The following is a 72,089-nucleotide window of genomic DNA, read 5'->3' on the forward strand; positions in this document are numbered from 1 at the left end:
CTGTGTTTTCTTACCTGTAAATGGAATCATCAGGATCAGAAACATCTGAAATAATTTGAATACAACCATTGTGTTCCTTCTCTTGTGTTCTGTGTCTTGTTCTCACACTGTAAACTCTCAAAGTCTCTGTCCAAGTTCCTCTGAAAGACAAATGTAGCATCAACTGTGTGATTAATATCTCCTCCTCGTATGTGGTTCTTTATGTAGGCGGAGCGTAGCAGCTTCTTCCTCAGCTCTAAGTCAGATGTGAGGAGAAAAAAAAGACACAATATGTACGCATTGTTTGACCAAACTGACACTCAAACTTCATGGTTTGATGGAGCAAAAACATGTTCAAGTTAAGAACAGTTTGTTGACTCCAATCATCAAAAGGTGTCAAAAAAAAGTCACATTACAACCATTTCTATAAGTACTACTGTTACAATGAAATCAAATCATATTACAAACTGTATCAGTAGAACACTTACATATTCTTCAGCTGGTGTTTCTGAAAGAACAGATACAGTTAAACTCTTCATCCACTCTTCATTCTTGCTTTCAGTGATGCAGACACACAGATGGTATTTTAGTGCTCTGGGACCTGTTGGTTCTTCCTCACAGTAGCTTTTCTGTGAACTCAGTCGGAAGTGTTTAGGTGAGAATGTGGTTCAACAAGAGCAGAGCTCTGGAGGTGTTAAAACAGTGATGTGAACTATTTGAATTGTCTGAGCATCATACACCTACACTACTTCCCTTTTTTTCTATATCTGAACAAGCATGTTGGCTCATATGGTTTAATGAAAATATACATTTATACTTGTGCATTGAAGTACATCAATTCACAAACTGAGTTTGACGTCATCACTTCTTCTGCCCTGAGTTCTCGTAGGAGACGGTCGCATTTTCCCTCTCTCTGTCTCTATCTCTGTTCTTCTCCCCACACCCTCATGTTTTCTGCTTGCTGCACTTTTGTCTCGTCTCGTCTCGTGGGTCTGACTTGGAGCGATCGCTTGGCAGTGGACCTTCGAAACACCGATCAGTATCTGTGATCACTTCAGCTGTGTTTGGGAGGTTTTTCATGACATTTACACACTGAAGTCATCAATGAATGTCATCTGAAAGGAGTTTTTATCACACTGTGTTGTTCTGAGCTTAGTTTTCTCATGTGGTTTTGGATCAGTTCTGTTCTGTAAGCCACTGGTTCCTCACTGCAGCTTTGATGGAAAACCTCAGAAGGAAGTGTTCTGGGTGAGAATGTGGTTCAACAGCAGCAGAGCTCTGGAGGTTTTAGCCTCTGATGGTGACCAGACGACCATCAGAATGACTCAAGGCTTTGGCGAAATTGTGGCGAGCTGCATAGAAGAATGATGCCAGAGACAGGGCTTCTGTCTTTTATGCACACTGCAACCAGCAGATGCTTTTATTTTGACACTCAGAGAACACCAATACAGGAGCAGTGACAGAAAGACATCAAACACACTGCACTTCCCACTCATGGTCATGACAACATAACACTTAATTAAACTAACTCGTCTAAATAAACCACAAAAATACAATAAAACACAAACACTAACAACACTGTAACAATCCATCCATTCTCTCTACACCACTTTATCCTCACTAGGGTCGTGGGGGTGCCGGAGCCCATCCCAGCTGACTCGGGCGAAGGCAGGGGACACCCTGGACAGGTCGCACTGTAACAATAAAAAACCACAATAACAACTAAAGAGGTACCTGGGAGTGCAACTGGATGACAAGCTAGACTGGTCAAGACACATCTAGGTAATGTACAAAAAGGGCCAAAACAGACTTTACTTCTTGTAAAGGTAAAGGTCTTTTAAAGTCCTTATTAAGGTCTTTTAATTTCCTTGTTCCTAAGATGACACCAACAGCCAAAACCAAATTCCTTATATGTTGTGTGCGTACTTGGCCATTGAAGTTCATTCTGATTTTGATTCTGATTCTAATTTTTAAAAAAATTCAGTCTCACCCAGAAACAAGGGGTACAACTCACATTTTGGGGTATAACTGTATTCTATAAAGCCTTATATATATATATATGTTTTTTTAAATTTATTTGACCTTTATTTGAGTGGGGGTTTAAACCAGTCTCTTGGCTGAGACGGGCCGAATTTACATCCTGGAGGTCTGTGTAGGGGAATCCTTTAAAGTCTGATCTGATACTCTCCTATTGATTCATCACTTTACATCCTCGTACCAGATCTGGAAAGCGTCTTGCTTACAGTGTCTTGGTGCCTCGGCTCCACTGATCAAAGTGGGCCCAATCTGCAACCTGTGGCTGTGAAGGCGTTAAACCCAGGGCAGGAAAGGGACAGACAAAATCTGCTCTTGTCCTGTTCCACTGTGTAATACTGGCTGGTGGACCCTATAATTACACACTTACACATAATTCAAATATGAAAAATAAAATAAAATAAAATAAAATAATAATAATAATATTAATAAAATTTACAAGCAAGTTCTAAAAAACAAGTGCATGTTGTGGAAACAGCCTCAAGAACTCACAGTTTAGATTTAAAGGCACTCAATGAGATTAACTCATTTAATTTCCAGTCTTTCTGCAACATATTCCAGGCAGAAGATGCAGAATAAAAAAAAGCCTTTTTACCCAGTTCCATACCAACATATGGAATAGAAAGCAACAGATGATCTGGTGAATGGAGCAAGTGAAGATCACAACTTTTCTGTGCTGTTAAGGAGCAACTGTAGGTAAGCAGTAGTCCAAGTATTGCCTTATATATGAAAATATACAAATGATGGATCCTTCTGGTGGCTAAAGCTGGCCATCCCACCCAAGAGTGTAACTCGCAGTGGTCCACTGACATTTTACAGTTCGTAATAAACCTCAACGACTCATGGTGAACAGTGTCAATCATTCCAAAACTTTGAGCAGAAGCATTCATATACAAAAGATCTTTTCCAACACAGACAAAAAAAGTTGCAGTGATAAGCTGTTTTTTTTTTTTTTTTACACTAAAGGATAAACACAACTTGTTTCAAAAATAAAAAACAAGTTTTAGGCTCAGCTTCTTCACAAGATTCTCCATTTGTGACTTAGAAGTGAGAGAGTCATCAATCAAGACACCCAGGTATTTATACACATGGACCACCTCTATTTCATTTCCCTCCAGTGTGGACACTGAGAGAATAATTTGTGGCCACTTCCTAGAGTTTGAGAACATCAGCTTAGTCTTGTCTGCATTGAGAACAGGCTTCAGGTCAAGTAATGAGTGCTGGACAGCAAACAAAAGCTTTCTGCAGGGATTCAACAGCCTGAACAAGAGTTGATCCACAGCAGTAAATAACTGTGTCATCAGAATAGAAACGCAGATTAGCATCTAACACATTCAGACCCAGATCATTGACATAAGTAATGAATAAAAGGGGGCCTAATACAGAGCCCTGCGGCACCCCCTTGTGGACAGTAACATATTGAGAGCACAGACCATCATATTTAATGCACTGCTACTGTCACTATTACTGAGATCATTTGTAAACCAAGCGACTGCGTGCTCTGAGAATCCCAAATGAAGGAGTCTAAGTTTTAAAATATCGCTGTCCACAAAGACTAAAGTGTCTGAAGCAATCAAAGAGGAGAAGGAAAGCTTGGAGGTGCTGCTGTTGCTTCAGGACAATTTGTCCATCCAGAAAATAAAGGTGCCACAAACAACCAGATGTAGCTTAGAACTGTTACTGAAAACTTGAACTTGATAACAAGACCTGCACTGTCTGATTTCCATTTTCTAAACTGAAATCACACTTGCATACCTGCTGTTTTCAGAGTGATGATGATTTCATTTATGCTGTTGATGAGTGTCTGGAGGCTCAAGAGGTGACCTTCTTCCAGGAAGGGATAGTGAAGCTTGTTGATAGACTATTAAAATTAAAGGAGACAATGCTGAAAAATTATACAAGAACAATATTTCTCCTGTGATGTTCTATGTTGAAGCAGAGAACTTTTTTGAAATGCTTTTGGAAAACTGAAATATATAAATGGACTGTTGTGTGGAGGTTTGTTTTGGATCCAGATGTAGAAAAATGAGAGTTGTGGTGATAAAGGGTGAATTTAGTAGATAAACAGCCTTTAAGACAAGCAGAGATGGCTAAAAGCCGGAGATGATCAGCTGGAGAAGGTGCGGTGAGTATGAAAAGGGAGTATAAGCTGAACATGAGGAATGCTGGAGTAAAGGTGAGTGGAATCATCAGCTGGTAGAGAATGAGAAACAGATCACAAGTGATCAGAAGAGTTATGAATGAGAAGCACAAGAGACAAAATACATAGGTTGTTCACTGGAAGTGACCAGAGAGTCACTGTGGATTTTATCATAGTAACAGAACAATCTGACACTGGAGAGCAGAAGTCGGAGTTTCATAGAGGTTTTAATGCAGTAAGAGATCAATTCACATACTGAGTTTGTTCTACATTGTTATAAATGGGAGGGAGATCATCAGGAATCTTTACTGAAAATGAAGAAGTTTGTTAAAGAGAAGCAAAAATAACTGTAACCTGCTTAAAGAAGTGTTAAATAACCATTTTTATTTATTTATGATCATTAGTTATTTCCATCTTACATTTATAAGTATTGTGGGTTTTATTTTGAACACCGGAACTTTTTTTGGATGAGACAGGAAGTAGTGTGCTAAAACATTGGACGTTGCTTAACATCGCTAATGCTGTCAGCGTGAGAGTTGAAAACGAGAGAAAGAGGTATGAAAGCCTGCTCGTCTTCCACGAAAAACCAAGAAATTACTTAGTCGATTATATAACCTGATTGAAATTCCATTTTAGAGGTTGGAAAACCGTCAAAGATGCACTTTTAATTGTCCTGCCTTCTCCTACTGAAAACCGCCTTCTTGGTAAGCTAGCTTCTGCTTGTTTTCTAATGAGTCTGTGTGGAAATACCACGCGGCAACCATGCTAGCTACCATGCTACAGTGTATTGCACATTTTATGTTGTTTTTGAAGAATGCATTGCTAAGATGCATTTATTTGATAGTTTGACTTCAAAATTCATATTAATCCATCCCGTATCACTAAAATAAGCACATTGTGAGACTTTTGCACTGAAGTGCCAAGTCAGCTTGATTATATGTGACTGAAAGATAAAATGCCATTTTAGGTCAATTAAGATCGAGAAAAGTGACAAAGCTGCCATTTATGTTCAGTTTGTTAATTTAAACATTGTAATTCATTTATTTCATTAAAAAATTTCAGATCCTATGCCCAAAAGGGTTAAGAAGAGAGACAATATAGATGGAAAAATACAATTTATGCACTCTACCTTAAAGGGTAATGTGTTCTTTATTAAAAAAAAAGTGAATTCATTGGTAAAATGTGATCATACAGTTGCACTTTAGTGTAATTGCATTGGTTAAAATGGCATATTCTGCCACTGTGGAACATTCATTTTGGAAATAACTTTGGTTATCAATTTGTAAACTATAGTGTGTTTTTTCCTAGATAGATAAATACTTTATTAATCCCGAGGGAAATTAAGTAATGTTGTACAACACATGGAATGACTCTCACTAAATGATATTGCATTAGAACCTGGACTTAGACCTGTTTTGTAAATACAGGTCAGGTCTTATTTGATGCCTGGAAATTGTGAAGCTCCAGCCCTTGCGTCCAAACGAGGCTGATCCGCGATCCAATTGATAGCGAGCCTCCCAATTTAACTTTGAGCCACCACCACACCATTCAGTGGATTTTGTGGTAGGATTGTGTCAGTCCCACTGACTGACACCAATGAGAGCCTAATTGGATACTTTTCCTTCACTTTGACTACTCCTTTGACTTATTGACTTGAACTTTGATCTGATCAACAGCGAACCAGTTCCACAGAAACAACTTCAAAGGGACATTTTAGGATTTTTGTTTCTTAATGTACTGGACCCACAGGTACTGTATTGTTATGATGTTGTGTACTGTTAAATAGTTCTATAACTAAAAGTTCACAACATACCTGTGTCTAGTGGTTTTTGGTATTACTCCCAGCTCCTACGAACCTAGGTAGCGACATATACAGCTGAGATGCTTTTAGCCTGTATAGTGTTTTGTAAATCCTCATCTATATTTGGGATTATAGTTTGTTTTTCCTGTCAGAAAAATGTGTCTCTGGACCGTCAGTGTTGTGATGGTCGTCTGCTGCCTTTTCATGTGAACATGATCCGAACTGGATTCAAAAACCCTGGATTGACTCAACAAGATTTAAGATTCACACAAGGAAAAATTAAATCCATCCATCCTCTATACACCGCTTTATCCTCACTAGGGTCGCGGGGGGTGCTGGAGTCTATCCCAGCTGACTCAGACGAAGGCCGGGGACACCCTGGACAGGTCGCCAGTCTGTCACAGGGCTACATACACAGACAAACAATCACACTCACATTCACACCTATGGACAATTTAGAATAATCAGTTAAACTCAGCATATTTTTGGACTGTGGGAGGAAGCCGGAGTACCCGGAGAAAACCCACGCATGCACAGGGAGAACATGCAAACTCCATGCAGAAAGATCCCAGACCCCACCCTGGGATTCAAACCGGGGATCTTCTTGCTGCAAGGTGAAAGTGCTAACCACTACGCCGCTGTGCAGCCCCAAATCGAATCCAGTATACTTCTTATGGAGAAAATATCTGGTGTTTAAACTCTGCAGTGACTGTAAATGGACAATAATGTTGTCTATCTAGAATGTTACTGTGTTTGGTGTTCAAGCTCATTCATTTCTCTCACACTGATCTACATAAATACATGAAGGAATCATGAAACACAGTGTTTGGATCTTACAAGTTTATTTGCATTTTTTGAATCAGTTTTAATAATTAAAAAAACAAACAGTTATTGTTCAAATCTCGTTCAAACTTCCCAAAAATGACAGTAGCAACCACACCAAATAAACTTTAAGTAAATTACAGTGAGTTTCATAGATAGCGAAAATGAGACAAAAATAAGCTAAATCTTCCAACATCTCTAAGTAAAACACTAAAATTAATTTAAGACAATAAAGCAACTGTATTAAATGAAGAAAATCGACAAATGAAAGCTCATATCTCATTTAAACACAAAACACTCCTGAGAAGCAACAACAAAACCGCAGCAAAGTAAATAACAATGAGTTCTGTTGGTGATAAAAATAACACAAGACAAGCAAAATATTGAAACAAAAAGAGAAAATAGTTAATTATTCTACTGATATTATGTTGTTTTTATTGTCTTCACTGATCAGATAAAACAAACTTCTAGTCCTGTTCCAGCAGTAAAGCAGATTCTGTTTTCTCTGTTCTCTCTTTCCTGTTCAATCATGTTTAAATTCAGCTGCTGTGTTTGAAATAACTGCAGATAAGAAATATTTTCACTGCTGATTTGTTGATCTGTGGAATCTAACAGAAGCAGAAATGTCTTCAACATTTTCATACGTCACCACATCATCGTCTTCATTACTGTGCTGCTGTGGAAACACAAACTATCAGAACTGCATGTTTCATCTCTCAGTGTCTGATTTGATCTTTATAATGCTCACAATGTAGTAAAATATATATATTTAACTAAGCAGCTAATTAGTTTGTCATGAATTCCTGTTTTCAGGATTCAGTTGTAAAACTCACCTTCTTGCCACCATGTGTTTTGGAACCTGAACAGACAAGAGGAATTCTCCTTTAGTCTCCTTGTGAATATTCAGGTTTATCTCAACTTGTTGGTTATAAATTAGTTTCATTGTAAATGTTGTCACCTTTTGTTCTGGTCCAAATGTTGACTGACACAACAATCAGTGAGAGCGCTGCTACACCCACAAGAACAAAGATCAACCTGATCCAACAACCTTCAGAGAGAAATAATGAAGCACAGTTAGAAAGTCATGAGGCTGAAGATGAGATGAATAAATGAAAGATGGAGTCAGTTCAGGCAGAGCTCTGAAGTTGTGTTTGTATCGGCTCTCTGACATCTTGTGTCTCTACAGTGTTTCACAATCATTGTCTTGTTCACATGTGTGTGTCTGCATGAACATTATCAGCATCACTTCTCACTGTCAGTCTGCTGATCACATTCATGTCAACAACATGTGATCATGTGATTAAAACACTGTTGTTCTCCTATTTTCTATGTTACTGACCTGAAAACAGAAAGACACAGAGAGATGTTTGATTTGATGATGAATCACTGCTGGTAGATGTTACTGTTCATACTGTACCTGCATTTAGGCTTGTTTCTGCTGCTGCTGGGTCTGTTGTTGTTGTTGGTCTGATTGTTGCTTTGTTTGCTTTCATTGGTGGTTTTGTTGTTGTTGGTAATTTAGTTGTTGTTGCTTTGGTTTCTTTAGTTGTTCTTTTGATTGTTGTTGTTGGTCTGGTTGTTGCTTTGGTTGTTCTTTTGGTTGTTGTTGTTGGTCTGATTGTTGCTTTGGTTGTTCTTTTGGTTGTTGGTCTGGTTGTTGCTTTGGTTGTTCTTTTGGTGGTTGTTGTTGGTCTGGTTGTTGCTTTGGTTGTTCTTTTGGTGGTTGTTGTTGGTCTGGTTGTTGCTTTGGTTGTTCTTTTGGTTGTTGTTGTTGGTCTCGTTGTTGCTTTGGTTGTTGTTGTTGGTCTGGTTGTTGCTTTGGTTGTTCTTTTGGTGGTTGTTGTTGGTCTGGTTGTTGCTTTGGTTGTTCTTTTGGTGGTTGTTGTTGGTCTCGTTGTTGCTTTGGTTGTTCTTTTGGTTGTTGTTGGTGGTGCTACGTCATTGCCTAAAAGATGATAAAATCCAATCAACTGAGAAAGTTCCTCATATTTACCCTCTATGTCAGGGACCAAGCAGCTAGGCAGGGACACAAGAGGAGTCTTTAAATTCTTTTAGGCTTTATTATGCCAAAATGACGGTCCGTAGAATACTCAAAATTACAAAAGGGATTAAAATATATCAAGAAAAAGCATCAACAGAAATTCTAATTCTGGGCCCTTTAAATAAACTGAGGTCAACCAAACAAAAAGCTCAACATAAGTGTTAACTAAACAACCCTGACCTAATGAATGACACAAAAGGAGGGGTATATATACACATAGGCTAGCCTACCAACACACAACAGGGGGAAAAAACCTAATCTTCACACCATAAAACTCCCAAAATAAACCCACCTATTACTTAAAGACATAATACAAATACCTATACATATGAAACAACAATACCACCCCAAAACTCAAACAAAAGCATAAATGCTGCTTTTCTTGAGGCCTCTGCACTTCAGCTCTCCCCTTTGCAGCACTGGGAGTTGGCGCCTTCCAATTCCCATCTTCCAGCATAAAAGAGTGCCTCAAACATCACCTCCTCTTTTGCCAGGACCTCAGCAGCGTGTGGAGCAGCAGAAGCAGATACAAAGGTACAATGACTTAATTGTTTAAGCTAATTTGATAAATTCATGACTGTATGTAACCAAATGCACTCAAATTGGTAACACCAGCACTTTGTAACTCAAAGAAGCTAAATAAACATTTTTTTTTAACCAAACTGTGTGAATGATTATTTGTTTGAAATGACAAAAAAAAAACAATACTAACACTGCATGGTCCCAGTTGTTGATGGGTCCATGACACTCTACAATAAGTAAATAACAGACTGTACTGTCAGAAGTGTCACTGAACGGTTTCAGTGTGTTCCATTTCACATCCAGACAGAACCAGTTCAAACTGTTGATCATCTTCTCACCTGGAAATAGCTGCACTTTGTTACATTTCCTATATTTGACTTCATGTTAATAGAAAATGACCAATAGAACCAAACTGGTGTCTTCACACTGTTCTATTGATCCAAATCATGAAATCAACTCTGATTAAATGTTTCCATCGTCCATGTGTCGAGAACAAAAATAAAAAATTTTACATTCAACTTCCTCACTGGAGCAGAATTATTGTAATGTTTCAGTGTTTTCTAATGAGACGGTTGAAGATGAAAACATTATGATGTAAATACTCACTGTTAACAACAGACAGATAAACCCAAGATTCTATAAATTTTTGTCCTGATAGAAACTGTCTGCAGGTGTAAAAACCAACATCCTCATATGTGACCTTCTTTATAACCAGAGAACATTTCTCTGTAACACTCAGTCTGTCTGATTTAGCTGAAGCTTCTCTGTGAATCTGTCCGTATTGAAACAGTGTTACTGCTGGTTCAGTTGTTAAATAATCGAAGATCCAGGTAGTACTGAGACATTTATCAGGAAGATCTTTGACATCTTTACAAGGTAAAGTAGCTTCATCTCCAACTGTGACAGTGATGAAGGATCTATGCTGAGTCACTGCTGCTGAGAAAATGAAAGAAATACAAAAAACAAACTTAGTTTTTAAAAAATATGCTGGATTGAATAATACAAAACACTTGTATCTTAGCTGCATGAATGCTACCTTGTGAAACTCATCAGTAACATCAATTCAGATTTTTGATTTTTATCTTAAGAAAAAATAAATGTTCCGTGTTTCCTTACCTGTAAATGGAATCATAAGAATCAGAAACATCTGAAATGATCTGAATTCAACCATTTTTTCCTTCCCTTGTTTTCTGTGTCTTGTTCTCACACTGTAAACTCTCAAAGTCTCTGTCCAAGTTCCTCTGAAGGACAAACATAGCATCAGCTGTCTTATTATTGTCCCCTCCTCATATGTGGTTCTTTATGTAGGCGGAGCGTAGCAGCTTCTTCCTCAGTTTTAAGTCAGATGTAAAGAATATTTGTTGCATAAGGAAGGTGATACTAATCTACATTTACTGATAGGAGAAAAAATATATTAATGGAAGGTCAATAGGACCTTCCATGCAGAGGTGTGATGTATTTTAATGTATTGTACATTTGTGTCTCCCTATTGATGCGACATTGCACTTCATCTCCCTTTTATTTTAAAGTCATCATGACCTCATCGTGTAATGCTTCAAACCTCTCCAGTTTATTTTAACTTTATAAAATATATGGCTCTTTATGTTAGTGATGCAGAAACACAGATAATCTTTTAGTGTTCTGAAACCTTATATTTCTTCCTCACAGTAGCTTATCTTAGAACTGAAGTGTTTTGGTGAGAATGTGGTTGAACAGTAGCAGAGCTCTGGAGGTGTTACCCACGAATGATGACCAAGTAAACATCAGTGTGGTTGAAACACTGATGTGAACTATTTGCACTACCAAGTTGATAATCACCTTTATCCTCTTTCATCCAGTGTGACTCTCATTGTCTTGGGACTTGTGTTTTCTATTTTTCATGAATCACCTCAGGGTACAGAGTGTGCTGATCAAAACTCTCACTTAGTCTCATTATTTCTGAGCTCCAACATTTCAGGGGAAAATCAGAAAGTCTTTTTAACCTGCCACTGAATCTGTGTAATACACTGTAATACATTTATACACACTGTGCATAGATGAAAATGCATAGCTTGTTCAAAATAAGATTGTGCTTCCCACAGTAAAATGTTTTTTTCAATATGACATAATTTTTGAGCTGCAATCGTTTGTTCGAGGGGTCACCCTTGTCTGTTCCTCTCTCTGCAAGCAACTAGTGATTCACAGCTGATTGGCTGTTTGATACTGGACTACACTTTCAAAGTAAAAGTTCAGGATTAGTCAAACATGCAGATTTTTCCAAATAAAATGCATTTGCATAAATTATACCATATATATATTATAATAATAGCTTATTCACTGATAAAAGCTGCATTTCAGAATCTAAATTTGTCCAGAAATGTTCTCGTGTTATATAGTATTTGCTCTTTGTTATTAATATATGCCAAATATATATAAATATTTTTTGTGATTGGTGATTAGTCGCTGTCATCTGGTGCCAACTCTGCCTTTTTCATGTGAAAGTGCTCAGAGATGGATTCACAACCCCTAGATTGACCTACTGACATTAATAATCACTTTGGTATGACTGCTTATTCTGAGGTTCCTTAAGTAGGAAGAGCGTACCAGATTCAGATGTCTCCATTAGGATGGGCCAGTTCAAAGTTGTAAAAACAAGGGGGTGTTTTATGGGTAGTCTGTTCTTACCACCACCAAAAATACCAGAATGCAGTACTCTCTGGGCCTTGGAACTGGTCAGCAGACTCTAGCACGACAGTCTCTGGACTGGGGGAATCGTCAGATGACTGGGGCACAACAGCCTCTGAGACAGGGAATTTGGTCTGTTAGACAGATTGGACAGACCCCTTGGATTAGACAATGTCCCCACACACCAGCTCAGCTTCCTGTCTCCGAGTTTCCCATCATCTCCGGATTACACCTGTATTCAGTCTGCAAACCCCACACCTCGATCTGTTAGGATGGATGTGGTGACCATGCAGCTGCTTGATCAGCACGGACGATCTTCCCGTGTGGATTAAATTACAAACTAACATCCCGTTGACACCACCCAACAATCATCATGAACATGTCCCTCAACACTTCAAGTATGGTTCCAGAGGACCTTGTCGTTCCCCAGCAGCTGCCAAGGTCCCGCCACCGAGCCCTGCCAAGGTCCCACTGAGGTCTCACCGCCAAGGTCCCGTCGCTGAGGTCCACCAAGGTCTTGCTGCTGAGGTGCTACCACTAAGCCCCGCCTCCTGGCTATTTCCGAGGGGGTCAACGATGTCACCTCACCTGTTTCTGAGGGGGTGAAGGTGCTCCACGCTGCCTCACCCGTCCTGGAAGAGCTCAACGCCGCCTTCGCCTCTGCCTGTCCCGAGCGGGTCGATGCTGCCTCCGCTTCTCCAGAGCGTGTTGACACCGCCGACACCACCTCCACTTTTTCCAAGCAAGCTGACACTATCAACGCCGCCTCCACTTCTCTAGAGCAGGTCGACGCTGTCGACGGCCTAATGGAATCAACTACCAAATTCCCTGGCTCAGAGACTGTCGTGCCCAAGTAAGCTGGAAAATCCTCAGTCCAAGAGATTATCGTGCTGGAGTCAGCTGGCACGTCTCCCAACCTTAAGCCTGTCCAACCAGACTTGGCTGACTGAGCCTCCAGAGGGGTCCTGCCTTCGTCGGTCCCCAGCCTAGCCTTCAGAGGGGTCTGGCCTTTGCCTGATCGGGTTCCCAGGCCGGCCTCCAGCCTGGCCACCCGAGGGTCCCTGTCTCGTCCATCCCTGCTGACCTCCCCAGGGTCCGCGTCTCGTCCCACTTCCCACCTCTTGGAAGAGCTGGGAAGTAGCCTGCCCTGCCAGCCTCTGGGCTGCCCTCCGGAATGGCCTCGTCTGCTGTGCCACCTGCCTTGGAATTTTTGTTTTGTTTTTACCAGCTTTTGAACTGTCTGTTTTGATTTTGAGCTTGTTAGTTAGCATGTATCAGAGCTGCTCCAGACTGTTCTGGACTGTTTTTGTTTTTTCCCTCCTCCCGACCCCCTTCGCCCACCCGACTCTTCTTGGACTTTTGTTTTGCTGTTGTTTGTTGGATTAATTTAATTTATGCATCTGTGATTTTCTTAGATTTCTCTCTCTGCTGTTAGTTTATAGGTTTGTTTTTTTTAATTGTTTTTGTAGTCCTGCCTGTTTTCTCAACTAGGTTTTGTTTGTCAGCTTTCGGCCCTTCCTCTCTGCCCAACCATCCCTCCTGCTCCTAGTTCCTTCCTAGTTTGTATCCCTAGGTTTTTGTTCATTCTAAATAAAATTCCTTTTTCTGCTAAAACCAGTTTGTCTGTTTCTGTGCCTGCATCTGGGTTCTCCGACTCCCCCTCGTAACAGAACTGCCTCCTGTGAAATATCTTTGTGTGTAAAAAATGGAACCTGACAGGAGTTTAAAACAGAAACATCAGCATGCAGAGCACTGATGTTCCTTTGATTTCACTTTTCCAACACTCACTTTTCTTTTTTTAAACACAAAATGTATCAAACATAAATGATTTCTAAATACATCTGAACAAGCATGAAAACTAATCTGATTACTCTTCAAACTGTACAACAAATTATCAACCCATTTCCTGCTGCTGAATTAATGACTCTCAAGGGTGATAACTAAGAAGTGATGTCACACCTCTGTTGTTACACTTTCATACCTCATCCTCAACTTTTTACATGTTAAACAATAACTGATATGCATTTAAAAAGAAGGTAATGATAAGAAGAAAAAAGAAAGTAAGGTTATTTTGGAACGGGTACTACAGTATTCTTACTTATGTTTTACATACAGCAATCAGCCACATGACTCGACTTTTGAGAGTTTGATACCTTTAATCTACTTCACCACCTTATGGACAACAAATTTTTACAATGGTTAATGAAATATTCATACAACTATTCAAAAAAGGAGAGGAAAACATTGTTACATTGTATATAAAATGCACAGCAGTGTAAGAGAAAGTAATTTATATATTCTTTGTATCTGCCTTCCTCTTTATGTTTCAAGCAAACACTAAATAAACAGGCTAAATAACTGATTATCAAGATAAACTTTAACCCTTTTATACATTTTGAGATGCAAAGAAAAATCTCCCACAGTAGTATGAAATAATCACAAGCTTGAACTGATCATTTATTAATGTGAAATAAGTGTAATGATTATAGATGTAGCTATACACTGTGGCCTCTCATGTGTTGGTCTTGTTGATGGAGGCATAGAGGTTCCTGGGATCAGTGGAGGCTCCAGCAGAGGTGGAGGAAATGTTGAGAGTGCTGTAGGTCACCGTATCATCTTCACCCTGAACCTGGAGGCAAAGAAATAAACACAACTAATAAACAGACAAAGCATTTAGGATCATCCACTGGAGAACAAGAATGTTCTGGAGGCTGACACCACATGATGATGATTTCATCACAGCAGTAATAACCAATAAGAGAGTTTACCGGGGCTTTACGGTTGGTCTTCTTCTTGAAGCGGATGGAGGCGTAGGAAACACCATCTGGAGGATCAGCCTGCACAGTGAACACAGCCAGTGGTGCACGATGACTACATTTACTCAACTATTTATATATGAACACTGAGATGTCGATTGAAGTTTTGTTCTACTTTGTGCCATGTTATACTTCTACTCCATTACACAACAAGACATACTGCACATTTTTGTTACACTGCATTTTTCTGAGTAACAAGAGTAAGTTTGAACTGCTGTATGATTGGATGGTATCCTGACTGGTTTCTCTACTAGTCACTTCAGAGATTAAGCTCTATTCTAAAGATGATCTAGTTACAGTTTTCTGTTCAGAGAATAGACACTCAAAATAAAGTAGTATCACAGATAAATCTACCACAGAGATCATCACTGGATAAATATTTGATCACTCAATAGACAAACTTACAGTGTCATCCAACTGGGTGTTGTTTCCTGAAGAGACAAAGAAAATAAATTTGGGTTCATCAGTTGAACTAGAGGTTTAGCAAAACGTTTGTTCCCAGAAGTTCAAGTTCTCTGAATGTTCTCACCTTTAGCTCTCTTCCATCTGATGACTGCCACAATGATGATCAAGAGTGCTGCTAAAACAACAGCTACAGGGATCAGAATTTCTGGGAGATCTAAAATCAAAATATTAACCATTGGGATTGATGCATGATCAGAATAGAAAACAGTTTTTCTGTCCAAAGTCTTTGATTTGATCTTTTGTAACCGTAACTGTATCAACTGGTTGGTGAGCAGCAGTCGATCCTGTGGACGGACAAGTGAGGAATAACAAAATGCGTCAGAGTCATTGTTACTGTTTGTACTGTACCTGCTGCTGCTGGGTCTGTTGTTGATGGTGGTGTTGCTATGTCATCTCCTAAAAGATGATAAATATAAACAACTGAGAAAATCCCTCATATTTACCATCTACAATAAGTAAATAACAAACTGTCCTATCATCTTAAAACTTCCACTGTGTCATTATACAGTTTCAGTGTGTTACATTTCACATCCAGACAGAACCAGTTCAAACTGTTGATCTTCTCCTCTCCTAGAAATAGCTGCACTTTGTTACATTTCCTACATTTGACTTCATGTTCACAGAAAATGACCAATAGAGCCAAACTGGTGTCTTCACACTGTTCTATTGATCCAAATCATGAAATCAGCTCTGATTAAATGTTTCCATCCTCCATGTGTCGACACAGAGCAAAGATAAAAACTTTTGCATTCAACTTCCTCACTTCAGCCACAATTATTGTAATGTTTCAGTGTTTTCTAATGAGACAGTTGAACATGAATACATTATGATGTAAATACTCACTTTGACCAACACACAGATCAACCCAAGAGTTGGTAACTGTTTGTCCTGGTAAAACCTGTCTGCACATGTAAAGACCAACATCCTGAGATGTGACCTTCTTTATGACCAGAGAACATTTCTCTGTAACACTCAGTCTGTCTGATTTAGATGCAGCTTCTCTGTGAATCTGTCCACCTTCAAACAGTGTTACTGCTGGTCCACTTGTGAAGATCCAGGTAATACTATGACATTTATGCTGATAATCTTTGACATCTTCACAAAGTAAAGTAGCTTCATCTCTAACTCTGACACTGATGCTGGAATAATGTTCATTCACTGCTGTGGAGAAAATGAGAGAAACACAAAACACAAATTGAGACAAAAGAACAGATTTTATACTCGTACTTATTGAAGCTGAAAACATTATGATGCAAATACTCACTGTGAGCAACAATCAGATGTACATCAGAGTGTGGAACTGTTGGTCCTGAAATAAACTGTCTGCACATGTAAAGACCAGCATCCTCAAATGTGGCTTTCTTAATAACCAGAGAACATTTCTCTGTAACATTCAGTCTGTCTGATTTTGATACAGCTTCGCTGGTAATCTGTCCATATTGAAACAGTGTTACTGATGGTCCAGTTGTTAAGTTACTGAAAATCCAGGTAGCACTGAGACATTTATCCTGATAATCTTTGACATCTTTACAAGGTAAAGTAACTTCATCTCCAACTTTGACACTGATGAAGGATCTATGGTGGGTCACTGCAGCTGAGGAAATGAAATACAAAAAAAAAAAACTTAAATTTTTTTTCTTGATTTTAGAATACAGAAAATTAAGCTAAATTAATGTAACATTTATCATGAGTAACATCAATACAGATTTTTGGTCTGTTTTTTTAAAACTATATTTTTTCTTACCTGTAAATGAAATCATCAGGATCACAAACATCTGAAATAATTTGAATACAACCATAGTGCTTCCTTCTCTTGTTTTCTGTGTCTTGTTCTCACACTGTAAACTTTCAAAGTCTCTGTCCAAGTTCCTCTGAAAGACAAATGTAGCATCAACTGTCTGATTAATGTCTCCTCCTCACATGTGGTTCTTTATGTAGGCGGAGCGTAGCAGCTTCTTCCTCATCTTAAAGTCAGATGTAAAGAGAGAAACAGACGATATGTGTATGTATTGTAACTGACACTGTGATGAGTCTAATGATTCTTGGTTACCGCAAAAGAACACACAAATATGAACAACAGCTTTTATAACTAAAAGCGAAATAAAGTAATCATGCAGGGGGCTGACTGTTTTAGAGTTGTGTCTCCACTCATTTCCAACTGAAACAACAATGTATTTAATTTCCATTTTATTTCAGAGTTATCATGAGCTCATCATGTCATGCTTCAGATCTCAAAAAATCATTTTCTCCTTCGATCAAGTATATGCATTTTATTACATCATTAGCACTTTTAAAAAGCTCTTTCCTCTAACAACCAGCGCAAAGATGGACAGAAGATGATACAAACTTCATGGTTTGATGGAGCAGAGACATGTGCAAGTAAATAATAGTTTGTTGACTCCAGTCATCAGAAAGTGTCACAAATGTCATATTGGAACCATTTCTACAAGAAATACTGTTACAATAAATTTAAATCATATTACAAACTGTATCAATAGAACACTTACATATTCTTCAGACAGACAGACGGACAGATAGACAGATAGACCTTTATTGTCCCCAAGGGGATATTCATTGTCACAGGCACTGTCAGGTACATAGAAAAAAGACACATATAAACAGTAAAACACAGGACAATAGGACAACACACATGCTGGTGAGAGATGGGTGGGAAACATAGTAAAGGTGATTAAGATCAGCAGTGGCGGAGGGGACAAAGCTTTTGCTGAAGCGCACCCGTTTCCACCTCAGAGTCCTGAACCTCCGGCCAGAGGGCAGCAGGGAGAAGTTAGTATAGAGGGGATTTAGATGGAGCTTCTGAGAGAACAGATACAGTTAACTCCTCTTCTACTCTTGACTCTTGATGTCAGTGATGCAGAAACACAGATAAGATTTTCGTGCTCTGAGACCTGTTGGTACTTCCTGACAGAAACTTTTCTGAGAATCAAGGTGGAGTTTTTTTGGTGAGAATGTGGTTTAACAATAGCAGAGCTCTGGAGGTGTTACCCACAAATGATGAGCAAATGTCCAGTGTGGTTAAAACACTGATGTGAAGTATTTGAATTGTCTGCGCATCACACACTGATACCTCCTACGCCTCATGTTTTCTAAATCTGAACAAGCATGTTGGCTCAAACAGTTTAAAGAAAATACACATTTATATTTGTGTATTGAAATATATGAATATACTGTGTTGTCCACTGTAGAAGGATGTCTTTTCAGTTGACACACAGAGTTTATTTGACCTTGTCATTTCAAATGCGTTTGGGAGGTTTTTCATGACATTTACACACTGAAGACACCAATGAATCTCATCTCAGAGGAGTTTTATCACACTGTGTTGTTCTGAGCTGAGTTTTCTCATGTGGTTTTGGATCAGTTCTGGTCTGTAGGCCACTGGTTCCTCACTGCAGCTTTGATGGAAGACCTCAGAAGGAAGTGTTCTGGGTGAGAATGTGGTTCAACAGCAGCAGAGGTCTGGAGGTTTTAGCCTCTGATGGTGACCAGACGACCATCAGAATGACTCAAGACTCATGAGAACAGACAGACAACAGAAGATATGATGACACAAGACAAAACGACACTTATCTGAATCTTGATATTCAGTAGCTTGAGGATTTTCACTTAATATGTATTAGTATTTTGTCCAGAAATAGATTTCAAAATCTTTACTAACTTTTTTTGATTAGATAATTGAGTTTTAGTTGGAGGTCCCACAGTCTGTACAATGCATACTCAGAGGTAGATTCACAATCCCTGGTTGACCTACTGAGTTGATAACCAGCTTCATAAGACTGCTTGTCCCAACTGTGATTATTTGGTTAAATGAAGCCTGATAATGATAAAATACCCTGAATATGTTGAACTTTCTTCAAAGTTCAGGTCCCAAAGCTCTGGGGCTGAAACTTGAACTGTGTTTGGGAGGTTTTTCATGACATTTCTACACTGAAGATGAGATTATTAAATTCATCCTTCACATCATCTGGAAAATAATTACATTTTTATTACTTGATGGTATAATTTTTTGTCAGTAGCATAAAGGAACTAATTTCATTTTATTCTGCAATCCTGTGATGCATGATGACAACTGAACTGAATCCAGAATCTGGAAAAAGAAAACTACATATAAGCAGCTTATAGATACTTAAACAGTGATATTGGTAAGCTAATTATTTACAGTAACAACACAGTTTACAGGTTTTTGCAGCTTTCCTTCCTGACTCTGGCTGCAGCTGCTGTGCTGCTTTTAGCCTGGATTGTATTTTTAAAATCTGCATCTTTAATTGGAGGGCTGCACAGTGGTGCTGTGGTTAGCACTTTTTCCTTGCAGCAATAACATCCCCAGTTCAAGTCCTGGCCTTCTCATGATCTTTCTGCATGGAGTTTGCATGTTCTCCCTGTGCATGTGTGGGTTTTCTCCGGGTACTCCGGCTTCCTCCCAGAGTTCAAAAACATACTTAGGTTAACTGATTTTTCTAAATTTCCCATTGGTGTGAATGTGAGTGTGATTGTCTGTATATGCAGCCTTGAGACAGACTTGCAACCTGTCCAGGGTGTCCCCAACCTTCACCCTAAGTCACCTGGAATAGACTCCAGCTCCCCGTGACCCTAATGAGGATTAAGGAGTGTGTAGATAATAGTTGGATGATGGATCTTTAACTGGGATTATAGTTTGTTTTTTCTGTCAGATATATGTGTCTCTGGACCGTCCGTTTTTGTGATGGTCGTCTGCTGCCTCTTTCATGTGAACGTGATCAGAACTGGATTCAGAAACCCTGGATTGACTCAACAAGGTTTAAGATTCGCAAATGAAAAATTCAAACCCAGTAAACTTTATGTGGAGAAAATATCTGATGTTTACCATGTGCAGTGACTGTAAATGGAAAAGAATGTTGTCTGTCTGGAATGTTACTGTGTTTGGTGTTCAAGCTAATTCATTTCTCTCACATTGATCTAAATGAAAACATGAAGGAATCAGGAAACAGATTTGAATGTTACATGTTTATTTTCATATTTTTTTCATTATCAGTTTGAACAATTGTAAAAGAAACATTTAATATTCAAATCTCATTCAAACCCCCGACAAATAACAGCAACAAGAAACCCAAATCTAAATAAATTACTGAGTTTTATAAGTCATAAAAATGAGACTGAAACAGGCTAAATCTTCCAACAGCTCTAAATATAACAATCAGATTAATTTAAAACAATACAGCAAATACATTAAATAAAGAAATTAGAAGAAAGAAAGCTCATATCTCATTTAAACACAAAAACTCCTGAGAATCAACAACAAAACCACAGCAAAGTCAATTACAGTGAATTCTATTGGTGATGAAAATTACACAAGACAAGCAAAATATAAAATCGAAATAAGAACACAGTGAAATGATTGGACTGATATTTCTTTCCTGTTCAATCATGTTTAAATCCAGCTGCTGTGTTTGAAATAACTGCAGATAACAAATATTTTTACAGCTGATTTGTTGATCTGTGGAATCTAACAGGAGCAGAAACGTCTTCAGCATGTTCATACGTCACCACATCATCATCTTCATTACTGTGCTGCTGTGGAAACACAAACTATCAGAACTGCATGTTTCATCTCTCAGTGTCTGATTTCATCTTTACAATACTCACAATGTGGTAACAAATATCTTTACTGAGCAACAAATTAGTTTGTCATGAATTCCTGTTTTCAGGATTCAGTTGTAAAACTCACCTTCTTGCCACCATGTGTTTTGGAACCTGAACAGACAAAAGAGGAATTCTCCTTTAGTCTCATTGTGAATATTCAGGTTTATCTCAACTTGTTGGTTATAAATTAGCTTCATTGTTAATGTTGTCACCTTTTGTTCTGGTCCAAATGTTGACTGACACAACAATCAGTGAGAGCGCTGCTACACCCACAAGAACAAAGATCAACCTGATCCAACAACCTTCAGAGAGAAATAATGAAGCACAGTTAGAAAGTCATGAGGCTGAAGATGAGATGAATAAATGAAAGATGGAGTCAGTTCAGGCAGAGCTCTGAAGTTGTGTTTGTATCGTCTCTCTGACATCTTGTGTCTCTACAGTGTTTCACAATCATTGTCTTGTTCACATGTGTGTGTCTGCATGAACATTATCAGCATCACTTCTCACTGTCAGTCTGCTGATCACACTCATGTCAACAACATGTGATCATGTGATTAAAACACTGTTGTTCTCCTATTTTCTATGTTACTGACCTGAAAACAGAAAGACACAGAGAGATGTTTGATTTGATGTTAAATCACTGCTGGTAGATGTTACTGTTCATACTGTACCTGCATTTAGGCTTGTTTCTGCTGCTGCTGGGTCTGTTGTTGATAGTGGTGTTGCTATGTCGTCTCCTAAAATATGATAAAATCCAACCAACTGAGAAAATTTCTCATATTTACCATCTAGTAAAACACAAACTGTCCGTCCTAAAACTTAAATGTGTCATTAAACAGTTTCAGTGTGTTACATTTCACATCCAGACAGAACCAGTTCAAACTGTTGATCTTCTCCTCTCCTAGAAATAGCTGCACTTTGTTACATTTCCTACATTTGACTTCATGTTGATAGAAAATGACCAATAGAGCCAAACTGGTGTCTTCACACTGTTCTATTGATCCAAATCATGAAATCAGCTCTGATTAAATGTTTCCATCCTCCATGTGTCGACACAGAGCAAAGATAAAAACTTTTGCATTCAACTTCCTCACTTCAGCCACAATTATTGTAATGTTTCAGTGTTTTCTAATGAGATGGTTGAAGATGAAAACATTATGATGTAAATACTCACTTTGACCAACACACAGATCAACCCAAGAGTTGGTAACTGTTTGTCCTGGTAAAACCTGTCTGCACATGTAAAGACCAACATCCTGAGATGTGACCTTCTTTATGACCAGAGAACATTTCTCTGTAACACTCAGCCTGTCTGATTTAGATGCAGCTTCTCTGTGAATCTGTCCACCTTCAAACAGTGTTACTGCTGGTCCACTTATGAAGATCCAGGTAATACTATGACATTTATGCTGATAATCTTTGACATCTTCACAAAGTAAAGTAGCTTCATCTCTAACTCTGACACTGATGCTGGAATAATGTTCATTCACTGCTGTGGAGAAAATGAGAGAAACACAAAACACAAATTGAGACAAAAGAACAGATTTTATACTCGTACTTATTGAAGCTGAAAACATTATGATGCAAATACTCACTGTGAGCAACAATCAGATGTACATCAGAGTGTGGAACTGTTGGTCCTGAAATAAACTGTCTGCACATGTAAAGACCAGCATCCTCAAATGTGGCTTTCTTAATAACCAGAGAACATTTCTCTGTAACATTCAGTCTGTCTGATTTTGATACAGCTTCGCTGGTAATCTGTCCATATTGAAACAGTGTTACTGATGGTTCAGTTGTTAAGTTACTGAAAATCCAGGTAGCACTGAGACATTTATCCTGATAATCTTTGACATCTTTACAAGGTAAAGTAACTTCATCTCCAACTTTGACACTGATGAAGGATCTATGGAGTGTCCCTGCAGCTGAGAAAATGAAATACAAAAAAAAAAACTTAAATTTTTTTTTTCTTGATTTTAGAATACAGAAAATTAAGCTAAATTAATGTAACATTTATCATGAGTAACATCAATACAGATTTTTGGTCTGTTTTTTTAAAACTATATTTTTTCTTACCTGTAAATGAAATCATCAGGATCACAAACATCTGAAATAATTTGAATACAACCATAGTGCTTCCTTCTCTTGTTTTCTGTGTCTTGTTCTCACACTGTAAACTCTCAAAGTCTCTGTCCAAGTTCCTCTGAAAGACAAATGTAGCATCAACTGTCTGATTAATGTCTCCTCCTCACATGTGGTTCTTTATGTAGGCGGAGCGTAGCAGCTTCTTCCTCAACTTAAAGTCAGATGTAAAGAGAGAAACAGACGATATGTGTATGTATTGTAACTGACACTGTGATGAGTCTAATGATTCTTGGTTACCGCAAAAGAACACACAAATATGAACAACAGCTTTTATAACTAAAAGCGAAATAAAGTAATCATGCAGGGGGCTGACTGTTTTAGAGTTGTGTCTCCACTCATTTCCAACTGAAACAACAATGTATTTAATTTCCATTTTATTTCAGAGTTATCATGAGCTCATCATGTCATGCTTCAGATCTCAAAAAATCTTTTCCTCCTTCGATCAAGTATATGCATTTTATTACATCATTAGCACTTTTAAAAAGCTCTTTCCTCTAACAACCAGCGCAAAGATGGACAGAAGATGATACAAACTTCATGGTTTGATGGAGCAGAGACATGTGCAAGTAAATAATAGTTTGTTGACTCCAGCCATCAGAAAGTGTCACAAATGTCATATTGGAACCATTTCTACAAGAAATACTGTTACAATAAATTTAAATCATATTGCAAACTGTATCAATAGAACATTTACACATTCTTTAGACAGACAGACAGACAGATAGACCTTTATTGTCCCCAAGGGGATATTCATTGTCACAGGCACTGTCAGGTACAGAGAAAAAAACACATATCATAAACAGTAAAACACAGGACAATAGGACAACACACATGCTGGTGAGAGATGGGTGGGAAAGGAGATTAAGATCAGCAATGGCAGAGGGGACAAAGCTTTTGCTGAAGCGCACCCGTTTCCACCTCAGAGTCCTGAACCTCCGGCCAGAGGGCAGCAGGGAGAAGTGAGTATAGAGGTGATTTAGATGGGACTTCTGAGAGAACAGATACAGTTAACTCTTCTTCTACTCTTGACTCTTGATGTCACTGATGCAGAAACACAGATAATATTTGCGTGCTCTGAGACTTACTGGTTCTTCCTGACAGAAACCTTTCTGAGAATCAAGTTGGAATTTTTTTGGTGAGAATGTGGTTCAACAATAGCAGAGCTCTGGAGGTGTTACCCACAAATGATGAGCAAATGTCCAGTGTGGTGAAAACACTGATGTGAACTATTTGAATTGTCTGAGCATCACACACTGATACTTCCTACGCCTCATGTTTTCTAAATCTGAACAAGCATGTTGGCTAATACATTTTAAAGAAAATACACATTTATATTTGTGCATTGCAGTATATGAATATACTGTTGTCCACTGTGGAAGAAAGTCTGATCAGTTGACACACTGAGTTTGTTTGACGTCATCATTTCAACTGTGTTTGGGAGGTTTTTCATGACATTTACACACTGAAGATGTCAATGAATGTCGTCTGAGAGGAGTTTTATATCACACTGTGTTGTTCTGAGCTGTTAGACTCTACAGAGTTTCTCATGTGGTTTTGGATCAGTTCTGGTCTGTAGGTCACTGGTTCCTCGCTTCAGCTGTGATGGAAGACCTGAGAGTGAAGTGTTTAGGTGAGAATGTGGTTCAACAGCAGCAGAACTCTGGAGGTTTTAACCTCCGATGATGACCAGATGACCATCAGAATGACTCAAGACTCATAAGAACTGACAGACAACAGAAGATAAATAATAAATAAGTTAAATAATAAAGGAGAGGAAAGCTTGGAGTTGATGCTGTAGCATAGCCTCTTAGGACCTGATGTCTACATATGTGGACATTTTCCCCCCCAAAGAGATCATATTGTTCATAATAATGGCAATAATAAAAAAATAATAATAACAATAATAAAATTTTGAATATTGCCAACAATAATTATAACAGCAATGCAAATATAATATACATATAATCTAAATATAAAAATATAAGAAACAAAATGATCACACATTAGGTTTTCTACATTTATTATGTTTATTGGTTGCTCCTTATCCCAAATAACTAGAAGAAATCTAAAGTGCAAGCCCAACCAAAGCTCAGGTCTCAAGAGGTTAAAGACAATGTGTTCTTCCAGACAGTAAAGGTGGAAGAAGCAGCCAGATGTGGATTTGAAGTGTTTCTAAACTGAAAAGACCTGCACCATCTGACACCTGTTTCCTAAACTGAAATAACATTTGTGTAGCTGCTGTTTTAAGAGTCTCGATGAAGTAATTTATGCTGTTGATGAGTATCTGAAGGCTGAAGATGTGACCTTCTTCCAGGAAGGGATAGTGAAGAATGAACATTGGTGGACCAAGTACATTAAAGCTAAAGTAGACAATGTTTTTGGTGAGAATGTGGTTGAACAGTAGCAGAGCTCTGGAGGTGTTACCCACACATGATGACCAAGTAAACAACAGTGTGGTTAAAACACTGATGTGAACTGTTTGCGCTACCAAGTTGATAATCGCCTTTATCCTCTTTCATCCAGTGTGACTCTCATTACCTTGGGACTTGTGTTTTCTATTTTTCATAGATCCCCTCAGGGTACAGAGTGTGCCGACCAAAAATCTAATTCACTCCCATTATATCCGAGCCCCAAAATTTCAGGGAAAAATCAGAAAGTTTCTTTAACCTGCCACTAAATCTGTTTAATACACTGTAATACATTTATATACAGTGTACATAAATGACAATACATAGTTTGGTCAAAACAAGATTGTGCTTCCCACAGTAAAATATATATTTTTTTCAATTTGACTTATAGTTTTTGAGCTGTGACTGTTGTTTGAGGGGTCTAAGCCTTAGTCTGTCTGTCTGTTCCTCTCTCTGCAAGCAACCAGTGACTCACAGCTGATTGGCTGTTTGATACTGGACTACACTTTCAAAATATAAGTTCAAAGATGTTAAAAGGTACTGATTAGGATTAGTGAAACATGCTGACTTTTCAAAATGAAATGCACTTTTATAAATTGGACCATACGTATAATAATAGCAGGACATATTAACTGGTAAAAGCTGTATATCAGAATCAAATTTCTCCAGAAATTTTCTCGTATTATATATTATTTGCCCTTCCTTTGTAATATATGCCAAATATATGTATATGTGTGATTTGTGATTAGTCGCCTTTATCTGGTGCCTACTCTGCCTCTTTCATGTGAAAGTGCTCAGAGATAAATTTACAAACTCTGGGTTGACCTATCGAGTAAGACTGCGTAGTCTGTGGTTCTTTATGTGGGAGGAACGTAGCAGCTTCAAACGTCTCCATTAGGTTGGGCCAGTTCAAAGCTGTTAAAACAAGGGGGTGTTTACGGGTAGTCTGGTTAGATTATTGAATTAATTCTCCACATCACCTGGAAAATAGTTAAATTTTTTTTAATTGATCATATATTTTTGTCAGTAGCATGAAAGGACTAATTTAATTCTGTCCTACAATCCTGTGATTCATGATGACAACTTAATTGAATCTCGAATCAGGAAAAAAAAACCCTGACATATAAGCAGCAGTAATATCGCAGCAATGATATTGATTAACTAATTATTTACAGTCACAACACAGTTGGCAGGTTTTTGCAGCTTTAGTTCCTGACTCTTTCTGCAGCTGCTGTGTTGCTTTTAACCTGTATTGTATTTTATAAATCCTCATCTTTATTTGGGATTATAGTTTGTTTTTCCTGTCAGAAATATGTCTCTGGACCGTCAGTGTTTGTGATGGTCGTCTGCTGCCTCTTTCATGTGAACATGATCAGAACTGGATTCAGAAACCCCGGATTGGCTCAACAAGGTCTAAGATTAACAAATGAAAAATTCAAATCCAGTAAACTTTATGTCGTTAAAATATCTGGTGTTTACCACCTGCAGTTACTGTAAATGGACAAAAATGTTGTCTATCTAACATGTTACTGTGTTTGGTGTTCAAGCAAACTGATTTATCTCACATTGATGTGAACAAATGCATGAAGGAATCATGAAACACAATGTTCGAGTCTCACGCTTCTATGTGCATTTTTTTTACTAATCAGTTTTAATCATCATCAGAAACACTTAATGTTCAAATCTCATTCAAACTCCTGACAAACAACAGCAACAAAAAACACTAAATACATTACAGTGACTTTCATATGTTACAAAAATGAGACAAAAACAACCAAAATCTTCAGACAGCTCGTAATATAATGCTTTTAAGATAATAAAGAAAACATATTAAATAAAAAAAACAGAAAAATGAAAGCTCATATATCATTTAAACACAATAAACTCCTGACAAGCAACAACAACAAAACCACAGCAATTAAAATTTCATGAGTTCTAGTGGTGATAAAAAATAACACAAAGCAAGCTAAATATTGAACCAAAAGAAGAAAATACTTAAATGATTGTACTGATATTTTGTTGTTTTTATTGTCTTTACTGATCAGATAAAAACAGACTTCTAGTCCTGTTCCAGCAGTAAAGCGGATCCTGTTTTGCTCTGTTCTCTCTTTCCTGTTCAATCATGTTTAAATCCAGCTGCTGTGTTTGAAATAACTGCAGATAAGAAATATTTTTACAGCTGATTTGTTGATCTGTGGAATCTAACAGGAGCAGAAACGTCTTCAGCATTTTCATACGTCACCACATCATTGTCTTCATTACTGTGCTGCTGTGGAAACACAAACTATCAGAACTGCATGTTTCATCTCTCAGTGTTTAATTTGATCTTTACAATACTCACAGTGTGGTAACAGATATCTTTACTGAGCAACAAATGAGTTTGTAATTAATTCCTGTTTTCAGGATTCAGTTGTAAAACTCACCTTCTTGCCACCATGTGTTTTGGAACCTGAACAGACAAAAGAGGAATTCTCCTTTAGTCTCATTGTGAACATTCAGGTTTATCTCAACTTGTTGGTTATAAATTAGTTTCATTTGTAAATGTTGTCACCTTTTGTTCTGGTCCAAATGTTGACTGACACAACAATCAATGGGAGCGCTGCTACACCCACAAGAACAAAGATCAACCTGATCCAACAACCTTCAGAGAGAAATAATGAAGCACAGTTAGAAAGTCATGAGGCTGAAGATGAGATGAATAAATGAAAGATGGAGTCAGTTCAGGCAGAGCTCTGAAGTTGTGTTTGTATCGGCTCTCTAACATCTTGTGTCTCTACAGTGTTTCACAATCATTGTCTTGTTCACATGTGTGTATCTGCATGAACATTATCAGCATCACTTCTCACTGTCAGTCTGCTGATCACACTCATGTCAACAACATGTGATCATGTGATTAAAACACTGTTGTTCTCCTATTTTCTATGTTACTGACCTGAAAACAGAAAGACACAGAGAGATGTTTGATTTGATGATGAATCACTGCTGGTAGATGTTACTGTTCATACTGTACCTGCATTTAGGCTTGTTTCTGCTGCTGCTGGGTCTGTTGTTGGTGGCAGTGTTGTTGCTTTTGTTGTTCTTTTGGTTGTTGTTGTTGGTCTGGTTGTTGCTTTTGTTGTTCTTTTGGTTGTTGTTACTGGTGGTATTGCTACATTGTCTCCTGAAAGATGATAAAATCCAAACAACTGAGAAAATTCCTCATATTTACCATCTACAATTAGTAAATAACAAACTGTCCTGTCATCATAAAACTTCCAGTGAATCATTAAACAGTTTCAGTGTGTTACATTTCACATCCAGACAGAACCAGTTCAAACTGTTGATCTTCTCCTCACCTGGAAATAGCTGCACTTTGTTACATTTCCTATATTTGACTTCATGTTGATAGAAAATGGCCAATAGAACCAAACTGGTGTCTTCACACTGTTCTATTGATCCAAATCATGAAATCAGCTCTGATTAAATGTTTCCATCCTCCATGTGTCGACACAGAGCAAAGATAAAAACTTTTACATTCAACTTCCTCACTGCAGCCACAATTATTGAAATGTTTCAGTGTTTTCTAATGAGACGGTTGAAGATGAAAACATTATGATGTAAATACTCACTTTTAACAACAGTCAAATAAACATCAGAGTTTGTAACTATTTGTCCTGATATAAACTGTCTGCAGGTGTAACGACCAGCATCCTCATCTGTGACCTTCTTTATAACCAGACAACATTTCTCTGTAACACTCAGTCTGTCTGATTTAGATGCAGCTTCTCTGGTAATCTTCCCGTAAACAATCAGTGGTACTGCTGGTTTAGTTGTTAAGTAATCGAAGGCCCAGGTTGTACTGAGACATTTATCAGGAAGATCTGTGACATCTTCACAAGGTAAAGTAGCTTCATCTCCAACTTTGACACTGATGAAGGATCTATGGTGGGTCACTGCAGCTGAGAAAATTAAAGAAATACAAAAAAACAAACTTAGACAAATGAACAGATTTTATGTTCATACATGTTGAAGCTGAAAACATTATGATGTAAATACTCACTGTAAGTAACAATCAGATTCACAGAAGAGTATGTAACTTGTTTTCCTGATTCATCAAACTGTCTGCAGGTGTAACGACCAGCATCCTCATATGTGACCTTCTTTATAACCAGAGAACATTTCTCTGTAACATTCAGTCTGTCTGATTTAGATTCAGCTTCTCTGTGAATCTTCCCAAATTGAAACAGTGTTACTGATGGTGCAGTTCGTAAGTAATTGAAGATCCAGGTAGTACTGTTACATTTATCCTGATTATCTTTGACATCTTTACAAGGTAAAGTAGCTTCATCTCCAACTCTGACACTGAAGGCTCTGTGGAGAGTCACTGCTGCAGAGAAAATCAAAGAAATACAAAACAAATCCCTTAATTTAAAAAAAAATGCCTAATTTAATAATACAGAAAATTTGTTTCTTAGTTACATGAATATAACTTTATAATCTATCATCAGTAAAATCAAAACAGATATTGATCTTTTTAAAAAAAATCAAAGCTATATGTTCTATGTTTCCTTACCTGTAAATGGAATCATCAGGATCAGAAACATCTGAAATGATTTGAATTTGGCCATTGTGTTTCCTTCTCTTGTTTTCTGTGTCTTGTTCTCAGACTGTAAACTCTCAAAGTCTCTGTCCAAGTTCCTCTGAAAGACAAATGTAGCATCAACTGTCTGATTAATGTCTCCTCCTCATCTGTGGTTCTTTATGTAGGCGGAGCGTAGCAGTTTTTTCTCAGCTCTAATTCATACAAAAACAATATTTATTGTATCAGAAAGTTGACACTAATCTGCAGTGAATGATAGGAGCAAAATTTTATTAATTGAGGTCAATGAAACCAATTATGCAGAGGTTCGATGTATTGTACAGTTGTGTCTCCCTATTGATGCTATAATGGACGTCAGTTCCCCCTTATTTCAACATTATCATGACCTCATCATGTAATGCTTCAAATCTCTCCAATTAATATTAACTTTAAGAATGGCATGACTCAATATCAGTGATGCAGAAGCACAGATAATATTTTATTGTTCTGAGACAGCAGCTTTTCTTAGAACTGAAGTGTTTTGGTGAGAATGTGGTTCAACAGCAGCAGAGCTCTGGAGGTGTTACCCACAAATGATGACCAAGTAAACACCTAGTGTGGCTAAAACACTGATGTGAACTATTTGAGGATCACACACCTACACTCACTTTTTTTAAAATATGAAGAAGCTTGTTGGATTATGTTAAACATTTGTTTTGAAGAAATGAAAGAATAAAAAAGAGAAAAGCTTGGAGTTGCTTCTGTTGCTTTAAGACAATGTGTTCATCCAGACAGTAAAGGTGATAGAAACAGCCAGATGTGGTTTTGAAGTGCTACTAGACTGAAAAGACCTGCACTGTCTGACTCCTGTTTCGATGAAGTAGTTTATGTTGTTGATGAGTATCTGGAGGCTCAAGATGTGACCTTCTTCCAGGAAGGGATAGTGAAGATAGAACATTGGTGGACCAAGTGCATTGAAGTTTAAGGAGAAAATGTTGAAAAATAATGTCAGAACAATCTTTCTCTCTCTCTCTGTACATATATATACTGACAGTCAATAGAAACTTTGAGGTAGAAATGTACGCAGAATTCTACTTGTAGGGGGGTTGTAATTATTCATTGTGGATTTACTGATGATCTAGTGCCCTGGTATCATTTTGTCATGATTCATTGCACATGGGTTTGTCACTTTGCAAAAGTGAACCAAATACACACCAAGCAATACTCAGTGAGTATCTGCACAATTTGAGAATGGGTTTTGAAGGCCTATATAAAGGCCCAAAAAAGGCCACCATTGTTAGTCCAGTGAACAGCATCATGCCGCGTCTATCACATGAACAATGTCTCCGGGCACTGGGTATGGTGGAGGCCGGTTTGAGCTACAGTGATGTAGCCAGGCGTATGGGCTGTTCCCAACCCACAATCAGAAGCCTGGTCCAAAGCATGCGCCGACGGATCGCTGCCTGCATCGAAGCAAATGGAGGCCATACTCGGTATTGACTGTTGTGACTTTGTGTTTGGCAGGTGCCGTTTTCTTTTGTGAAATTCTTTATTTTGAAATCATTCTTGAAACTTTAGATTTTTGTTTCTGTATGCCAATATGCTAAACAAATGATTCATATGAAGAAAATCCAGTTTCGGGCTTCAAAATAAAAAATTATGTTGAAAAATATGGTCTCAAAGTTTTTCATGACTGTCAGTGTATTTTTTGTGAGTAGCGTAAAGGGACCATGCCTGTAATATTGTTCTACAACCCAGGGGCGGCTGGTCAATAGAGGGCGCTAGGGCGCCGCCCCCTCTGTCTCACATCATGTAGAGTCACAGCCCTTCCTTCAATAAAACGTTTTTAAAATTAAATTTACATGTATATCCCATGTTTTTTAACAAGCAAAATGGATAATAGAGCCTGTAGAGAGTTACTAAAATGTATAATTTGTCATAAAAAGTCAGATTATAAACGTCATATCCGGCCGGGGCGCACTCATCTTTCCCCATTGACTCTCGTTATAACTTTGACATGTGCAGTTCGTTCCTCTTCAATACAAGCGATAGCAGACCACGGGGCGCAGGATGACCGCGCCCTGCTGAGCGATCAGAGGGAGACAGCCTGTCTCCCTCTGATCGCTTTACACACCACCGGCCATGGGGTGGCAGCAGAGAGCGTGCGAACGTCTTGGCTGACAGGATGCAGTGAGGCAGATGCTTTATTTTGCTACCCTTGCCTGCTTTTTCAAACCACGGGAACTGATCATGCCTGGATTCAGACAGGTACTTACTTTTTTGTCATTTAATAATGTAAATAGAAATGTTAGTTGACACAAGTGGCACTTTAGACTCAAAGCCTGTTGATTTTCATATGTTCTGAAATCTGAGGAATTACTGTTTTTCTTTATTTTCATTGTAAATATTTAATGTTAGTTGAAAGAAGCACTTTGGGCTCAAAGCCTAAGATAAGATCGGTTTTATCTGTCACATGCACAGTTATACATAGTATAATGCCTAATGGTTTCAGTATTTATTTATTTTTTGCTTTGATCTTAAATATGCAGATTTGCTGTTTTCTCATTGTCATGTAAGGTTGTTAATGTAAAAGTTAGCTCACAGAAGCACTGTCTGCTTCAAGCCTTATAGTTAGGTTTTTTTTAACAAAATGTTCAATGTTTGTTGGTTTCACACGTATGGATTTCTTTTTGTTTATTTGAGTATGTAAATATAAATATGTTGTTCCAAAGATTTTGCTGGACAGAAGAAGCACTTGGCACTCTTTGAAGCTGGAAAAATGAATTGTTTCTTTTTTTTTACCTTTGAAGTAAAAAATAGATTTGCATATTTATACATTCTTAATTTGTTTAATTATAGAAAAGGAGATTTTAAGGGTTTGTGTGTACCAATTACACCTGGAGCAACTCATATCAAACACTGGGGAGATAAATTCAAATTCACTAGCTGGTAACATTTACGTGCATTTAATTGTTTGTTTGACTCAGCAGTAGTGCTTAGGTGTACCCTCGTAGTGGTGCATATGTGGCGTGGCGAGGGGGCTCTTGGAGGGGAATGGAGAATGGGGAAGAATGGCTAGGATTCAGATAGATGTTGCGACAACGCCACCCAGGGGAATTTCACCCCCGGGACATTCAATTCAACATGATCAACCAAGGACCATTTAAACACTGAAGGCACACAGGTTCGAAATCACTTGGGCAAGAGACGTGTTTCCAAAAACATAACAATTTCTTTATTTACTTATAATGTTAATTTAATATAAGAGGCAAGCCACCAGTTTAAAATAGAAAATCAGGAGTACTTAACTTAATAAAGGGAGCAGGCTGGCTTACCATGGCGGCAGGCAAACAAAAATAATCAAAAAAGAAAAGGGGGTCCAAATAATCACACCTGTGACTGGCAGCCAACAGCCTCTCATGAGCACCTTCCACAGCAACTTTAACTCGGGCTTGATGCTCCACCCTCCAGTCCTGTACTCCCCCTTTTATTGGGTCCTGGACCCAACCTAAGAGAAAGTCCACAGGAAGCCGAGGTTCCTGTCCAAACATTAACTAAAATGGAGACTCCCCAGTTGCCTGATGTGGTGTGGTGTTATAACAAAATAGCACCTGTGGCAAACAGGAGGCCCAGTCTCACTTCCTTGAAGCTGGTAGGGTGCCCAACAGGTTGTGGAGCGTGCGATTAAACCGCTCGCATTGACCATTTCCCGCAGGATCGTAAGGGGTAGTACGAGATTTTGCTACATCATACAAGCAGCAAAGCTGCTGGATCAAAGAATTCTCAAAACTCTTTCCCTGGTCAGAGTGAAGACGACTTGGAACACCAAACTTATAGAACCACTCATGGAGCAAGACCTGGGCCACTGTAGAGGCCTGCTGATCCCGTGTAGGGACAGCTACAGCAAACTTGCTAAACACATCAGTCATGATCAACACATTCTCAAAACCACCTCTGGAAGGCTCAAGCAGTGTAAAGTCTACAGCCAAGATCTCATTTGGCTTGGAAGCAAGCAAATGGCCCATAAAACTATGTGGCACAGGTGCAGAGTCCTTAGCCACTTGGCAACGTTCACACTCTTGGACCCACTTCTTAATGTTAGAGGACATTCCAGGCCAGTAGCAGCGCCGCCTGACCAGTTCAGTGGTCCTCTCAATGCCCTGGTGGCCAGGTTCCTGGTGAAGCTGATGCAAAAGCTCCTGCTTGAGGGCTGCAGGCAAGATTAGCTGGAGAAACTCTTCTCCACCATCTGAACGAAATACCTGGAGGAACAGGACCTCGTCCTTCTCCACGAGACGGTCCCATTGACGCAATAGCTCCAAACCTGGTGTAGACAGCCACTGCCTCTCATCCCGAGTAGGCAGGGCCTTCCGCCGCCAAAACACCAGAACCTCACGCAGGAGAGGATCAACCTCCTGCAAACCACCGATGTCTACAGAATAGGATGGAAACACTGAGACCACAGCTTGAGTAGCTGCCACCATTGGATCAGAATGTGATGCTTCCTGCAGGCTTGCTGGAACAGAGGTGCCTGGCAAAGATTGTGCAATAATATTGGAACCAGACACACACTGCCTTGACAGTGCATCAGCGTTTTTATTGCTGCGACCAGAACGATATTTGATCTCGAAATCAAAAGCAGCAAGTTGTGCAGCCCAGCGGTGCTCTGTAGCTCCCAGTTTGGCAGACTGAATGTAACTCTGCAGGTTATTATCAGTGTAAACAGTGCACTTATGTCCAAGAAGATACTCTCGAAATTTCTCCGTCATAGCCCATTTTAAGGCAAGGAAATCAAGCTTCATGGAGCTGTAGTTTGACATGTTACGCTCAGTAGGCCTGAGGCCTCTACTGGCATAAGCCACAGGTCTGACACCAGTGTCAGTCTCCTGTGATAGGACTGCACCCAGGCCACTGTGGCTCGCATCAATCTCCAGAATGAACGGCTGTGAGAAGTCTGCATAGGCCAGCACAGGAGCTGAGACCAACCTGGACTTCAATGCCTCAAAGCTCTTCTCACACTGGGGTGTCCATGCAGCCCCCAGAGCCTGACCTGATCCTTTTTTGGACTTTGAGGATCCTACTGTTACTATTAACTGATGAAGAGGGCCTGCCAGCTTTGCAAATCCCTCTACAAACCGACGATAATAGCTGGCAAAACCTAAAAAGGAGCGCAGCTCTGCAACATTGCCAGGACGCTGCCACTTAGCAACCGCTTCAATTTTCGCAGGGTCAGTGGAGACACCCTCACTGGAAATAACATGCCCCAGGTATCCGACCTCCTGTTGAAAGAACCTGCACTTCTCAAGTTTTACCTTCAGCCCTTCCCTTTGGAGCCACCCAAGGACCACTTCCAGCCTCTGCAGATGTTGCTGGACAGAGGATGAAAAGACAATGATGTCATCAAGATAAAGCAGCAAGGACTGCTCCTGCTGATTGCCAAACATCCTTTGCATCAGTCGCTGGAATGTGCTAGGGGCATTACACAACCCAAATGGCATACAGTTGAATTCAAATAGGCCACAAGGAGTACAGAAAGCCGTTTTGGCCTTGTCCTGCTCAGCAACAGGGACCTGATTGTAACCACTGGCCAGGTCAATGGTCGAAAACCAACGGGCCCCTGACAGTGCATCCAAACTCTCCTCAATGTGTGGCAGAGAGAAAGCATCCTTCCGGGTCTTACTGTTAAGAAGGCGATAATCTACACACAAGCGCAGACTGCCATCCTTCTTCCTAACCAAAACAATGGGAGAAGCATAAGGGCTACTGCTCTCCCGAATGACCTGAGACTCCAGAAGCTGGTTAATATGTGCCTTCACTGCCTCATAATCTGACGGAGGGATACGGCGATAACGCTGCCAGACTGGAATATCATCAGTCAATGGAATGTCATGTGAGATAAGATTAGTACAACCCAAATCTCCATCATGAACAGAAAAGACAGCCTGATACTTCTGCAACAATGACCTCACTTCTGCCTGTTCCTGCTCACCCAAAGCAGACAGGTCCAGGGAATCAAACCTGTCTGGCACTGGAGTAGCAGCTGCCTGTGAAGAAACAGCGACAGTGGACCTCACCTCCGTCACACCTGCAGGAAGACTGACAACCTCAGCAGCACTCAAAACACCAATACCAGTCCTTGGATAAAGAAGGATCTCTGTGGTCCCAACATTAACAACCGGGACATAAGCCGTCCCCCAGACAACCCGTACCAGGCAGGGAGAAACTAGTAGGCCAGCAGGCAAACCTGCCTCAGGGGGCTCAAGCAGGGCAACCTGGCCTGAAAACCGTTCGTGACAGGTGCTAGCAACTAGCTGCATCACCCCACCACGTATACGTACAGCACGTTTTCCTCGAACCCTCACAGTGCTAACTAAGCTCTGTGGAACCTGAGTGGCTGACTGATGACAATCCTCCAAAGCCATAACCACCGGACCAGGTGCCTGTGATACAGGCAGAGACTCAAAAGAGAAGGACTGAATGTCCCAAAAAGTTCACGGTAGCAGCGACGAATCACATTCATCCCTAGGATCCCGGGAACTGGAGACACTGCACCAGGAGGATCTTTAACAACAAGGATCCCACAACGGGGAATCACCTTGCCACAAAGGACGACATCCAGCTCCAAATAGCCGAGGTATGGAATCGCTAATCTGTTAGCAGCTCGTAGCTGTAACCAGTGGCAAGACTGCAGCCGATCATGGCCCCAAAGTGCAAATTGTGCAAGGAAAAAGCTTTCAGTAATAGTGGACACCATGGGACCAGTGTCAACCAAGCATGAAACAAGAACTCCCCCAATGGAGACATCAATATGTGAGCAGGGAGCAATCAATCCCACCTCTGCACCTTCCAGTGAGCCTGTTGACCCCCCAACTGAGCTGTGGCTCAACAGCTCAGTGGGCTTTAGTTTCCCGACTGGTAGCGGGGATTAGAACACTTGGCTGAATTTAAGCTCAAGCCAGCACCCTCATTGACACGACCATGAGAGGGAAACCGCTCAGCTTTGCAATCTCGAGCAAAATGGCCTGGCTGCTGATACCTTCTGCAGATGACAGGACGACTATTAGAAGTGTGATTTTGTAAGTGAGGGCCCTGCAAGGACGCTACTGTTTGGGTAAGCTGGTTAAGCTGCTCCTGTTGCTGCTTCAGCTGCTCCTGTTGCTGCTTCATAAGCTCCATCAACTCATCCCAATCAGGGTTCGGCAAGGCAACATGTTGGACTGGGTTAAGATGACCCTGCACCCCATACTGGAAGCCATGAATCGCAGGAAGAGAAACGCTTCGCCCCCTAGCACCCCCAGGGAGACCCTCTCTCTCCCACCTAATAGCCTTGCTGCGCAGCTCCAACAGGGTGGCATCAGGCTTACCACGCACAAACTGTTTGAGCTCTCGACGGAGAGCACTGTCAAGAACATGCTCAGTAAACTGATCACGAAGAAGCTTATAAGCATTGGGCATCCCATCCGGTGCACACTGCTTCACCCGCTCCATTAAAGCCAGAAGGGCCAAGGAGAACTCCTGCAGGGTTTCACCCTCAAGTTGACGGCGAGAAAAGAAAGCCTGCTGTAGAATGACATGGGACTGAGCACAACAATATAGGTCCTTTAAAATGGCAAACACAGTGGGTGGATCACCTCGCTCTCAACTAGGCCGAAATCTAATCTCCTCTTTTGCTTCTCCCTCTAAATGATCGAAAATAAACAGTGCCTGGTCTACAATAGAAAGGCAGCGGGCACGCATACAGGCTTCTATCTCCTCTATCCACTCTGTTATCTCTATACCAGACCTACCATTAAACATGGAACATTTACGGTCCCTAGGAATAACAACCAGCCGCTCTGTGACAGCAGCGGCTTCAGCTGCAGCAGAAGCCTGCCTAGCTGAAGCAGAGGAAGACGAAGAAGCCGCTCCACCGACATCTGCAGCCCGCTGCTGCCGGAGCCGCTCATTCTCCGCTTTAAGCTGTGACACTAGGTCCCTGAGTCGCTGCGCCTCCTCCTCCTCCATACTTACCAAGAAGAAGCCGCACCAAGGCCTCTCACAGGTAACAAACAAAAGGAAATCCCTAGGATTAAGACTGCTGTCCCGGCTCTACCACTGCATGTACACTTAAAATTAACAACATAAGAAAAAAAACAACATAAGATGAGACAAAAAACAAAAACCAAAATAAAGAACACGTCTCTGCCCTTTAAATGTGAAACCCTGCTGACGACGCAAGAATGTGGCGTGGCGAGGGGGCTCTTGGAGGGGAATGGAGAATGGGGAAGAATGGCTAGGATGCAGATAGATGTTGCGACAACACCACCCAGGGGAATTTTAACCCGGGACATTCAATTCAACATGATCAACCAAGGACCATTTAAACACTGAAGGCACACAGGTTCAAAATCACTTGGGCAAGAGACGTGTTTCCAAAAACATAACAATTTCTTTATTTACTTATAATGTTAATTTAATATAAGAGGCAAGCCACCAGTTTAAAATAGAAAATCAGGAGTACTTAACTTAATAAAGGGAGCAGGCTGGCTTACCATGGTGGCAGGCAAACAAAAAATAATCAAAAAAGAAAAGGGGATCCAAATAATCACACCTGTGACATGACACACCAATGAAAAAGGGGATCTGTGAACCACCACCAGGGATTAAACTGCCGCCGAGGCTCACCAAACCTGCACAAAAGAAACAGATAATTAGTACTCCCAATTTTAGCAGAGCTGGTGACCAGACCAATATACACTATTAAAAATACACGCACACGCACTCACGCAACAAAACAGCATGTAAAACACATGTACAATATGAGGCGTCATAGTCCTTGTAGCCTAAGGCTTTTAACACCAAAAGTGCAATGCAATAAATCTAACACACTGAGGCGATAAGCCTACAGAAAATACACGCCAACACAGCCGTAGAGCACCAAAAGGGCCGTAGGAAAACAAAGAGCCGGAAAAGAGAGGCGTAGACACCAAGAAAGCCGAGACAAGAGAGCTGAAACAGCGAGTTGTAGACACCAAGACAGCCGAGACAAAAGAGCCGAAACAGCGAGTTGTAGACACCAAGACAGCCGAGACAAAAGAGCCGAAACAGCAGCCAGTCCAGGGAAGCGGTGGCGTCCAACGAACCACACGCTTAGCTGCAGCCTGGTAAAGGTAAACAATTAAGCATAATTATCATTAAATGACATCACCTGTGCTTCATTGATCACTTCCTCATTAGAGCGATACATACCCGATTAGCCGTGGCGCAGCGTAGCAGCAATGCAGGCGGAGGACATCCCACAAAAACAGCAGCACGTATACTGCAGCAACCACACAACAAAATCAGGGACCAGTTAACACATCAGATTGCGCAAAGCGGACAATGTTAGCTTACCCTGCCGACACAGAAGCACCCACGGCACGCTGAACGGAGCGACCCGTCTCCCAGCATCACTACACAAAGCAAAACAAGCTGTCACTAAGTGCGCCGCACATTACATAAAGATGGAGGGGAAAAGCCCATTACTTGTACCAGCGGTATTATGTGTGTCCCGATCTGCCACGCCAGATCCAGCACGCTCGGCTGCAGTCACCACCACAAGGAGAGCTCAGGAGAAAGCATGAGACTGAGGTAAAGCCACCCACCTGTGTATATATATATATATATACAGCGGCGCCGGATGCCGACCCACTGTCACAGCGACGATTGAAATAACACAGTGGCGAGGAGGGAGAAACCATCTGGCCACACATAGTAATAGCACATCAAATGGCTGTGAACATAATTTACATCAATTCTTGTATTCCGGTGTTGCCGACTCTGCTATTTGGTTTGGTAAATTAAGTGCGCCCCCCCTCAAGAGAAAAATTCACCAGCCGCCACTGCTACAACCCTTGATTCATGATGACAACTAAACTGAATCTAGAATCTGGAAAAAGAAACCAACATATAAGCAGTTTATGGACAATGGAACAGTGATATTAATTAATTTATCAATCACAACATAGTCCTTCCAGACTTTAGCTGCAGCTGCTGTGTTGCTTTTAGCCTGTATTGTATTTTATAAATCCTCATCTTTATTTGGGATTATAGTTTGTTTTTCCTGTCAGAAATATGTGTCTCTGGACCGTCAGTGTTTGTGATGGCCGTCTGCTGCCTCTTTAATGTTAACATGATCAGAACTGGATTCAGAAACCCTGGATTGGCTCAACAAGGTCTAAGATTCACAAATTAAAAATTCAAACTCAGTCAACTTAATGTGGAGAAAATATCTCATGTTTACCACCTGCAGTGACTGTAAATGCAGACTGTTGTCTGTCTAGAATGTTACTGTGTTTGGTGTTCAAGCTAATTCATTTCTCTCACATTGATCTTAACAAATACATGAAGGAATCATGAAACACAATGTTTGAGTCTTACAACTTTATTTGCATATTTTTTTTATTACCAGTTGTCATGATTAAATGTGACAAAATGAGATTTCAGCATTAAGTCTTTTATTTGTTCTGATTGCCGACAACAGCAACAACAAACTTTAATCTAAGTAAGTTACAGTGAGTTTTATAGGTAACAAAAATGAGACTAAACCAAAAAATATCTTCTTACAGCTCGAGATAAAACACTTAAATTAATTTAAGAAGATACAGCAAACATCAAAAATAGATGAATGAAAGCTCATATCTCATTTAAACACAAAAAACTCATGAGAAGTAACAACAACAAAACCACAGCAACATAAATTACAGCGAGATCTATTAGTGAACAAAGCAGAGAAATTTTGATTCTTCAGACATTATTGTTACATTAGTTTGATTTTTGCACCACCAGCATCAACAAACTGTAGTCGGCATGCTGGAAGCTTTTGATTAAAGAAGTTAATATCAACTTTGTCATTTTCTCTCATTCAAATACTGATAAGAGCTTCAAAGTGTGAAATATCTTCATTGTGAGAAAGGAAAATCTTTGTGTGTAAAGAGTGGAACCTGAGAGGAGTTTAAAACAAAAACATCAGCATGCAGAGCATTGATTTTCTTTATTTATTTCACTTTTCTAACACTCACTTTTTTTACACAAATAGCATCTCACATAAATGATTTCTAAATACATCTGAACAAGCATGAAAACTACCTGATTTCTCCTCAAACTGTACAATAAATCATCAAACCCTTTCCTGCTGCTGAATAAATAACTCTCATGGGTGATAATTAAGAGTTGATGTCACACGTCTGTTTTTACAATTTAGGACCTCATCCTTAACTTATTACGTGTTAAACCGTAACAGATGTACATTTAAAAAGAAGGTAATGAGAAGAAGAAGAAAACAACATTCAGCCGAGTTAAACTACTGAAAGTAAGGTGATTTTGGAAAATGTACCATAATATTCTTACTTATTTTTTTATGTCGATACAACAATCAGCCACATGACTCTACTTTTGAAAGTTTGATACCCTAAATATACTTCACCACCTTATGGACAACTAGGTTTTACAGCAGTTAATAAAATATTCATACGACTAATCATAAAAAGCAGGAAAAACATTATTATATTGCATATAGAATTGACTGAGTATTATTGAAAGTAACTAAAATATATTTTATATCTGTCTTCCTCTTCATGTTTCAAGCAAAGTAAACACACTCAAGAAACACACTAAATAACTGATTATCAAGATAAATTACAATCTTTTTTATGCATTTTCAGATACAAAGAAAACTCTCCCACATTGGTATGAAGTAATAAAAAGCTTGAAGAGAGAGAGATGTAGCTACACTGTGGCTTCTCATGTGTTGGTCTTGTTGATGGAGGCGTAGAGGTTCCTGGGATCAGTGGAGGCTCCAGCAGAGATGGAGGAAGTGTTGAGAGTGCTGTAGGTCACCTTATCATCTTCACCCTGAACCTGAAGGCAAAGAATTAATAAACTGACAAAACATCTGGGATCATCCACTGGAGAACAAGAATGTTCTGGAGGCTGACACCACATGATGATGATTTCATCACAGCAGTAATAACCTGGGCTTACCTGGGCTTTACTCTTGGTCTTCTTCTTGAAGCGGATGGAGGCATAGGAAACACCATCTGGAGGATCAGCCTGCACAGTGAACACAACCAGTTGTACATTTACTCTACTTACATATAAACACTTAAACACACTAAAGATTGACCTTTTTATCTGCTTAGTGCTGTGTTATACACTGCTCAAAAAAATTAAAGGAACACTTTGAAAACACATCATATTTCAATGCGGGGAAAAAACACACTGGATATTAGCATTGATATGGACTGGATAATGTGTTAGGAATGAAAAGATGCCACATTGTTTGATAGAAATGAAAATTATCAACCCCCAAGAGGGCTAAATTCAAGACACCCCAACATCAAAGTGAAAAACTGATGTGGCAGGCTAGTCCATATTGCTGAAATTCCTTGGCAGCAGCTCAAAATGGTATTCAGTAGTTTGTATGGCCTCCATATGCTTGTATGCATGACTGACGATGCCGGGACAAGCTCTGAATGAGACGACAGATGGTATCCTGGAATCTCCTCCCAGAACTGGACCAGGGCATCGCTGAGCTCCTGGACAGTCTGAGGAGCAACCTGATGGTGTCAGATGGAACAAAACATAATGTTCCAAAGGTGTTCTATTGGATTCAGGTCAGGTGAGCATGGGGGCCAGCTAATGGTATCAGTTCCTTCATCCTCCAGGAACTGCATGAGTTCTCTTACCACATCAGACTGGGCATTGTCCTGCACCAGAAGGAATCCAGGACCACTGCACCAATGTAGGGTCTGACAATGGGTCAAAGGATTTCATCCTGATACCTAATGGCAGTCAGAATGCCGTTGTCCAGCCTGTAGAGATCTGTGCATCCTTCCATGGATATGTCTCCCCAGACAATCATTGACCCACCACCAAAGCGGTCATGCTGAACAATGTTACAGGCAGCAGAACGTTCTCCACGGCTTCTCCAGACCCTTTCATGCCTGTCACATGTGCTCAGGGTGAACCTGCTCTCATCTGTGAAAAGCACAGGGCACCAGTGGTGGACCTGCAAATTCCTGTGTTCTATGGCAAATGTCAACCAAGCTCCACGGTGCCAGTCAGCGAGCACAGGGCCCACCAGAGGACGCTGGGCCCTCAGACCACTCATTACATCTTTCTGATTGCTTGGTCAGAGATATTCACACCAGTGGTCTGCTGGAGGTCATTTTGTAGAGCTATTGCAGTGCTCATCCTGTTCCTCCTTGCACAAAGGAGCAGTTCCTGTCCTGCTGATCGGTTGAGGACCTTCTACGGTCCTGTCCAGCTCTCTTAGACTAGCTGCCTGTCTCCTGGAATCTCCTCCATGCTGTTGAGAATGTGCTGGGAGACACAGCAAACCTTCTGGCAATGGCACGCATTGATGTGCCATCCTGGAAGAGTTGGACTGTCTGTGGAACCTCTGTAGGGTCCAGGTATCACCTCATGCTACCAGAAGTAACTCTGACCCGAGCCAAATGCAAAATTAGTGAAAAACAGTCAGAAAACATGAGGAAGGAAAAATATGTCAGTGGCCTTCACCTGTAAACTCATGCTTGTTTTGGGGGTTGTCTTATTGTTACTCCTCTAGTGCACCTGTTGTTAATTTCATGAACACCAAAGCAGCTGAAACTGACTAAAAACCTCCTCTGTTACTTACTTGACCAGATCAGTATCCCACATGTTTGACTGACTTGATGTAGTACTTATATTAAAAAGTGTTCCTTTAATTTTTTAGAGCAGTGTATTTCTACTCCATTATACTACAAGTTGTTCTGCATTTTTTTACTACACCACATTTTTCTGAGAGTTGTAGAAGCAGGTTACTTTGTAGAATAAAACAGAAGCTACTAGTAAAATAAGATTCATTATTCAGAGAAAACATCTCCCTCTTATCAAGTCATTTCAATTTGGATTTTAAATTTCATTGTCTGATATCAAATTAACATCAATTTCAGCAACATCAACAAATGTCAATTTCTTTCTTGGTTCTAGTTTACAGAAACTCATTTCTAGAACATTTTCAACAATTAAAATAAGAAGCAGGGGAAAATATTGTGCACTGAAAAGTTTTTCTGTGTTTCTTGACATTTAGTTTAAAGCAAACATTTGATCCTCTTTGATTCACTGCCCACAGATACACCTGAACAACATCACAACAACACCACACCACAATCAATTACATGACAAAAATATTACAAAATTAATATTCTTCTGTACAAAAAGTAAGTCCACCTTTGGCATAAGAAGCTTCTATTTCAATCCTAGTATTGAAATAACTTCTTTAGGTGTTTTGGATTACTATCCACCAGCCTTTGATGTCAGTTCAGTGCTATTTTGACATCTTTGTCCTTCAGTTGGAAGGCGTTTCAGGCTTTGATTTTTCCTGTGGTGTCTGTAGGGAGGTTTGGAGTGGGACTACAATCTGAGCTCTGACTAGACCAGTCCATAAAACTGCATTTCACTCTTTTTGAGTCATTCCTAGATGGATTTACTAGTTTGCTTAGGATCATGATCCTGCTGAAAGGTCCACTTCTTTTTCAGCTTCAACTTTTGGACAGATAACTTCTCATTATCTTTGATATGATGCATAATTCATAGATGAATCTAAAACTACAAGCAGCCCAACCTCTAAGGAAGCAGAGAAACCCCAAACCATCACAGTTCCACCATCATACTGCCACCATCTTCTCTTATTCTGCTACACTTTGCAGGTAAAAATTGTGCAATCTCTTTCTGATTACAGATGGATGCATTTTGACATCATCCAGAAATTAAAACAAGGCAAGTTCCACCCTTTGCTTCCTAAGGATCCATCCATCCATCCTCTATACACTGCTTTATCCTCATTAGGGTCGCAGGGGGTGCTGGAGCCTATCCCAGCTGACTCGGGCAAAGGCAGGGGACACCCTGGACAGGTCGCCAGTCTGTCACAGGGGTACATACACAGACAAACAATCACACCTACTGGCAATTTAGAGTAATCAATTAACCTCAGCATATTTTTGGACTGTGGGAGGAAGCCGGAGTGCCCGGAGAAAACCCACGCATGCTCAGGGAGAACATACAAACTCCATGCAGAAAGATCCCAGGCCCACCCCAGGATTCAAACCAGGGATCTTCTCGCTGCAAGGTGAAAGTGCTAACCACTATTCCACTGAGCAGCTCCTTCCTAAGGATGTTCTAATTAATTTTATGAATTTGAAATTGTGAGAAACATTCATATTTTTAAATTTAAATGACAACTGAAAATACAAATGAAAGGTTTTATTGACTATGTCACCTTTATCTGTAAACAGTGTTTTTATTTTTTCATGCCATGTTCATGTCATGTTTTATTTTTCACACGACTGAATGTAACACTATAAAACAAGCTGTTCACCATAACTGCATTACTTGATTTCTTTTAGTTTCATTTTCCATTAACACTTAAATATTTGTATTCAAATAGGCTTTTAAACCCCTTGACTTTAGTATGTATTTTTATTTCAGTATTGCACACATTATACTCATAGTAATCTTTTCCTTTTAGCTCCTTGAATAAAAACATGACATTCATCAGCCACTGTTTGTTTTAAAGCTTCATATTAGAGAGGAAATACCTTGAATAAGAAACAAGAGTATGTTTGAGTTGCTGTTTGATCTGATGGTGTCCTGACTGGTTTCTGTACTAGACTGAGTCACTTCACAGTTTAAGCTCTATTCTAAACATAGTCTATGTACAGTTTTCTGTTTAGAGAAATGGATACCTAAAATAAAGTAAAACCACAGATAAATGTACCACAGAGATCATCATTGGATAAATATGTGATCACTCTGTAGAAAAACTCACAGTGTTGTCGTCCACCTGGGTGTTGTTCCCTGAAAAGACAAAATAAAGTGAAATTTGGGTTCAACAGTAGAACTCGAGGTTTAGCAAAACGTTTGCTCCCAGAGGTTGAAGTTCTCTGAATGTTCTCACCTTTAGCTCTCTTCCATCTGATGACTGCCACAACGATGATCAAGAGTGTTGCTAAAACAACAGCTACAGGGATCACAACTACCTTGAGACCTAAAAAAAATTAAATGATGTGATTAATGCGTGATTAGAATCGAAACAGTTTTTCTGTCCAAAGTCTTTGATTTGATCTTTTGTACCTGTGACTGTATTCAACCAGTTGGTGATCAGCAGTCGACCTTGTGGATGGACAAGTGAGGAATAACAAAATGTGTCAGGGTCATTGTTACTGTTTGTACTGTACCTGCTGCTGGGTCTATTGTTGTTGGTCTGGAGGTTGCTTTGGTTGCATTTGTGGATGTTTTGGTTGTTGTAGGAAATTTAGTTGTTGATGGTGGAGATGGAGGTGGTGGTGTTGCTGCTGTTGTTGGTGTGGTTGTTGATTTTGGTGTTCTTTTGGTTGTTGTTAGTATTTTAGTTTGTAGTGGTGTTGCTACGTTGTGTCCTATAACAGGATAAAATCCAAACAACTGAGAAAATTCCTCATATTTACCATCTACAATAAGTAAATAACAAACTGTCCTGTCATCTTCAAACTTCCAATGAATCATTAAACAGTTTCATTGTGTTCCATTTCACATCCAGACAGAACCAGTTCAAACTGTTCATCTCTCCTGGAAATAGTTGCACTTTGTGTGTCGATACAGAGCAAAGATTAAAGTTTTTACACATAACTTTCTCACTGCAACCAGAATTGTGATATAAAATGTTGATAGAAAATGACCAATAGAGTCAAACTGGTGTCTTCACACTGTTCTATTGATCCAAATCATGAAATCAGCTCTGATTAAATGTTTCCATCCTCCATGTGTCGACACAGAGCAAAGATAAAAACTTTTAAATTCAACTTCCTCACTGCAGCCACAATTATTGAAATGTTTCAGTGTTTTCTAATGAGACGGATGAAGATGAAAACATTATGATGTAAATACCCACTTTTAATAACAGACAGATCAACCCAAGAGTCTGTAACTGGTTGTCCTGGTATAAACTGTCTGCAGGTGTAACGACCAGCATCCTCATATGTGACCTTCTTTATAACCAGAGAACATTTCTCTGTAACACTCAGTCTGTATGATTTTGCTGCAGCTTCTCTGTGAATCTTCCCGGATTCAAACAGTGTTACTGATGGTTTAGTTGTTAAGTAATCGAAGATCCAGGTAACACTGCGACATTTATCATGAAGATCTTTGACATCTTCACAAGGCAAAGTAGCTTCATCTCCAACTCTGACAGTGAAGGAGGATCTATGTTGAGTCACTGCTGCTGAGAAAATGAAAGAAATGCAAAAAAATAGAACAAAGAACAGCTTTTATGTTTATACATGTCAAATTCTGATGAGACACTTGAAGTTGAAAACATTATGATGTTTATACTCACTTTTATTAACAACCAGATCAACCCAAGAGTCTGTAACTGGTTGTCCTGATATAAACTGTCTGCAAGTGTAACGACCAACATCCCCATCTGTGACCTTCTTTATAACCAGAGAACATTTCTCTGTAGCACTCAGTCTGTATGATTTACCTGCAGCTTCTATGTGAATCTTCCCGTATATAAACACTGTTACTGCTCGTCTGCTTGCTGAACTAATGAAGATCCAGGTAGTACTGCGACATTTATCATGAAGATCTTTGACATCTTGACAGGGCAAAGTAGCTTCATCTCCAACTCTGACAATGAAGGAGGATCTATGTTGAGTCACTGCTGCTGAGAAAATGACAGAAATACAAAAATCAGACTTAATTTTGCTTAATATTAGACATACAGAAAACCTGCCTGTCGTAATTGAACTGCTATTCATACACAATCTAATATAAATAACATCAATGCATATTGTTGGTCCTTTGTTTTTTTTTTTTTTTAAAAAGCTATATTTTATGTGCTTCCTTACCTGTAAATGCAATCATCAGGATCAGAAACATCTGAAATGATCTGAATCCAATCATTGCGTTTTCTTTTCTTGTTTCCTGTGTCTTGTTCTCACACTGTAAACTCTCAAAGTCTCTGTCCAAGTTCCTCTGAAAGACAAATGTAGCATCAACTGTCTGATTAATGTCTCCTCCTCATATGTGGTTCTTTATGGAGGCGGAGCATAGCAGCTTCTTCCTCAACTCAAAGTCAGACGTGAAGAAGAAAAAAAGATAAAATCTGTATGTATTATATGGCCAAACTCATATTCAAACTTCATGGTTTGATGGAGCAGAGACATGTTCAAGTTTATAATAGTTTGTTGACTCCAATCATCAGAAAGTGTCACAAATGTCATATTAGAACCATTTCTACAAGTAGTACTGTTGTCATTATCACATATTCTGAACTGTATCAATACTGCTCTTGTATTCTTGAGATGGTGTTTCTTAGAGAACAGATACAGTTAAACTCTTCATAACACTCTTGATTCTTGATGTCAGTGATGCAGAAACACAGATAATATTTTAGTGCTCTGAAACCTGTTGGTTCTTCCTCACAGCAGCTTTTCTGAGAATCAAGTCGGAAATATTTAGGTGAGAATATGGTTTAACAATAGCAGAGCTCTGGAGGTGTTACCCACAAATGATGAGCAAATGCCCAGTGTGATTAAAACACTCATATGAACTATTTGTGCATCACACACCTACACGTTCTTTGTTTTCCAAAAATGTACAAACATATTGGCTCATACAGTTTCAAGAAAATACACATTTATATTTGTGCATTGAAGTATATGAATCGACTGTTTTAACCACTGTGGAAGATGTTGTCATTTCAACTGTGTTTGGGAGGTTTTTCATGACATTTACACACTGAAGACACCGATGAATGTCATCTGAGAGGAGTTTTATATCACACTGTGTTGTTCTGAGCTGTTCGACTCTACAGAGTTTCTCATGTTGCTTTGGATCAGTTCTGGTCTGTAGATCTGGTTCCTCACTGCAGCTTTGATGGAAGACCTGAGAGGGAAATAACAATGAAAAAATACTATGATAATGAAAAATACTATGAATATGTTGAACTTGCTGCATAGTTCAGGCCCCAAGGCTCTGGGGCTGAAACAGACATAATTTGAACTGTGTTTGGAAGATATTTCATGACATTTCTACACTGAAGATGAGATTATTAAATCCATCCTCCACGTCACCTTGAAAATAATTACATTTTTATTAAATTATTATACATTTTGTGTTGTGTTTGTGTTTTGTGCTTTTAGCCTGGATTGTATTTTATAAATCCTCATCTTTATATGGGATTATAGTTTGATTTTCCTCTCAGAAATATGTGTCTCTGGACCGTCCGTGCTTGTGATGGTCATCTGCTGCCTCTTTCATGTGAACGTGATCAGAACTGGATTCAGAAACTCTGGATTGACTCAATGAGGTTTAAGATTCACAAATGAAAAATTCAAACCCAGTTAACTTCATGTGGAGAAAATATCTGATGTTTACCACCTGCAGTGAATGTAACTAGAATTGTAGAATTGTAGAATTGACTGTATCTAGAATATTACTGTGTTTGGTGTCCAAGATGATTAATTTCTCTCACACTGATCTAAATGTTAACATGAAGGAGTCATGAAACACTGTTTGAATTTCCATCCATCCATTCTCTATACACCACTTTATCCTCACTAGGGCCGTGGGGGGTGCTGGAGTCTATCCCAGCTGACTTGGGCGAAGGCAGGGGACACCCTGGACAGGTCGCCAGTCTGTTGCAGGGCTACATATACAGACAAACAATCACACTCACATTCACACCTACGGACAATTTAGAGTAACCAATTAACCTCAGCATATTTTTGGACTGTGGGAGGAAGCCGGAGTACCCGGAGAAAACCCACGCATGCACAGGGAGAACATGCAAACTCCATGCAGAAAGATCCCAGGCCCAGGCCGGGATTTGAACCGGGGATCTTCTTGCTGCAAGGCAAATCAGAGGTAGATTCACAATCCCTGGTAGACCTACTGAGTTGATAACCAGCTTCAAAATACTGCTTGTTCCGACCGTGATTGTTTGGTTAAATGAAGCCAGTCAATGAAAAACTACCCTGGATATGTTGAACTTGATTCATAGTTCAGGCCCCAAGGCTCTGGGGCTGAAACAGACGTCACTTGAACTGTGTTTGGGAGATTTTTCATGACATTTCTACACTGAAGATGAGATTATTAAATTCATTCTCCACATCATCTTGTAAATAATTACATTCTTATTTCTTGATTATGTGTTTTTGTGAATAGCATAAAGGGACTAATTTATTATTTTTTCTGCAATCCTGCGATGTATGATGATAACTAAACTGAATCTAGAATTTGGAAAAAATACACATAAACACTTCATAGATACTTGAACAGTGAAATTAATAAAGTAATTATTTAAAGTCACTACACAGTTGACAGGTTTTTGCCGCTTTCCTTCCTGACTTGAGCTGCAGCTGCTGTGTTGCTTTTAGCCTGGATTGTGTTTTTAAAATCTTCATCTTTAATTGGAGGGCTGCACAGTGGCGTGGTCGTTAGAACTTTCCCCTTGCAGCTAGAAGATCCCCGGTTCATGGCTTCTCATGATCTTTCTGCATGGAGTTTGCATGTTCTCCCTGTGCATATGCGGGTTTTCTCCAGGCACGCTGACTTCCTCCCACTGTCCAAAAATATGCTGAGGTTAACTCTAAATTGCCCGTAGGTGTGAATGTGAGTGTGATTGTTTGTCTGTGTATGTAGCCCTGTGACAGACTGGTGACCTGTCCAGGGTGTCCCCTGGCTTCACCCTAAGTCAGCTGGGATAGACTCCAGCTCCCTGTGACCCTAATGAGGATTAAGCTGTGTATAGAAAATGGATAGATGGATGGATCTATAATTGGGATTATAGTTTGTGTTTCCTGTCAGAAATATGTGTCTCTGGATCGTCCGTGTTTGTGATGGTCATCTGCTGCCTCTTTCATGTGAACGTGATCAGAACTGGATTCAGAAACCCTGGATTGACTCCACAAGGTTTAAGATTCACAAATGAAAAATTCAAACCCAGTAAACTTTATGTGGAGAAAATATCTGATGTTTAACACCTGCAGTGACTGTAAATGGAAAAGAATGTTGTTTATCTGAAATGTTACTGTGGTTAATGTTGAAGCAAATTGATTTCTCTTACATCGATCTAAAAAAGAACACAAAATTGGAATCATACATGTTTATTTGAATATTTTTTATTATCAATTTTAATCAATAAAAAAATAATAATGATGTTCAAATCTCATTCAAACTCTCCCTCCAAAAAACCCCCAGCAACAGTAGCAACAACACAAAAACCTAAATCTAAGTAAATTACAGTGAGTTTTGTAGGTAAAATGAGACTAAAACAAGCAAAAATCTTGAAACAACTCTTAATATAACACTAAAATTAATTTAAGGCGATAAAGCTAATATATTCAAGGAATAAATGAGAAGAATGAAAGCTAATATTTCACTTAAACTACTGAAAATAAGGTTATTTTGGAAAATTTAGGATAATATTCTGATTTATTTTTTTATGCAAATACAACAATCAGCCACATGACTCCACTTTTGAGAGTCTGATACCCTGAATCTGCTTCTCCACCTCATGAACAAGATTTTACAGCTTTTTTTTGTTTTTTGTTTTGTTTATCTTGTAAAGCGTCTTTGAGTGACCAAAAAAGCGCTATATAAATTCGATGCATTATTATTATTATTATTATTATTATTAATAAAATATTCCTACAACTAATCATAAAAAGGAGTAAAAGTGTTGTTGTATTGTATATAAAAATTATAGCAGAATAATCGAAAGTATCTTCCATGTGTTCTTTATCTGTCTCCCTCTTCATGTTTCAAGCAAAGTAAACACACTGAATAAACATGCTAAATAACTCATTATTAAGATAAATTATATCATATTTCACAAAAAAATCTCTCTCCCACAGTGGTATGAAGTAATCAGAAGCTTGAACTGATCATTTATTAATGTGAAATAAGTGTAATGATTAGAGATGTAGCTACACTGTGGCCTCTCATGTGCTGGTCTTGTTGATGGAGGCATAGAGGTTCCTGGGATCAGTGGAGGCTCCAGCAGAGGTGGAGGAAATGTTGAGAGTGCTGTAGGTCACCGTATCATCTTCACCCTGAACCTGGAGATAAAGAAATAAACACAACTAATGAACTGACAAAACATTTAGGATCATCCACTGGAGAACATGAATGTTCTGGAAGCTGAGTCCACATGATGATGATTTCATCACAGCAGTAATAACCAATAAGAGAGTTTACCCGGGCTTTGCTGTTGGTCTTCTTCTTGTAGCGGATGGAGACGTAGGAAACACCATCTGGAAGATCAGCCTGCACAGTGAACACAGCCAGTGGTGGACGATGATGACATTTACTCAACTATTTATATATGAACACTGAGATGTCGATTGACGTTTTCTTCTACTTTGTGCCATGTTATACTTCTACTCCATTACACTACAAAAAGTACTGCCCTTTTTTACTTCTCTGAGAGTCATAGAAGCAGGTTACTTTGGAGAATAAAACTTAAGCTGCTTGTAGAATAAGCTGCATTATTCGTGGAAAACATTGTCCTCTTATCAAATCATTTCAATCTGAATTTTAAGTTTCATCATCTTACGTCAAGTGAAACATATCAACTTAAATAACTTCAGCTTCAACAAATATCAATTTCTTTCTCGGTTCTAGCTTGCCGATACTAATTTCTATAACATTTTGAACAATTAAAATCAGAAACAGGCGGAAATGTTCTGCACTGAAAAGTTTTGGAAAATTATGTTTTCTGGACATTTAGTTAAAAGCAAACATTTGATCCTCTTTGATTCACTGCCTACAGATACACCATGATGAATTATACGACAAGAGCAGCCTAAACCATTCTCTCAATCAGTCATCTCCACCAAGAGTCTGAGCAACTGACAATCATTCTTCTGATTACACCCTGACAATAAAACCCCTGCTCATCCTGCAACACCCTGCCAGATCGTTAGACTCGACTCACCTAGTCAGTCGCCTTCTCGCCTTTTTGCCCTGCTGTCTTTGAGACCAAAACCTAACCTTGTTTTTCCTGTCTTGCCAAAATCCGCTGCTCAGACTCCTGCCTGCTATGCTTCTCCGGTTTCCCTCCTGGACCCAGTCATTCCTCGAACCCCTCTCTCAGCATCACTCCCCCGTCTCCTGGCGTCCCTCTAGTCCACCCTGCCTGCATCCTAGCTCTCCAGCCCTTCATTCCCCGCTTCCCCTCCATCCGCCAGGGATCCCAAGACCACCCGGCGCCGCACTCTGCTTCCCCTCCCGGAACCAGCCGCCGCCGATCCCCGGCAGGAACGCCGCCCACCCGGTACCACTCCTCATTCTTCCCCCCGACAAGACTCCGGCTCTCCACCTGCCAAATTCACTCCCCCTCCCTACAATAAACCATTCTTAAAACTGCATCTTGGCCTCGGTAGCGTGGTTCTCTGCTCGAGTCCGGTCCAGTTGCATGACAGAGGTTGCAATTATCGGCACATAATTTAATGAATTTGAAGATGAGAGAAACATACACTTTTTTGAAAATTAATTGACAAACTTAACTGAAAACACAAACTGGATGTTTCATTGAGTATATCACCTTTATCTGAAGGCAGACTTCTTATGGTTCATGTCATGTTTCATTTTTCACAAGACTGAATATAACCCTATTAAACAAGCTGTTCAACAAAACTCTATGATTGAAATTCTTTTAATTCCATTTTGCCATTAACACTCAAATACTTGTACTTAAATAGGCTTTTAAACCCATTGACTTTGTTACATAATTTTATTTCTTAATGACACAGTGACAGTAATTAAATTAATAGTAATATTTCCCCTTCAGCTCCCTGAAAAATAACATTATATTCATCAGTCACTATGTGTCATTTAGCTCCATGTTGGAGAACCAATACCCTTAAATAGAACAAATACCTTGTGGTCTGGAACCACAGATAAATCTATCACAGAGATCATCACTGGATAAATATTTGATCACATCATAGAAAAACTCACATTGTTATTGTCCAACCAGCTGTTGTTCTCTGAAAAGACAAAGAAAATCAAATTTGGGTACAACAGTAGATCTCGAAGTTCAGCAAAATGTTTGTTCCCATAAGTTGAAGTTCTCTGAATGTTCTCACCTTTAGCTTTCTTCCATTTGATGACTGCCACAACGATAGTCAAGAGTGCTGCTAAAACAGCAACAGGGATCAACACCTTCAGGAGATCTACAATCCAAACATTAACCATTGGGACTGATGCATGATTAGAATAGAAAACAGTTTTTCTGTCCAAAGTCTTTGATTTGATCTTTTGTAACCGTAACTGTATCAACTGGTTGGTGAGCAGCAGTCGACCCTGTAGACGGAAGAGTGAGGAATAACAAAATGCATCAGAGTCATTGTTGCTGTTCATACTGTACCTGCTGCTGGGTCTGTTGTTGGTCTGGTTGTTGCTTTGGTTATTTCAGTTGTTCTTTTGGTTGTTGTTGGTGGTGTTGCTACATTTTCTCCTAAAAGATGATTAAAATCCAAACAACTGAGAAAATTCCTCAAGTATAGCATCTACAATAAGTAAACAACAGACTTTAAGTCATCTTAAAACCTCCAATGAATCATTAAACAGTTTCAGTGTGTTACATTTCACATCCAGACAGAACCAGTTCAAACTATTGATCATCTCACCTGGAAATAGCTGAACTTTGTTACATTTCCTATATTTGACTTCATGTTGATAGAAAATGACCAATAGAGCCAAACTGGTGTCTTCACACTGTTCTATTGATCCAAATCATGAAATCAGCTCTGATTAAATGTTTCCATCCTCCATGTGTCGACACAGAGCAAAGATAAAAACTTTTACATTCAACTTCCTCATTGCAGCCACAATTATTGTAATGTTTCAGTGTTTTCTAATGAGACGGTTGAAGATGAAAACATTATGATGTAAATACTCACTTTTAATAACAATCAGATCAACCTGAGAGTTTGCAACTTCTTTTCCTGATTCATAAAACTGTCTGCAGCTGTAACGACCAGCATCCTCATATGTGACCTTCTTTATAACCAGAGAACATTTCTCTGTAACCCTCAGTCTGTCTGATTTAGCTGAAGCTTCTCTGGCAATCTGTCCGTATTCAAAAAGTGTTACTGCTATTCTGTTTGTCGAACTAACGAAGATCCAGGTAGTACTTTTATATTTATCCTGATCATCTTTGATGCCTTCACAAGGTAACGTAGCTTTTCCTCCAACTCTGACAGTGATTTCGGAAAAATGCTGAGTCACTGCTGTTGAGAAAATGAGAGAATAACAATAATAATAAAAAAATCATTTTTATAATTATGCTTAACTTTATAATGCAGAAAACATTTATCTTAGCTAAATGAATGTTACTTTAAAAACTATTATAAGTAACATCACAATAGCTTTTGCTCTTCTTCTTTATTGAAAAAAAGGTATTTGTTTTCTGATGATGTAAATACTCACTTTTATCAACAGACAGATCAAACTGAGAGTCTGTAACTGGTTGTCCTGGTATAAACTGTCTGCATTTGTAATGACCAACATCCTCATCTGTGACCTTCTTTATAACCAGAGAACATTTCTCTGTAACACTCAGTCTGTCTGATTTAGCTGCAGCTTCTCTGTGAATCTGTCCAAACTCAAACAGTGTTAGTGCTCGTCTGTTTGTTGAATCACTGAACGTCCAGGTAATAGTGAGACATTTATCATGATGATCTTTGATGTTTTCACAAGGTAAAGCAGCTTCATTTCCAACTCTGACAGAGATTCTGGAATAATGTTGAGTCACTGCTGCAGAGAAAATCAGAGAAATATAAAAAACAAACTTAGACAGTTTTTATGTCCATACATACTGAGGCTTTAAACATTATGATTTAAATACTCACTTTTATCAGCAGACAGATCAACCCAAGTTTCTGGAACTATTTGTCCTGAAATAAACTGTCTGCAGATGTAAAGACCAACATCCTCATCTGTGATGTTCTTTATCACCAGAGAACATTTCTCTGTAACACTCAGTCTGTCTGATTTAGATGCAGCTTCTTTCTTAACCTTCCCGTTTTCAAACAGTGTTACTGTTGTTCCGGTTATTAAGTAATTAAAGATCCAGGTAGTACTGAAACATTTATTCTGATAATCTTTGACATCTTTACAAGACAATGTAGCTTCATCTCCAATTCTGACAGTGATGAAGGATCTATGTTGAGTCACTGCTGCTGAGAAAATGAGAGAAATACAAAAAACAACCTCAGTGTTTTTTTTAAATACTTAATTTAATATTACAGAAAATTTGTATGTTAGCTAAATGTATTTACCTTTCTAAACTATCATCAGTAGCATCAATACAGATTTTTGATCTGTTTTTTTTTAAACAAAATGTTTCCTTACCTGTAAATGGAATCATCAGGACCAGAAACATCTGAAATGATCTGAATTCACCCATTGTGCTTCCTTTACTAGATTTCTGTGTCTTGTTCTCAGTCTGTAAACTTTCAATATCTCTGTCCAAGTTCCTCTGAAAGACAAATGTAGCATCAACTGTCTGATTAATATCTCCTCCTCTTATGTGGTTCTTTATGTAGGCGTAGCGTAGCAGCTTCTTCCTCAACTCTAAGTCAGACATGAAGAGAAAAAAGACAAATATGTATGTATTGTTTGACCAAACTGACACTCTGATGATTCTTGGTTACTTCAGAAGAACACACAAATATGAACAACAGCTTTTATAATCAGAGGTGAATTAAAATGATTATTAGGGGGCTCAGTGTTGTAGAGTTTTGTCTCCACTCACTTCCTACTGAAACAACAATGTACATAACTTCCATCTTACTTCAAAGTTATCATGAGCTCATCATGTCATGCTTCAAATCTCACTAATAATTTTGTCCTCAGACCAAGTAAATGCATTTTATGACATAATTAGCATCTTAAAAAAGCTCTTTCCTCTGACAATCTGCACACAGATGGACAGAATATGATGGAAACTTCATGGTTTGATGGAGCAGAGACATGTTCAAGTTAACAACAGTTTGTTGACTCCAATCATTGGAAAGTGTCATAAACGTCATATTAGAACCATTTCTTCAAGTACTGCTGTTACAATTAAATTAAATCATATTACAAGCTGTTTAAATAGCACTTGCATATTCTTTAGATGGTGTCTCTTGGAGAACAGATACAGTTAAACTCTTCTTCCACTCTTTACTCTTGATGTCAGTGATGCAGAAACACAGACAATATTTTCGTGCTCTGAAACCTGTTGGTTCTTCCTCACAGAAACTTTTCTGAGAATCAAGTCGGATTTTTTTTGGTGAGAATGTGGTTCAACAATAGCAGAGCTGTGGAGGTGTTACCCACAAATGATGAGCAAATGTCCAGTGTGGTTAAAACACTGATGTGAGCTATTTGAATGGTCTGAGCGTCACACACCTACACCTGCTTTTTTTTCTAAATCTGAACAAACATGTTGGCTCATACAGTTTCATGGAAATACACATTTACATCTGTGTATTGAAATACACTGCTCAAAAAAAATTAAAGGAACACTTTGAAAACACATCATATTTCAATACGGGGGAAAAACAAACTGGATATTTACATTGATATGGACTGGATAATGTGTTAGGAATGAAAAGTGCCACATTGTTTGATAGAAATGAAAATTATCAACCCCCCAGGAGGGCTAAATTCAAGACACCCCAAAATCAAAGTGAAAACTGATGTGGCAGGCTGGTCCAGCTTGCTGAAATTCCTTGGCAGCAACTCAAAATGGTATTCAGTAGTTTGTATGGCCTCCATGTGCTTGTATGCATGACTGACGATGCCGGGACAAGCTCTAAATGAGACGACAGATGGTGTATTGGGGCATCTCCTCCCAGAACTGGACCAGGGCATCACTGAGCTCCTGGACAGTCTGAGGAGCAACCTGATGGTGTCAGATGGAACAAAACATAATGTTCCAAAGGTGTTCTATTGGATTCAGATCAGGTGAGCGTGGGGGCCAGCTAATGGCATCAGTTCCTCCATCCTCCAGGAACTGCATGAGTTCTCTTATCACATAAGACTGGGCATTGTCCTGCACCAGAAGGAATCCAGGACCACTGCACCAATGTAGGGTCTGACAATGGGTCTAAGGATTTCATCCTGATACCTAATGGCAGTCAGAGTGCCGTTGTCCATCCTGTATAGGTCTGTGCGTCCCTCCATGGATATGCCTCCCCACACCATCACTGACCCACCACCAAACCGGTCATGCTAAACAATGTTACAGGCAGCATAACGTTCTCCACGGCTTCTCCAGACCCTTTCATGTCTGTCACATGTGCTCAGGGTGAACCTGCTCTCATCTGTGAAAAGCACAGGGCACCAGTGGTGGACCTGCAAATTCCTGTGTTCTATGGCAAATGCCAGCCGAGCTCCACGGTGCCAGTCAGCGAGCACAGCGGGCACTAGAGGACGCTGGGCCCTCAGACCACTCTCATTACATCTCTTTCTGATTGTTTGATCAGAGACATTCACACCAGTGGTCTGCTGGAGGTCATTTTGTAGAGCTATTGCAGTGCTCATCCTGTTCCTCCTTGCACAAAGGAGCAGTTCCTGTCCTGCTGATCGGTTGAGGACCATCGACAGCCCTGTCCAGCTCTCTTAGACTAGCTGCCTGTCTCCTGGAATCTCCTCCATGCACTTGAGAATGTGCTGGGAGACACAGCAAACCTTCTGGCAATGGCACGCATTGATGTGCCATCCTGGAGGAGTTGGACTGTCTGTGGAACCTCTGTAGGGTCCAGGTATCGCCTCATGCTACCAGAAATGGCACTTACTCTAGCCAAATGCGAAACTAGTGAAAAACAGTCAGAAAAGATTAGGAAGGAAAAAATGTCAGTGGCCTTCACCTGTAAACTCATTCCTGTTTTGGGGGTTGTCTCATTGTTACCCCTCTAGTGCATCTGTTGTTAATTTTATGAACACCAAAGCAGCTGAAACTGACTAAAAAGCCCCTCAGTTACTTACTTGACCAGATCAGTATCCCACATGTTTCACTGATTTGATGCAATACTTAGATTAAAAAGTGTTCCTTTAATTTTTTTGAGCAGTGTATATGAATAGACTATGTTGTCCGCTGCGGAAGAAAGTCTGATCAACTGACACACTGAGTTTGACGTCATCACTTCAACTGTGTTTGGAAGGTTTTTCATGACATTTACACACTGAAGACATCAATTAATGTCATCTGAGAGGAGTTTTATATCACACTGTGTTGTTCTGAGCTGAGTTTTCTCATGTGGTTTTGGATCAGTTCTGGTCTGTAGGCCACTGATTCCTCACTGCAACTTTGATGGAAGACCTGAGAAGGAAATGTTTTGGGTGAGAATGTGGTTCAACAGCAGCAGAGCTCTGGAGGTTTTAGCCTCTGATGGTGAGATGACCATCAGAATGACTCAAGACTCATGAGAACAGACAGACAACAGAAGATATGATGACACAAGACAAAAAGACACTTATCTGATTCTTGATATTCAGTAGCTGGGAGATTTTCACTCAATATATATCAGTATTTTATCCAGAAATGAATTTCAAAATCTTTACCAACTTATTTTGATTAAATAATTCAGTTGTAGTTGGAGGTCCCACAGTCTGTACAATGCATACTCAGAGGTAGATTCACAATCCCTGGTTGACCTACTGAGTTGATAACCAGCTTCATAGACTGTTTGTCTTGACTGTGATTGTTTGGTTAAATGAAGCCAGATAATGAACAAATACCCTGAATATGTTGAACTTTCTTCATAGTTCAGGCCCCAATGCTCTGGAGCTGAAACAGACATCACTTGAACTGTGTATGGGAGATTTTTCATGACATTTCTACACTGAAGATGACATTATTAAATTCATTCTCCACATCATCTGGACAATAATTAAATTTTTATTACTTGATGATATATTTTTTGTGAGTAACATATTGGGACTAATTTAATTTTATTCTACAATCCTGTGTCGCATAATGACAACTGAATTGAATCTAGAATCTGGAAAAAGAAAACTACATATAAGCAGTTTATAGATACTTGAACAGTGATGTTGGTAAGCTAGTTATTTACATTAACAACACAGTTGACAGGTTTTTGCAGCTTTCCTTCTTGACTCTGACTGCAGCTGCTGTGCTGCTTTTAGCCTGTATTGTATTTTTAAAATCGTCATCTTTGATTGGAGAGTTGCACAGTGGAGTAGTGGTTAGCACTTTCAACATGTCATTACACTTTTTGAAGGTAGTCACCTTTAGCAACTAACATTTCAAAAAGAACAAAACATACATAATACTACCATTGGAATGACTACTAATACTTGTATCCCAATTTAAAGTACTGAAAAGCAAAAAAAATGTAATGCCCTTTTTGTGTCACAAGGTCTAGTTTAGAGCTATACCTGTAGATATCATGACATGTTGACACCCATTTGCAATGCATACATGTAATTATAACATACACATACAAATTACATGTACTAACTTGAATTCAGGGAGCTCTGTAGTAGTTCATGGTTGATTAATTTTAAAATACAACAACAATGTTGAATTTTACAGTATCAGTGCAGTGGGATTAAACATGTTAAATTTAATTGTACAATGTCATGCTACAAGCAAAATAACCTATACCTAAGTTATAACTTAGGTATACCTAAGTTTTACCATTACACTTTTGAAGGTCGTCACCTTTAACAACTAACATTTCAAAAAGAACAAAACATACATAGTATCTCAATTTAAAGTACTGAAAAGCAAAAAACGATTTTGACATTACCCATGCCATTTTGAGTAAAGAATATATCAGTAACTACAAATACAACCCTGCTGATTTTTTGTACAGTGACAGAAGACAGATGGAACTGTCTTGTAGAAAATTTTGGGTTCTCTGGTACCTGTCCCACACTGAGATTTTTGCCATCAAAAATAGCCAATTAAAAATCTCATCCAACTTTGGGAGCTCATATTTTCCAAACTGAGGTACCTAGAAAGCTCCAGTTTGCTAAGTTATCACACAAGTTTGTGTAGAATGGAACCCAGGGGTGTTAGAACACTTCTGTGCAGTATTTCTAGTACTTTTAAGGTCCCAAACCCCACTCGTGAGTTGGTATCTCTTAATTTTTAGCATTTTTAGCAAGCCCCCATGGCCTGCAGAGTGTAGGGAAACACCTGAGGATGTTTGTGGGGCACTAGCTACATGCAGAGGCCTTGTTTACCAACTCACAGCTCTCTGGTATGTCGGGAGGCTGAGAAATAACCACTTAAAGATGCAAGAAACCCTGGCGAGGCTTTTTATAGCCCAAATTCTGAAAATTTCAGATCCCCACAACTCAGAAACTATTTGAGCTACAGGCCTACAATTTTGCATAGAAAGTACTTTTGTGACTATCTAATGGCATGCAAATTTTGGACTAATTTGAAAATGGTGCAGCAACACCCCCAAGGAATATCTGGTCATTTCACCTGGAATGACCCTAGTCAATTAACCTCAGCATATTTTTGGACTGTGGGAGGAAGCCGGAGTGCCCGGAGAAAACCCACGCATGCACAGGGAGAACATAGTCCAAAAATATGCTGAGTTTAATTGATTACTCTAAATTGTCCGCAGGTGTGAATGTGAGTGGGATTGTTTGTCTGTATATGTAGCCCTGCGACAGACTGGCGACCTGTCCAGGGTGTCCCCGGCCTTCACCCTAAGTCAGTTGGAATAGACTCCAGCTCCCTGTGATTAAGCTGTGTATAGAAAATGGATGGATGGATAAATCTATAATTGGGATTATAGTTTGTTTTTCTCTCAGAAATATGTGTCTCTGGATCGTCCATGTTTGTGATGGTCGTTTGCTGACTCTTTCATGTGAACGTGATCAGAACTGGATTCAGAAACCACGGATTGACTCAACGAGGTTTAAGATTGACAAATGAAAAATTCAAACCCAGTAAACTTTATGTGGAGAAAATATCTAGTGTTTACCACCTGCAGTGACTGTAAATGGAAAAGAATGTTGTTTATCTAGAATGTTACTGTGTTTGGTGTTCAAGCTAATTCATTTCTCTCACACTGATCTAAATGAAAACATGAAGGAATCAGGAAAGATATTTGAATCTTACACGTTTATTTTCATATTTTTTTCATCATCAGTTTGAATAGTAGTAAAAGAAACATTTAATATTCAAATCTCATTCAAACCCCCATCAAATAACAGCAACAACAAGAAACCTAAATCTAAATAAATTACTGAGTTTTATAAGTCATAAAAATGAGACTGAAACAAGCAAAATCTTCCAACAGCTCTAAATATAACACTCGGATTAATTTAAAACAATAAAGCAAATATATTAAATAAAGAAATTAGAAGAATGAAAGCTCATATCTCATTTAAACACAAAAAAACTCCTGAGACGCAACAACAAAACCACAGCAAAGTAAATTACAGTGAGTTCTATTAGTGATGAAAATAACACAAGACAAGCAAAATATTGAACAAAAATGGAAAATTAGTTCAATGATTCGACTGATATTTTCTTGTTTTTATTGTCTTCACTGATCAGATAAAACAGATTTCGAGTCCTGTTCCAGCAGTAAAATAGATTCTGTTTTCTCTGTTCTCTCTTTCCTGTTCAGTCATGTTTAAATCCAGCTGCTGTGTTTGAAATAACTGCAGATAAGAAATATTTTCACAGCTGATTTGTTGATCTGTGGAATCTAACAGGAGCAGAAACGTCTTCAGCATTTTTCATACGTCACCACATCATCGTCTTCATTACTGTGCTGCTGTGGAAACACAAACTATCAGAATTGCATGTTTCATCTCTCAGTGTCTGATTTGCTCTTTACAACTCTCACAATGTAGTAAAAATAGTTTCACTGAGCAACAAATTAGTTTGTCATGAATTCTAATTTTCAGGATTCAGTTGTAAAACTCACCTTCTTGCCACGATGTGTTTCGGAACCTGAACAGACGGAATTCTCCTTTAGTCTCCTTGTGAATATTCAAGTTTATCTCAACTTGTTGGTTATAAATTAGTTTCATTTGTAAATGTTGTCACCTTTTGTTCTGGTCCAAATGTTGACTGACACAACAATCACTGAGAGCGCTGCTACACCCACAGGAACAAAGATCAACCTGATCCAACAACCTTCAGAGAGAAATAATGAAGCACAGTTAGAAAGTCATGAGGCTGAAGATGAGATGAATAAATGAAAGATGGAGTCAGTTCAGGCAGAGCTCTGAAGTTGTGTTTGTATCGGCTCTCTGACATCTTGTGTCTCTACAGTGTTTCACAATCATTGTCTTGTTCACATGTGTGTGTCTGCATGAACATTATCAGCATCACTTCTCACTGTCAGTCTGCTGATCACACTCATGTCAACAACATGTGATCATGTGATTAAAACACTGTTGTTCTCCTATTTTCTATGTTACTGACCTGAAAACAGAAAGACACAGAGAGATGTTTGATTTGATGATGAATCACTGCTAGTAGATGTTCATACTGTACCTGCATTTAGGCTTGTTTCTGCTGCTGCTGGGTCTGTTGTTGTTGTTGTTGTTGTTGTTGTTGTTGTTGGTCTGATTGTTGCTTTTGTTGCTTTAGTTGTTCTTTTGGTTGTTGTTGTTGGTCTGGTTGTTGTTTTAGTTGTTCTTTTGGTTGTTGGCGGTGCTGGTGGTGTTGCTATGTTGTCTCCTAAAAGATGATAAAATCAAACACCTGAGAAAATCCCTCATATTTACCATTGACAATCAGTAAATTACAAACTGTCCAGTCATCTTACAACTTCCAGTGAATCATTAAACAGTTTCAGTGTGTTACATTTCACATCCAGACAGAACCAGTTCAAACTGTTGATCTTCTCCTCACCTGGAAATAGCTGCACTTTGTTACATTTCCTATATTTGACTTCATGTACATAGAAAATGGCCAGTAGAGCCAAACTGGTGTCTTCACACTGTTCTATTGATCCAAATCATGAAATCAGCTCTGATTAAATGTTTCCATCCTCCATGTGTCGACACAGAGCAAAGATAAAAACTTTTACATTCAACTTCCTCACTGCAGCCACAATTATTGTAATGTTTCAGTGTTTTCTAAGGAGTCAGTTGAAGATGAAAACATTATGATGTAAATACTTACTTTTAATAACAATCAGATCAACCTCAGAGTTTGTAACTATTTGTCCTGATTTAAACTGTTTGCAGCTGTAACGACCAGCATCCTCATCTGTGACCTTCTTTATAACCAGAGAACATTTCTCTGTAACACTCAGTCTGTCTGATTTAGCTGCAGCTTCTCTGGCAATCTGTCCGTATTCAAAAAGTGTTACTGCTATTCTGTTTGTCGAACTAACGAAGATCCAGGTAGTACTTTTATATTTATCCTGATCATCTTTGATGCCTTCACAAGGTAGCGTAGCTTTTCCTCCAACTCTGACAATGATTTCGGAAAAATGCTGAGTCACTGCTGTTGAGAAAATGAGAGAATAACAATAATAATAAAAAAATCATTTTTATAATTATGCTTAACTTTATAATACAGAAAACGTGTATCTCAGCTAAATGAATGTTACTTTATAAACTGTTATTAGTAACATCACAATAGCTTTTGCTCTTCTTCTCTATTGAAAAAAAGCTATTTGTTTTCTTACCTGTAAATGGAATCATCAGGATCAGAAACATCTCAAGTGATCTGAATTCAACCATAGTTTTTCCTTCTCTTGTTCTCACACTGTAAACTCTCAAAGTCTCTGTCCAAGTTCCTCTGAAAGACAAATGTAGCATCAACTGTCTGATTAATGTCTCCTCCTCATATGTGGTTCTTTATGTAGGCGGAGCGTAGCAGCTTCTTCCTCAGCCTTAATTCACACGTAAAGAGAAATAAAGACACAATATGTCCATACTGTATGACCAAACTGACACTCAAACTTCATGGTTTGATGGAGCAAAGACATGTTCAAGTTAATAACACTTTGTTGACTCCAATCATCAGAAAGTGCAACAAAAATCGCATTCACACCATTTTTAGAAGTACTACTCTCACCATTAAATGAAATCATATTGCAAACTGTATCAATAGTACACTTACATATTTGATAGATAGATAGATAGATAGATAGATAGATAGATAGATAGATAGATAGATAGATAGATAGATAAACCTTTATTGTCCCCAAGGGGATATTCATTGTCACAGGCACTGTCAGGTACATAGAAAAAAAACACATATCATAAACAGTAAAACACAGGACAATAGGACAACACACATGCTGGTGAGTGATGGGTGGGAAACATAGTAAAGGTGATTAAGATCAGCAGTGGCGGAGGGGACAAAGCTTTTGCTGAAGCGCACCCGTTTCCACCTCAGAGTCCTGAACCTCCGGCCAGAGGGCAGCAGGGAGAAGTGAGTATAGAGGTGATTTAGATGGGGCTTCTGAAAGAACAGATACAGTTAACTCTTCTTCTACTCTTGACTCTTGATGTCACTGATGCAGAAACACAGATATGATTTTCGTGCTCTGAGACCTGTTGGTACTTCCTGACAGAAACTTTTCTGAGAATCAAGTTGGAATTTTTTTTTGGTGAGCATATGGTTTAACAATAGCAGAGCTCTGGAGGTGTTACCCACAAATGATGAGCAAATGTCCAGTGTGGTTAAAACACTGATGTGAGCTATTTGAGCATCACACATCTACACTTCATGTTTTCTAAATCTGAACAAGCATGTTGGCTCATACAGTTTCATGAAAATACACATTTATAATTGTGCATTGCAGTATATGAATATACTGTGTTGTCCACTGTGGAAGAAAGTCTGATCAGTTGGCACACTGAGTTTATTTGACCTCGTCACTTCAACTGTGTTTGGGAGGTTTTTCATGACATTTACACACTGAAGGCATCAATGAATCTCATCTGAGAGGAGTTTTATATCACACTGTGTTGTTCTGAGCTGAGTTTTCTCATGTGGTTTTGGATCAGTTCTGGTCTGTAGGCCACTGATTCCTCACTGCAGCTTTGATGGAAGACCTTAGAGGGAAGTGTTTAGGTGAGAATGTGGTTCAACAGCAGCAGAGCTCTGGAGGTTTTAGCCTCTGATGGTGAGATGACCATCAGAATGACTCAAGACTCAAGAGAACAGACAGACAACAGAAGATATGATGACACAAGACAAAAAGACACTTATCTGAATCTTGACATTCAGTAACTTGGGGATTTTCACGAAATATGTATTAGTATTGTATCCAGAAATGGATTTCAAAATCTTTACCAACTTATTTTGATGAGATAATTCAGTTGTAGTTGGAGGTCCCACAGTCTGTACAATGCATACTCAGAGGTAGATTCACAATCCCTGGTAGATTTACTGAGTTGATAACCAGCTTCATAAGACTGTTTGTCTCGACTGTGATAATTTGGTTAAATGAAGCCAGATAATGAACAAATACCCTGAATATGTTGAACTTTCTTCATAGTTCAGGCCCCAATGCTCTGGAGCTGAAACAGACATCACTTGAACTGTGTATGGGAGATTTTTCATGACATTTCTACACTGAAGATGAGATTATTAAATTCATTTTCCACATCATCTGGAAAATAGCTACATTTTTATTACTTGATAATATATTTTTTGTCAGTAGCATATTGGGACTAATTTATATTTTATTCTACAACAGGGGTGTCAAACTCAGTTCCTGGAGGGCCACTATCCTGCATGTTTTAGATGTTTCCCTCTTCCAACACACCTGATTCAAATGATAAGCTTATCATCAAGCTCAGCAGAAGCCTGATAACGAGCCTGATCATTTGAATCAGGTCTGTTGGAAGAGGGAAACATCTAAAACATGCAGGATAGTGGCCCTCCAGGAACGGATCTTGACACCCCTGTTCTACAATCCTGTGATGCATGATGACAACTGAACTGAATCTAGAATCTGGAAAAAGAAGCCTACATATAAGCAGTTTATAGATACTTGAACAGTGATGTTGGTGCACCCCTGATGTGGAACTTTTAGGGGTGGGATTACGTCCATATTACCTACCACAGGAGTTTTCACACACCATCGCTGTGGCTGTTTACATCCCACCGTCAGTTGCAGCGGCCGGCGCCTGTGACGTCATCCACACTGTGATCGCGGGACTCCAAACCCAACTCCCCAACGCCCTCATACTAATCAGTGGGGACTTCAATCATGTCTCTCTCTCTCCTGTGCTACGAGAGGGAATAAAATCTTGGACCTCCTGTATGCTGACGTGGAGGGAACATACAGCTCTTCTTCTCTCCCTCCTCTGGGGGAGTCAGACCATAACCTGATTCACCTCGATACCACCTACAGGCCGCTGGTGGAACAGCAGGCGGCCACCATGAGGACTGTAAAGGTTCATCCCGATCTCACGAGGATTCGTGAAACTGTTACGTAAATTTTTGTTTCGGTTTCGTGCGCACCAACACGATTTCGTCATGTTTTTCGTGCCGCTCACCACGAAATGCGCACCAATGTATTTTAAACGGCGGACTTTTCGTGCCACCCAGAACGTATTTCAAACGAATGTGTGTATTATATTTTTAATGTAAAACCGTGGCGAATCCAACGCTATATTTTGCATGACATCGTCCCTAACCATAACCCTAACCATAACCCTAACCATAACCTAACCATAACCTAACCATAACCCGGTGGTACACTTACCAATTTGCATAGGAATTTAAAGAATGTCCGGCGGCCGGCGGCCGCAAACGCAATCACACAAGCAGTATACGTCGATGGACAGCTTAGATCGTCATGAATCCGCTGGTATAAACCACTTTCAGCTGTGATTACCACAGCGGGTTTCGTTGTGAGCAACACGAAAAACATTTCGTGGTGAGCGGCACGAAAAACATGACGAAATCGTGTTGGTGCGCACGAAAAAGAAACAAAAAATTTACGTAACAGTTTCACGAATCCCCGTGAGACCGTGTTGAAAGGTTTGGTCTAAGGACACAGAGGAGGCGCTGCAATAGTGCTTCTATGTCACGTACTGGGACCTTTTCAAAGAGGACTATGGTGAGGACATTGAAGGCCTCTCCCACTGTATTACAGACTACATCGGCTTCTGTGAGGACAACATTGTCCAGATTAAAAAGATCCACTGCTTCTCCAACAGCTCTCCAAACTCCGCACCAACAAAGCCAGTGGGCCGGACAACATCAGCCCCAGGGTCCTCAGAGCGTGTGCCGGGCAGCTTGCCGGAGTCTTTCAGCACCTCTTTAACCTCTCCCTGAGGTTGATGAAGGTGCCCAACCTGTGGAAGACCTCCTGCATCGTCCTGGTACCTAAGAAAGGACGTCCCAGGGCTCTCAATGACTACAGACCTGTGGCATTGACGTCGCATGTCATGAAGACCTTTGAGAGGCTGGTTCTTCAACACCTGAGGACTCTGCTCTCTGCTTTCTTGGACCCCCTGCAGTTTGCATACCAGAAGCACATTGGCGTGGAGGATGCTATCATCTGCCTCACCCACAGGGCCCTGTCACATCTGGAGTGGCCTGGGGGCACCGTGAGAGTCATGTTCCTTGACTTCTCCAGTGCCTTCAATACCATCAGGCCCTGCCTCCTGGGGGAGAAGCTGCTGGAGATGCAACTGCACCCTGACACCACAACTTGGATCCTGGACTAACTCACAGGCCGGCCGCAGTACGTCAGGGTGGACAGCTGCATCTCTGAGGTGGTTACAAGCAGCACAGGAGTACCCCAAGGAACCGTCCTGCACCCTTCCTCTTCACTCTCTTCACCTCTGATTTCCGGTTCAACTCTGGTTCCTGTCACCTCCAGAAGTTTTCCGATGACTCCTCCATTGTTGGATGCATTACTGATGATGACGAAGGGGAGTACAGAGGACTGATTGAGAGCTTCATCACATGGTGTGACAGCAACAACCTGAAGCTCAATATTAGCAAAACCAAGGAGGAGGTTGTGGACTACCGGAGGAGCAGGAGGTCCCCTGCCCCCATCATCATCCAGGGGGAGGAAGTGGATGGGGTGGACTCATATTGGTACCTTGGGGTCCACATCAACAATAAACTGGACTGGTCCCACAACACGGACGCCCTCTTCAGGAAGGGACAGAGCAGGTTGTTCTTCCTGAGGAGACTCAGGTCGTTTGGCGTCTGCAGCAGGCTCCTGAAGACTTTCTACCAGTCTGTGGTGGCCAGCGCACTCTTCTTTGCCGTGGTGTGCTGGTGGGATGGCATCAAGACTGGTGAGGTCAACAGGCTTAACAGACTGGTGAAGAAGGCCCATTCTGTTGTGGGCCTTCAATTAGACAATCTGGAGACTGTGGTAGAGAGGAGGATCATGGACAAAATCAAGGCAGTCCTGGACAACCCCTCTCACCCTCTCCACGACGAGCTGTGGGACATGGGCAGCTCGTTCAGCCAGCGCATCATCCCACCCAGAAGCAGAACTGAGCGCTTCAGGCGCTCCTTTGTGCCCACCACCATCAGACTCTTAAACAGCAGCGGAGGCCACAGTACATCACTGCACTGACCCCCCCCTGGAATTACTGTACATAACTCCTGTTGATTACTGTATTTAACTCTTGTTACCCTTCACACTGTCACTTTAATATCACTGTCACTTTACTTCACTGCACTGCATAGCTCAGTTGTCCTGGATGACACTTTTTGACATTGTGAATACCTCACACTGTTTGCTGCTACTGGTCAGTTTATTGTTTTCCCTTTTTGTTTTGTTTATTATATGTCACCCTTGGTTTGTCCTAAAAACTATGTGTAATTTTTGAACCCAATGCATGCTACTACCCTTGTATCCGTGTATTTGCCTTGTGCTCCTGCAATACTTGAATTTCACCTCTGGGGATCAATAAAGGATTATCTTATCTTATCTTATCTTATCTTATCTTATCTTATCTTATCTTATCTTATCTTATCTTATTATAGTTTGCTATTCCTCTCAGAAATATGTGTCTCTTGACCGTCCATGTTTGTGATGGTCATCTGCTGCCTCTTTCATTTGAACGTGATCAGAACTGGATTCAGAAACCACGGATTGACTCAACAAGGTTTAAGATTCACAAATGAAAAAATTCAAACCCAGTAAACTTTATGTGGAGAAAATATCTGGTGTTTACCACCTGCAGTGACTGTAAATGGAAAAGAATGTTGTCTGTCTTGAATGTTACTGTGTTTGGTGTTCAAGCTAATTCATTTCTCTCACACTGATCTAAATGAAAACATGAAGGAATCAGGAAACAGATTTGAATCTTACGTGTTTATTTTCATATTTTTTTCATCATCAGTTTGAATAGTAGTAAAAGAAACATTTAATATTCCAATCTCATTCAAACCCCCATCAAATAACAGCAACAACAAGAAACCTAAATCTAAATAAATTACTGAGTTTTATAAGTCATAAAAATGAGACTGAAACAAGCAAAATCTTCCAACAGCTCTAAATATAACACTCAAATTAATTTAAAACAATAAACAAATATATTAAATAAAGAAATTAGAAGAATGAAAGCTCATATCTCATTTAAACACAAAAAAACTCCTGAGACGCAACAACAAAACCACAGCAAAGTAAATTACAGTGAGTTCCGTTAGTGATGAAAATAACACAAGACAAGCAAAATATTGAACCAAAATGAGAAATTAGTTCAATGATTCTACTGATATTTTCCTGTTTTTATTGTCTTTACTGATCAGATAAAACAGACTTCTAGTCCTGTTGCAGCAGTAAAACAGATTCTGTTTTCTCTGTTCTGTCTTTCCTGTTCAGTCATGTTTAAATCCAGCTGCTGTGTTTGAAATAACAGCAGATAAGAAATATTTTCACAGCTGATTTGTTGATCTGTGGAATCTAACAGGAGCAGAAGGCTCATTACAGGTGAAATGACCAGATATTCCTTGGGGGTGTTGCAACACCATCTTCAAATTAGTCCTAAATTTGCATGCCATTAGATAGTCACAAAAATTCTTTCTATGCAAAATTGTAGGCCTGTAGCTCAAATAATTTCTGAGTTGTGGGGGTCTGAAATTTTCAGAATTTGGGCTATAAAAAGCCTTGCCAGCGTTTTTTTTTTTTTTTTTGCATCTTTCACCTTCAAAAAGTGTAATGACATGTTGACACCCATTTGCAATGCATACATGTAATTATAACATACACATACAAATTACATGTACTAACTTGAATTCAGGGAGCTCTGTAGTAGTTCATGGTTGATTAATTTTAAAATACAACAGTAATGTTGAATTTTACAGTATCAGTGCAGTGGGATTAAACATGTTAAATTTAATTGTACAATGTCATGATACAAGCAAAAGAACCTATACCTAAGTCATAACTTAGGTATACCTAAGTTTTACCATTACACTTTTGAAGGTCGTCACCTTTAACAACTAACATTTGAAAAAGAACAAAACATACATAATACTACCATTGGAATGACTACTAATACTGGTATAACAATTTAAAGTACTGAAAAGCAAAAAACGATTTTGACATTACCCATGCCATTTTGAGTAAAGAATATCTCAGTAACTTCAAATATAACCCTGCTGCTTTTTTGTGCAGTGATAGAAGACAGATGGAACTGTCTTGTAGAAAATTTTGGGTTCTCTGGTACCTGTCCCACACTGAGATTTTTGCCACCAAAAAAAGCCAATTAAAAATCTCATCCAACTTTGGGAGCTCATATTTTCCAAACTGAGGTACCTAGAAAGCTCCAGTTTGCTAAGTTATCACACAAGTTTGTGTAGAATGGAACCCAGGGGTGTTAAAACACTTCTGTGCAGTATTTCTTGTACTTTTAAGGTCCCAAACCCCACTCGTGAGTAGGTATCTCTTAATTTTTAGCATTTTTAGCAAGCCCCCATGGCCTGCAGAGTGTAGGGAAACACCTGAGGATGTTTGTGGGGCACTAGCTACATGCAGAGGCCTTGTCTACCAACTCACAGCTCTCTGATATGTCGGGAGGCTGAGAAATAACCACTTAAAGATGCAAAAAAAACGCTGGCAAGGCTTT

General features: G+C 39.4%; 1 protein-coding gene and 1 long non-coding RNA gene across 12 annotated transcripts in view; both read right to left on the bottom strand.

Annotated features, from left to right (window-relative positions):
• LOC127537775 (uncharacterized) overlaps positions 1 to 8,023 on the bottom strand; it is an 18,209-nt gene extending 10,186 nt beyond the window's left edge. The window contains exons 1-2 of the long non-coding RNA XR_007947602.1: positions 7,735 to 8,023; positions 7,610 to 7,635 (exon numbers count right to left, since the gene is read on the bottom strand). This is a non-coding gene — a long non-coding RNA (uncharacterized LOC127537775). The remainder of the gene's footprint in view (positions 1 to 7,609; positions 7,636 to 7,734) is intronic.
• A 12,345-nt stretch (positions 8,024 to 20,368) lies between these two features.
• Positions 20,369 to 39,770, bottom strand: LOC110970760 (uncharacterized). 11 transcript variants are annotated; one of them, XM_051961008.1, is made up of 11 exons: positions 39,537 to 39,770; positions 39,405 to 39,463; positions 39,261 to 39,330; positions 38,623 to 39,172; positions 30,027 to 30,153; positions 29,514 to 29,840; positions 29,083 to 29,412; positions 28,485 to 28,634; positions 21,134 to 21,223; positions 21,007 to 21,032; positions 20,369 to 20,852 (listed from the first exon to the last, which is right to left on the bottom strand). In XM_051961008.1, the coding sequence occupies exons 4-11, from the start codon at positions 38,629 to 38,631 to the stop codon at positions 20,757 to 20,759; spliced, it is 1,155 nt and encodes a 384-aa protein (XP_051816968.1). In that variant the 5' UTR covers positions 38,632 to 39,172; positions 39,261 to 39,330; positions 39,405 to 39,463; positions 39,537 to 39,770; the 3' UTR covers positions 20,369 to 20,756. The 11 variants fall into 11 exon arrangements, with proteins under 11 accessions (XP_051816968.1, XP_051816963.1, XP_051816965.1 ...); XM_051961003.1 differs by lacking the exon at positions 21,134 to 21,223 and adding an exon at positions 28,026 to 28,115 and having other exon boundaries at positions 39,537 to 39,762; XM_051961005.1 differs by lacking the exons at positions 21,007 to 21,032; positions 21,134 to 21,223 and adding exons at positions 27,898 to 27,923; positions 28,026 to 28,115 and having other exon boundaries at positions 39,537 to 39,761.
• Positions 39,771 to 72,089: the final 32,319 nt, after the last annotated feature.

This window comes from Acanthochromis polyacanthus, chromosome 16, assembly GCF_021347895.1.
Source record: "Acanthochromis polyacanthus isolate Apoly-LR-REF ecotype Palm Island chromosome 16, KAUST_Apoly_ChrSc, whole genome shotgun sequence".
NCBI lineage: Eukaryota > Metazoa > Chordata > Actinopteri > Pomacentridae > Acanthochromis > Acanthochromis polyacanthus.

Bases quoted from the DNA above. Each gene is read 5' to 3' on its own strand.
- LOC110970760 (XM_051961008.1), bottom strand. The intron at 28,635-29,082 runs GTGAGTATTTAC...ATCATCTTTCAG, and splicing joins TTATTTGACTGTTGTTAAAA to GAGACAATGTAGCAATACCA. The intron at 20,853-21,006 runs GTGAGTTTTACA...GTGTTTCCACAG, and splicing joins AAACACATGGTGGCAAGAAG to CAGCACAGTAATGAAGATGA.